Source organism: Pecten maximus, chromosome 7, assembly GCF_902652985.1.
Source record: "Pecten maximus chromosome 7, xPecMax1.1, whole genome shotgun sequence".
NCBI lineage: Eukaryota > Metazoa > Mollusca > Bivalvia > Pectinida > Pectinidae > Pecten > Pecten maximus.
The window spans coordinates 40829246-40901334 of NC_047021.1; the positions used below are offsets into that span (position 1 = coordinate 40829246).

Genomic DNA, 72089 nt, shown 5'->3' on the forward strand with positions numbered 1-72089 from the left:
GCAAAAAGTTTTCAGGAGAAAGAATTTGTGAGGATTTAAACTTATCATGGTCTACACAGAACTTTAAATTACTAGGAATCATCTTCTCTTTGAACTTGGAAGATATGGAAAGACTCAATTATAATAATAGATTAAAAGACACAGAACGAAAACTTAGATTTTGGGCTAAAAGAGATCTCTCATTAATTGGTAGAGTAACAGTGATTAAATCTATCATTATTCCTACATATATTCATTTATTCAGTTCTATTCCAAACCCTTCACCAAATATTATTAAAAAGCTCAACAGCATACTATATCAATTCATTTGGAATTACAAAGTTGAAAAAAGTAAAAGAGACACATTGATTGGTCTATTAGAGGATGGAGGGCTTAAAATGATTCATATAACTTCTTTTATCAAATATTTGAAATTAAAATGGTTGAAAAGACTACTTGACACTGGAGAGGCACCCTTGAAATCACTAGTATCTTACATTTTGCCTATAGATCCAAATATCACAGTTCAATTGAATTCAGATATACTAAAAAAAAGTAGGAAAACAGATAAAAAAACAAGTTTTGGAAAGAAGTTATTTTTGCACTAGTAGATGTTCAAAATAAACCACAAACCTTAGAGGAATATCTAAATGAAGATTTGATCAACTTTCGTCCTTTCAATGAAATTAATCAAGGTATTAGATGGAAACAATTTGGGCTTAATAAGGTTATAGATCTTTTTCAAAATGGGATAGTAAAAAAATGGCCAGAGGTACATCATATCCAGGGATTAGGATTTTTACAGTTTTATGCACTAGTTAATAAAATCAATGGAGAATGGAAAGCGGAATATAGAATAAGAATTGCACAGGGGGAAAATATAGAGGTTTGTGAAACTAATAGTATAATTCATCAAATAAAATTCACTGATAACTTGAAATTCCTATATGAAAAACTTGTGAAGTCAGTTTTTAAAAAACCTATTAAAAGTCAAGAAAAGTGGAAAATGAAATTAGATTTAAGTGATAATTTTGACTTTGACACATATTCATCTGTATTTAATTACACACGAGAAACTAAACTACAAGCTTTTCAATTTAAGATTCATCATAGAATGTTAGCAACAAAATCCTTTCTTTTTAAAATAAACATTGAAAATGATAATTTGTGCTATTTTTGTAGTAGAGAAGAAGAATCACTGGAACACATCCTATATAGCTGTTACTTCTCAAATGAATTATTGCAAGAATTTATTGTATGGTATTGTGAGAATGATGATGTTGAAAATAACTTAACCTTAAGTATAACTGATGTTATATTTGGAAATATAAGATTTAAGCAAAGGTTGAATCACTTTTTGTTATTACTAAGATACCATATTTATGCAAGTAAGTGGAAAAACACCCATCCATCATTTCAGATATGCAAATTTTATTTTATTCAAGTCATCAAATTAGAGAAATATATTGCAGCAAAACAAAACAGAAATCAGGCATTTCAGGAAAAGTGGGGATCATTTGTTGAAATATTAAATAATTAAATTGTAAATCATGTAAGAGTACTCTCCCTTTACGATTTTAAACACTTTGTACCTGTTTATTCTCAAATAAAAAAAATCATATTTGCCATTAGTTTAGTGGCATTAATACTTCTATGTGGGCATACTTTCAAGTAAATCATATTTTATACATATCCACTTAATGAATATACTAACAGGTTACAAACGTGACTTTTAAGTTTTAGCCTCATACTCAAGCGACTGAGGGCCGATGCCAGGGGGGAACCAATCCGAACCAGTTGTACTTTGCCACAGATTTTCATTTATTTATATTATATTTTTAATATGAAATTTGTTTATGTAATAGATATAACTGAGTGGATAAATGAAGGAGGTATAGAATGAATGAGTGATGAATGCAGTATAGGATGAGTATGATATATATAATGAATGAATGACTGAATGAATTACGTGAATTACAGAATGAATAAATAATTTCAAAATAAATGAATGAATGGATGAAAAATGAATGGATGAATAATGAATGAATGGATGAATGAATGATTGGTACAATGTACAATATTGTATGTTGAATGAGAGCCCTCTTCCATGAGGACCTATTTGTTCGGACACTGATCCCAGGGTCCCAACCTTGGCAGTGGTCTTCATGCATAAATGTCTGGGAAATAAAAGTATTTTGTACCCTAAAAAAAAAAAAAAAAAAAATATATGCATAACTAGGCACCAAGGGGAACCTACATATGAAATTTGAGAAAAGATCCCTTCAGTACTTCCTGAGTAATAGCGATAACAAACTTCAATTATCAAAATTCAAGATGGCTGCCTGTCGGCCATGTTGTTTTTGGATTGATCTCAAAAAGCACTGTGCATAAATAGGCACCAAGGGGAACCTACATATGAAATTTGAGAAAGATCCCTTCAGTACATTCTGAGAAATAGCGATAACAATCTTCAATTGTCAAAATCCAAGATGGCTGCCTGTCGGCCATGTTGTTTTCCAATTGGTCTCAAAGTGCAATATGCATAACTAGGCACCAAGGGGAACCTACATATGAAATTTGAGAAAGATCCCTTCAGTACTTTCTGAGAAATAGCGATAACAAACTTCAATTATCAAAATTCAAGATGGCTGCCTGTCGGCCATGTTGTTTTTGGATTGATCTCAAAAAGCACTGTGCATAACTAGGCACCAAGGGGAACCTACATATGAAATTTGAGAAAGATCCCTTCAGTACATTCTGAGAAATAGCGATAACAATCTTCAATTGTCAAAATCCAAGATGGCTGCCTGTCGGCCATGTTGTTTTCCAATTGGTCTCAAAGTGCAATATGCATAACTAGGCACCAAGGGGAACCTACATATGAAATTTGAGAAAGATCCCTTCAGTACTTTCTGAGAAATAGCGATAACAAACTTCAATTGTCAAAATCTAATATGGCTGCCTGTCGGCCATGTTGTTTTCCTATTGGTCTCAAAGTACAATATGCATGACTAGGCACCAAGGGGAACCTACATATGAAATTTGAGAAAGATCCCTTCAGTACTTTCTGAGAAATAGCGATAACAAACTTCAATTATCAAAATCCAAGATGGCTGCCTGTCGGCCATGTTGTTTTCGGATTGGTCTCAAAATGCAATATGCATAACTAGGCACCAAGAGAAACCTACATATGAGATTTGAGAAAGATCCCTTCAGTACTTTCTGAGAAATAGCGATAACAAACTTCAATTGTCAAAATCCAAGATGGCTGCCTATCGGCCATGTTGTTTTCCGATTGGTCCCAAAGTGCAATATGCATAACTAGGCACCATGGGGAACCTACATATGAAATTTGAGAAAGATCCCTTCAGTACTTTCTGTGAAATAGCGATAACAAACTTCAATTGTCAAAATCCAAGATGGCTGCCTGTCGGCCATGTTGTTTTCCGATTGGTCTCAAAATGCAATATGCATAACTAGGCACCAAGGGAAACTTACATATGAAATTTGAGAAAGATCCCTTCAGTACATTCTGAGGATTAGCGATAACAAGAATTGTTTACGGACGGACGGACGGACGGACCACGGACGCAGGGCGATTTGAATAGCCCACCATCTGATGATGGTGGGCTAAAAACTAAGAAAGACCTGCGGGCATATTTTCACCAAAGGATTTTTTGTTGTTGTTGTATATGGTCATGGGGAGGTTATATCAAGGGTTTCAATGATATAACTAACAAATTAAGTCCCTAAAGAATTTCATATGTTTCCCTTATCAGGCCCCGCCCCTCAGACGTTTGGGGACAGACTTGATATTCATACAAAATTTGAATTTCCTTCACCCAATGATGCTTCAGACTAAGGAACAAATTTCACAAAACAAAATGGACTTTTAAAGATGTGCTTGATTTCCCCCATTATGTCCTGCCCCTCCTGCCCCTTTTATTTGCCCACCACATCAGAATAATTCTTGTAAATATGGTTGATGTCTATCACTTGGTATCCTTTAAAGCGATGTGGCCAAATTGTCCCTTTTTGGTCCCTTCCTTTGGTAATCAGGGGTTACATATGAATATATTGGTATACTTTCATATTAAACACCAAAGGGCACTATTTTTATGAATCATTGTACTCTGTACATTTCAAAAGTGAACAGGTCTGACAAATGACCTTAACGTTCATTGATGGCCACGAAAGTGTAGTATCCCCCATAATCATCAAAAAGACATCTGCTCATACACTTGACTTGACTTGACACTTGAACTTAAATACAATTCCAAGGAGGCAAAAATACGTTTTATATTTACTATGATGTGATTCTCGTTTCCTTCTACCTCCATATTTGCTGGGCTAACAGAAATGTAAATACTGATGCAATCTTCATTTGATTTACTTCAAACCCTCCCCATCAAAAGCAAGGGTCATAGTTTGAGATGCACTTCGTATCTGACCTTTGCACTTAAATGACCTTGACCATTAACCAAGCGAGAGCATCAGGCACATAACCTCAGGTTGAAGATCCAAGGTGAGTGGTTCGACACTCCCTACATGTGGCGGTTTGTTTCTCGAGAAGCTGAGAAACCTGTGTTACCATCTATGTTGTTCAGTAAGGTAACCACTAGATATTACAAAGAGAACTTGACTTAAATGACCCTAGCTGTCCATGTGGCGATAAACCAAACAAACTATATTCATGTGAATTTGAAGTTTGGTCTGTTAACTTATTCTTTAATTCAGATCAATTTTACTTCATAATATCGTGACAAAATGTTAATCTGTGAAAAATACTTAACCTTGCCTTGACCTTGAACTTTTGGACCACATGTATTGGCATTTTTGTTAGTTGACTCCTTGTTTAATTCTGACCAACATTGCTTCACAATGCCATCACAAAATTTGACTTTGACCTTTGATCAGTTGAATCCATGGTTACTTCTGACCAGCATTGTTTCGAAGTGTCATTACGAAATGCTCATCAGTGAAGAGAAAAAATTTGACCTTGACCTTGTGACCTTGACCTGTGTTCAGTTGACTCTTTGTTAAAATCCAACCAACATTGAATTGTAGTGTCCTAAAATATGCTTCAGTAAAAAGCTACAAAATGTGACCATTACCTTTACCCCGGGCCCTTGAGTTATGGTAAGTAGGCTCCTTGTTATATTTTTTACCTTGACCTTTGATCAGTGACCTTGACCTTAAGTCAGTTGACTCCTTGTTTAAATCCAGCATTGCTTCTTAGTATCATAGCAAAATATTCATCAGTGAAAAGATACAAAATTTTATCTTGATCTTTGACCCAATGACTTTGTCCTTTGGTCATTAGCCTCCTTGTTAAAAATCAACCAACATTGATTTGTAGTGTCCTGAAATGTGCTTCAGTGAAAAGATACAAAATTTGACCTTTACCTTTGACCCAGTGGCCTTGAGCTTTGGTCATTTGACCCCTAGTTTAATTCTAACCAAGATTGCTCCAAAGTGTAATTATGAAATGTTCAATGGAAAGATACATATTTGACCTTGACCGACTGGCTTTGAACTTTGGTCAGTTGTCTCCTTGTTATAATTCAACCAACATTCATTCATAGTGTCATAAAATGTGCTTCAGTGAAAAGCTACAAACTTTGACCTTTGACATAGTGACCTTGACATCTGACCAAAGACGACCTTGATTTTTAGTCAGTAGGCTCCTTGTTTAATTCTGAACAAATTTGCTTCATCGTGTCAACAAAATGCTCATCAGTGAAGATTTATGTTTGACCTTGACCTTTGATCAGTGACTTTGACCTTTAGTCAGTTTACTCCTTGTTTAAATCCACCATTGCTTCATAGTATCATAAAAAATATTCATCAGTGAAAATATAGAAACTTTCACCTTAACCTATGACCCAAGGACATTGACCTTTAGTTAGATGACTCTTTGTTTAATTCTGACCAACATTGATTCATAGTGTCATAATAAAAAGCCCTTCAGTGAAAAGCTACAAAATTTGACCTTGACATCTGACCCGAGACGACCTTGACAAATGTTCATCATTGAAAAAAATTTGAAATTTTACATTGACCATTGAATCTGATGACCTTGACCCTTGACCTCAACTTTTTACTTTAATGCGTATTTTTGTAAACCGAACATCTTGACCAAGTTTCATGTGAATCAGTAAACACATACCAAAGTTATACGAGTAGTAAACTTTGTGGACGGACGGACGGACGAACTAACGGAGGGACGACGATACAAAATGATCATTATATACCCCTTTACTGGAGGAGGGGGGTATAACCAACAAGTATAACACCAAACACTTCATTGTTTTCTTTTAATATTTTTAATACTATTCATTCTGCAAAAGTGTAACATGATAAGAAGATACTGACTATTTACACTACTAATATACACAAATGTCAAATCTATCTGACACAGCGGGACCAACTTAACCAAAAATGTCTATATCAAACAATGAAAACAACTTAATAATGTATAAAATCAATCTTTAAAATAAAATGTCATCACTTTTATCAAAGTAGGTGGAAATCAACTTATTTTTCATAGCAATACTAGTTACCTGGACAGAGCCTAATCCCCATTCTGAGAATCTTTTAAAATTCAATACATACTTGCATCTAGCATCATGTAACTCTCACAGACGAAAAACATGCACAAACACCTATATCTTTATTCCTTTATGGATAAAAAGGCGCTCCAATATTTGGATACATTACTTCAAATTTTAACATTGACCTCAATCACTTTAAAACTCAACCTTTATAAAATTTGAATTTGACCAACTCAAAAGTCAAAGCAATTAAAACTAGACATATAAAAAAATCACCTGCTTAAATTGGTGGACATCTATGTAAAGGATAAGCATTTATCAAATAATATAAAATTTCTTACTTCTTTTTAAATACTCTATATGCCCAATAAATTATCAATACTAGCAGCCCACAGAAACAATATTTTAAATTTTGTATTCTTTTTAAGTAAGAATACATGCCCAATTATTCATTAAAATAAATAGAATTGCACATTTGAATTTTTCAAAAATCAATGTACAAATATACACTAAGCACTCTCACATTGCACTTTCCCTTCTTTTTCAAAGACTGAATTTTTTCATCATTTATTTTAATTCAAAATTAAACTGATCACTTCACGCAGTATTAAAATTTAATCAAGAAATATACAATGTTCACCACATGTTCACTTAAAACTATATAGGACCTACAGAAATGGCACACTAACGATCAAGTGATTACTAGCGAACCACAGAAATGGCACACTAACGATCAAGCGATTACTAGCGAACCACAGAAATGGCACACTAACGATCAAGCGATTACTAGCGAACCACAGAAATGGCACACTAACGATCAAGTGATTACTAGAGAACCACAGAAATGGCACACTAACGATCAAGCGATTACTAGCGAACCACAGAAATGGCACACTAACGATCAAGCGATTACTAGAGAACCACAGAAATGGCACACTAACGATCAAGCGATTACTAGAGAACCACAGAAATGGCACACTAACGATCAAGCGATTACTAGAGAACCACAGAAATGGCACACTAACGATCAAGCGATTACTAGTGGACCACAGAAATAGCACAATAACTGATTTGGAATGATATTTTTCTTTTAACACAAAAAACGATTGAAAACTGTGTTTGTGAGCTTTCAAAAATATCTTTCCACGTCAATCTAAGAGTGCAAATGGCCAAATGGCTTTTTATGAAATATAACTACAGGGAATTTGTATTTGTTTACACAGGTTTTTTGTTGTTTTTCTTGATTAAGTTGCGCAGGTGCACAAATACGAGGTAAATATCCCAGAAAGTATCTTCCGATCAAGAAGATGCTGTCGTCAATATCCCATGCAGGTGATAATTAAAAGCATAACTGTTAATTGAAGTATCATTTTTGCAAAGCTCACATATTTTATCAAATATTATTTACTGGAGAAATCATAATCAATAATTCCAGCATTTATGTACATAACATTTTTTATCAAACATCATTTACTGGAGAAATCATAATTAATAATTACAGCATTTATGTACATAACATTTTTTATCATCAAAGAGACAATATCATTTTCAATGTGTTTGGTGTGTAAGAATATAAAAATAGAAATTTGCGATGAATATATTACAACAACATGGTATATATACATACTATCTACAATACACATAAACATTTTCAGACTGTTCTGTGCCAAAAATCAATAATATCTGGTGTTCATTTCCAAGGGGACACAAGCACTACTATTTCAAATATCATGTAAATACTTAAAGATTTATTGCCGTCAAATTTACTTTAAAAATCCAAGGGCCAAAGGTCGTGACAAACTTAAGAGTTCATGATTGTTCATAAAAATCTACTGGCCAGACGACAGAATGTCAAATCCGGTCTTTGGCTCATAAAAAAATCCAATTCAGTTACACATATTTTTTTCTGTAAAAGAATCCAATTTTCACATTAATTATCAAAATACAGGCATTTTTTATAACTTTTTCTGATACGACTATCATTTCACTCTCAATGAAAAAATTAAATATTCAAGAGGAATAAGTTTATTTGAATTACAATTAAATCCATGGATAGTGTTCTTGTTGATTAAAGCATGTATACTTCGAAAATGAATGGTATGTCCAACTGTTGGATTTTTCATTGTATACTTGAAATGACTCTTGGTAATTTTGACATTTTCCACAGGATTCCATAATTTAATTTCTGTAACATCGGTGTCAGTTTGAAACTCTGTAGCACCTTCAGGTAAATGAAGACGAATTATACCTTGTATTTTATGCTTATAATCTGTATTATAAGAAGAAACCTAGATCATTACCATATGAAGGTAATCTGCAGGAATCTGCGACAGTTCAATATCAGCAAGCAGATCATGGATCGACAAGAAAATTCTTCGTTCTCTTAGGATTCAAAACCTCACACTTATAAAGTGTATATACCTAGAAACTATTTTCTATTCATTTCCTGCACGAGATATATTATAAACATAACTCACAAACCCCGGACAATCCTTAAAATTTTAAGCAGAACCAAGGGTTTTCTGATATCAATAAATTCACATAAATGTCACTCCAGGACTTAAAAATCATACATATATAAGCTGGTTTTATAATATTTAAATAATAAGACTTTCTGTTTGATGTTTATTTGGAAAGATGTTTATCTTTTAACACAAACAGCGATTATAATCTGTCTGCTAGCTTGTCTGTTTCTTCAAATGTAAGAGGACAAATGACTGAGCTGAGATAAGTCTTTATCTATATGCATGTACCATTATTGTTAACCTATACACACATGTCCCCAGTTTCCCAATATACATGCATTACTGCTGCGGAAGCATTTCAAATGCTATAAGTTTTTAACAGGACCGATATACTGTTTAATATAATCAATACATGTCCTTTATTTAATTCAATGACATGTACAGTTGACTTGTGGGGTTCATGTGACTATACCACAAATGGCCGCCTGTTAACATGTATCCATAATAGATAGCTATACAATTCTGGTACCATTTATTACAAGAAACACATAGATATGTTTTTTGTATCTTGCTCTCAACTCTCTCAGTGTCCATTCAATTCAAAAACTCTTTCCATCTGATAAAATATTCTTTGAATATTTCAATCTTACAAACTGTAACGCTATCAACTTTCACATTATAACATGAAATTCTCATTTCAATCAGCTATCCAAGCCAGAAAAATCAACCTCCGTCGGTGTGCCAGCACTGACATTTCCAATTCATTTTGATATACAATTGATATTTGCATTTCAGGGTACACCATAAACTAAAGGAATTCAATCATTTTTCTGGCTTGTATGTACAAATGGATCATAATTAACAAAACTTTATCACAGTTCTTCCGAATCGTCCATATCGTTAGGACTGACAGGCTCCGAAGACAACATCGGGTCGATACCCAATGGAGATGTGTCGTCCATTAAATCGTCCAATAAATGATGAGTGTGGCTAAGGGTTTCTATTGGAGTCACTGTAACCGCTGGCGACAGATTTTGTGTGTTTGTCAGAGTCATTGAAATGTTTTGCTGCTGTTGAATATGATTGGATGCATTGCTCTGCATGATGAAGTTTTCGATTTCGTCCTGCATGCCAGTGTTCATACCACTTGCTTGCATGAGTAGCTCCAATTGCTGTAAAATAACCAAGCCATAGCTTAGCACACCAAAGATAAAAAAAAACAGGCTTAATAGAGCTTGCATAGCTTACTTGTATATTTCAGCGCACTCTTATCTAAGTTAAATTACAAATGTGCTCTGGTTTTTCGGATCTTTCTCTCTATACCTTGCATGGAAATCAACACTTCAGTTTTAGTAGATATAGGGGGCTCTCCAGGTACATGTGTATGACATATATAGGGGGCTCTCCAGGTGCATGTGTATGACATATATAGGGAGCTCTCAAGGTACATTTGTATGACATAGGGGGCTCTCAAGGTACATGTGTATGACATATATAGGGAGCTCTCAAGGTACATTTGTATGACATAGGGGGCTCTCAATCAAGGTACATTTGTATGACATAGGGGGCTCTCAAGGTACATGTGTATGACATATATAGGGAGCTCTCCAGGTACATTTGTATGACATAGGGGGCTCTCAATCAAGGTACATTTGTATGATATAGGGGGCTCTCAAGGTACATCAGTATGACAAAGGGGGCTCTCAATTAAGGTACATTTGTATGACATTGAATCGGAATGAGACACAACACATTGTGGCACATCCAGAACAGATGACCTTTGACCCTTTAACCTTAACTCATGCCCACCAATATATCATGAGGATTCCTACTAAAAGGAAAAGATGTGTTATTTTCAAACTTGAAGCTATTTATAAGAAATTTTAGTAATAAACTGCTGGCAAATTGTTTTTAATTTTAGGAGTGTTATAGGCATCGCCTGCGAGAAAATGATGAATATGTACCTGGATACGGAGAAGCATTTTCCTATTGGTCTGCTCTAGTCCTCGCTGCCGTTCCTCCATTTGTCTGCTACGTTCCTGGTCTTTCTTCAGTCTCCTTATGTAATCCACCGAGGCCTTCAGAATGGTGCCTTTATTCTGTCGCAGGTCCCTGGATAAAGACCAAGCAAACTTTGTCACATAATGGCACTCACTGAACCTGCAGACAAGAGGCCCATGGGCCTTAACGGTCACCTGACTATAACAGACTCCAGTACCATTGTAGTATCCATAGTCATATACATAGTGGTACCGACAAAAATTGGGATTGTGCAATACTATATGTTGGTCATGGCGTCATCTTGGATTACTGAGCATCCCGAAAAATAATAACACTTGGTCAGGACCACCTGAGGATCATTTCAGGAAGGTTTAAGCTGAATCCCACTGGTGGAACGGACAGACAGACCTACGGACAAAAGACAATATGAATAGCCCAGAATAATCAGATGGTGGGCCTAACAAGATCCACCGAGGACCTGAATCACTCACATGGCCAGTTAGGAACTATCACATGGCCAGTTAGGAACTATGGCAAAATTATTTTTTCCAATTTTCATGTTGACTGTAATATGCTAGTGATGTTTTAGGCAATGGTATACAATATTTCTAACAAAGGTGAATTGATTCTCTGATGCATCATGATGTAAGGAAACAGAAATTACCCCTGTGACCTTGAAAATAAATCAAGGTTATTGGTATGCAGAAATTTCATAGTACTCCATAGCATGTACTTACTGGCCAAAGATGAGTACCCTGACTCTTTCACAACATGAGCAGAAGATTTGCAAAGGAACCATTAGGCCCACGTGACCTTGAAAATAGGTCAAGGTCATTTATATGAGGGACCTATTTGTTGTCTGGAATATATTTGACCCCTATGACCTTGAAAATATGTGAAGGTAATTAGAGTAAAAAACATTTAATAGAACTAAATAATATAAATGGCAGAAACCTATTGGCCAAACATGAATGCCCTGGTTCTTTTAGAACTTAAGAAGAAATATCATAGATGAATTTTCACTATTTCACCCCTGTGACCTTGAAAATGGGTCAAAGTCATTTATATGAAGAAAACTTAAGGTACTATTTCCCATGTACCCCCTGGCCAAATATCAGTTCTCAGTTGTTTGTAGTTTTCTAGAAGAAGTTAAAAGTTGACGGACGGACAGACAGACATTAGATGCCCACTCTTTCACCGTACCATATAAGCTCACTGGCACTTTGTGCCATGAGAGCTAAAAACTCATGCAGAGCTAGCGCTTGATGTTATAATATGTTAAGGTATGAATATGCACTAAATCTGTCCAAAATCTGGAGAAATTCTGCACACTGTAAGCTTTCAAGGATGAAAGAACACACATTGTCATCACACATGGGTGCACGATTCAAATGCACTAACAATGTGATTCTATTATGACCCAACCCCCACCGTCATTGTTTACTAAGTGGGTTACGTACATATAAACCTAACCCATGAAGCAATTGCGCCATACAGCCAATTAAGCCATAAATATTTTTGAGATTCATGTATAATACATAACACTATTGCCATGTCATCAATAAATACATTACAGGATTATATTTAGCCTCTGTACGGAAAAAACCGGTTAAAGTCAAGGCTCCTACTAATTCACTGTAACCAACTCGTTTTAATCCCATGTTCAGCTCACCGTGTAGCCTTTGACATTTTGAAGAATGAGAGTGATATTTATTTCAAGGCCTCATCCCCCCCCTGAGTGAAATTAATTCATATCAGTTCAACTATTTAATGTATTCTTCATCTTCCTTTTTTATCCAAAATTTATGAGATCGCAAATAGGCCACATATGTTTAAAATATAGGAAAAATAATCCAGCATCTTCGTTGACAAAAATGGATAATAGTGAAAAGTGAACATATTTTTTGGGTTATCTAGATTTGTACTACACATTATTGATTAACACCATCTGTTTCACAGCCCTAGATTAATCAGGTCAGCAACATCAGCAACAAGCAGATAGCCAAGGGCCAAGAGTGCAAAAATCACACAAATAAAGTATCTGAACTGTTATCACAGTAGAATGACCAGTCATTGACCAAAAGGTCTAAAGTTCAATTCTTACTTAAATGACATGTATATTTCATCTGTTCCTCTTTACCCAGCGGTACAAATGAGTTAATGCATGCCCTGAGAGATTAGCTAATATTTACACCTCGCTAAATAACCCGCTATGCTAAATGGTCATTTAAGGCTGGTGGTGTATGAGTGCAGGTGAACTAGTGTGTATTAAGAAATGCGGATGTTTTAATTCAACTTACGGATCTAATGTCTTGGGCAGCAGTGTTCCGAGTTCTTTGATTCTGTCATTAATGTTAAACCGTCTCCTTCTCTCAACTGCACACAAAAATATTTGACTTTAAGCTATATCTTAAACATTAATTTGTATCTGAAACCTTCTAAATAGTGAAGGTGCTAAACACAATATTATTGTTTGTTTAATGTCAAATTATGTAAGTCACAATTTATATTTATCATTTCTTTTTTAACAAGCAATCAATTTGTATTTGAAACCTCCTGAATAGTGAAAGAGCTAAAAACGATATTATTTTTTGTTTAATGTCAAGTTATGCATGTTACGATTTAAATTTATAATTTCTTTTTCAACAAGGAAAGTAATAAATATTGTGGATGACTTTTCAAGCCACTTTTGCCTTTTAACATTTATACCAATAAAACTTACTCATATTGTGGTTGTCCTTCTTCTGTCGATCTTTTTGCCATAAGCGGGATTCTTCCTCCGACATAAATGGCGGCGTTTCTGCCCTTCTAAATGCTGCAGGACAGGAAGTAGAGGATTCTGTCCCTGATGTAACGTCGTGTACTGTATTCACCAAATTCGACTGCGGTAGCTAAATATATCATGAAAATGCAAGTCAATTTAAAATTGAATACAACAAGGATGGATAGTATTGCAACAGCAATACAAAGTCCCCTGCCTGAGCTAGAAGTGCACCTATTTAGTTCCATGGCAGGGGACTAAACAAATTAGTCACAGAAATCAGTTTGAAGATGTAGCTTTAAACATTTATCAAACACATAAGAATCTTTAAGTATGGATAATTTGATTTTTCAAGAAAAAAAAAATTGAAATATTTTGTCCAGATCAAATGAAGAAAAATCGACATCTGTGTTACATTTTACATTATGATATCTGTACATTAGAGAAACAAACACCTTGGTGATTTTGATTTTAAAATCTTTATAAGCTAGATAGGCATAGGAAACGTGTGTAATTTACAGTGTAAAACATATACATGTAAGTATATGCATAAAAAGCCTTGATTACAAGAAACAACTAGAGATTGGTTTTAGTGAACAAAAACACATCGCCCCTTATTAGCTAATATGTATATTTGCTTTTTTTGATCTATGACCTTGAAGTCAAGGTCACAGTGAGCACACAGCAGTGCACAAAACTTTAAAGGATGCAACTATGCTACAAGTGTTTGAAAATTTGACCTCGACATGAAATTGCTGAAAATTGCACTTCCATGACCTTGAGGTCAAGGTCACAGTGACGTAACCCCAGTGCACTCTCATCAACTTAAGGTGAAACAATTATGCTTTAAGTTTCCTTCAAATATCTTCTATTTTTTTAGTAGAAATTATTGAAAAATATTCACTTATTTGGCTTTTGACCTTGAGGTCAAGGTCACAGTGACCTAGCTAAATGCAATGTACTGCACATCAGCTTTATGTGGTGCAAGCATCCTACAAGTTTCATCAAAATATCCTCCACAGTTCAGAAGTTATGACTCAGACAAGAAATTATTAGAAATTTAAGGTGGTGTAAGCATTCTGCAAGTTTCAACAACATATCTTCAACAGTTCAGAAGTTTTGACTCGGATAAGAAACTATTAGAAGAATTATCATGCAATCAAATGAATTTTATGTAGCGCATGTTTAATTGACCACATAAAGAAGATATTAAAGGCGTGTTCAAAAAAGTGATGTGTATATATTATGTATTCAAGCCAATTTTCGACCCATTTAACAAAGGCCCCATTAAAATTTGAGAATGGATTATGAGAGCAGGCTGAGGAAGACTTACTGTGGATGACATATGTGTGAGAGACGGTTCTATAAAGTTGAGATCGTGATCTACAGAAGCGTCCACAGATTCTAAGCTGATAATATCACTGAGGAGATTGTCCATCTACAAAAAAAACATTAACATTAAATTCAGCATTATATTTAAAGATGCTACTCAAGGACAGCAAATCATTCAGGAGCCGTCAAAGCTCTGTCAATTAGAGTGCCAGCCACTGTACATAACCTGGCGTGAAGGTCCGAGGCGTGTGGTTCGACACTCCTTACTGTGTCGTTTGCATTTCTCGGGAAGCTGAGACACGAGTTGGTGTGCTGTTGTGGTTGTGTCCTTGGGCTAGACACTCTACCTGAATTGCCCATGATGGCATGCGATCGCCGGGTCTTTCGTGTATTGTTTAGTGAGGTAGTCACCAGCTACTACAAAGAGGCCTCGTCTCAAAATGACCTTGGGTGTTCATGGGGCGATAAAACCCAGCATATAAACAAACTATACAGCATTCCACACTGCTTGTCACCAAAATACACCCAGGGTATAGAAAAATATCTTATATATAAATGCCAATAATATGAAAAAATAATAGTAGCGTCCTAAAGATAAATACTTATCACACCGAAAGCATCATAAATAAAGAGGCAAATACAATATTTCTTCAAGATGCTCATTAATTAGCTATTGACTTTAAACTCAAAAGATCTTAAAGTTATACATCTGAACTTTTCGAGGGTGATAATGGTGAAAAAAAAATGTAAACTTTGTTATTGTTTCAAAATGCTATATTTTTACGTTTTTTATTATGACAGTGACTTACATCAGAAACACTAGTTGCGGAGCTGCAAAGTCCCATGGACAAAGGACTGTCAGGGTCGACCGGTGCACTTCCACTCTGTCCGAGATCACTGGAGTTTATAGTCATTGTGGAGATGTTTGGGAGAGACTGCACTGCTGCCGAGCTGTCTAGTGACTTACTCAGGAAGGCCTGGATCTGTCGCTTTTTACTCTCCTGTACATGAAACTGTGTGGGATTCTTTAGTTTGGTTTGAACCTGTAAAAAAACAAAATTTTGTATTAATTCAAATGATTTCCAGTAGAGTAATTTAACTCAAACGTCAAAAAAAAAAAAAAAAAAAATTCATTGAATTTCAGTTTCCACTTAATGTAGGTAAAAGGTCAAAATGTGACCTACTTTTGATGCATGTCACACATGTGAACTCACACCCATAGTATTAAGTTCCAGTGAAAAGTAGTTTATGTGTATGAAAATTTTATCACATAATTGACTTATTGGCAATAAACATGAATATATATATATATGTGTGTGTGTGGGTTTTTTTTTTGCCAATCATCATCAGATAGATGATGAGCTATTCAAATTGCCCCTTGTTTGTGGTCTGTGCCCTGTCCCTCTGTAAACAATCCTAATAGTGCTACTTCTTTAGAAATCTTAGAAGGATATTTCTCAAGATGGACGCATTGTTTCCCCTTGGTTATAGTTGTGCAAGTCGAGGCCACATTGACCACCTACTTTTTCGATACTTTGTGACTTTTGTCTTTTGTCAAATTTGACCCCTGCTGCGACCTTGAATATGGGTAAAATCTGTTTCTTTTTGCAAACATTGCCAGCTAACATAGCCGATAGGGGGGAAAGAATGGGCTAGGCAAAAGTTTCTCCGCTAACATACATGTAGCTGATAGGGGGGAAAGAATGGGCTAGGCAAAAGTTTCCCCGCTAACATAGCTGATAGGGGGGAAAGAATGGGCTAGCTGATTCTTTCCCCGGGGGGAAAACTTTCAACTAGGGGGGGGGGGGAACAAATTGGCTAGCTGATTCTTTCCCCGGGGAAAGAATCAGCTAGTCAATTGTTTCCCCAGGGAAACTTTTAGCAGGGGGGAAAGAATAGGCTGCTACACCGGGTATCACAATGGGAACCTATCAGCCAATCATCTTGATTCTAGGCCTTTACGTTAATCAGAAGAAGTCTTTCAAATGTTTCTTTTTAAATTTGACCCAGCTGTGGCCTTCAGGTCAAGGGTTAAAGTTTTAGCAGTTTTAGGGGAATATGATGCCCTTGGATAATAAATTTCTCAATTTTACAAGATTGTTAGACCTTTCCATTTCTGAAGAATGCTGAGGTTCTGACATATCTGGATGTGTCAAGAAGCTTAAGAAGATCACTGAAATTTTAACCAATATGACCTCGTTTTGACATTGCCTCTTATATTTAGCCCCTGGGGTTGGGTCGGGGGTCAACAGAACCATATATCCTAGCTCAACTGGCATTCCATCCCAACAAGTTTGAATAATTTCCAGCTGATTATTGACAAAATACAGCCCAAAATATAATCTCCCTACAAAAACTATAGTAAACTTTCTTCAGCTAGGATGTGATGTCCCCGGGTAGTGAATTTCACAATTGTACAATTTTGAATTATAGCCACCAAAGGATGCTTCGACTTGTCAACTTAGGTTAATTTATATAGACGGTGGTTAAGAAGAAGTGGTTTGAAGAAATTGTTGTTGGACGGACAAACAACAGAGTCAATTAACAACTGATGATGGTGGACTAAAAATGTTATCTTGAAATGTACAAATATATAGATAGAAAACATTTTTTTTAATACACAAATCCTACATGACAGCAAAACTTGTTCGAAATCAGTTTTAAAAGGAAGATATTAGTAAATATTGTTACAGGAAATAATCGAAATTACGAATACCCAAGCTATGTTCCCTAGGGATTCCCGGTACACGTATAGACTGTATACCTATAACCTTTGTCCCTTGACTCAGCTATCTATCATCCCATTTCAGTTGTGTGACTAAACCATATGTTTTACACACTAAATACATCTTCAATTTCATGTCCAGGCTAGGCTGTCAACCCCCTGTCTCACAAAAGACTGGACAAAAACAATCACTCGGACCAATCCATTATGGTTTAATAGGGAGAGGAGGTGATAAATTTGATACTGCCTATCTGACTAAGAATGCAAGTGTGTATTTCCTTCATCAATTAGATGATGATAGTTTTCTCTGTCACCTCTCAACCTGAAGGAAATGTAGTCTGTGGCCATGGCCTGTTACATGCACAAACTCAATGATAAGTACGAGGAGGGAGTCAGATACAGTTACAATGAGAGTTGTTGCCTTGAACCTTTCCACTAAGTGTAACATAAGTTTTGTGCTTATATACATGTACTTTTTAACTGTCGATTTATCCATGAACTTGTTTTTTTTTTTTTTTGTAATCTTTTACAAAATAATCCTTTGTAGATAATTACAAAGTCATAATGTACATTTTTTTCAAAGTATCAGTCTTATTTTTGTCCTTGATAAAATTCTTTAAATGTTTCAACCATCTGAGACCTTTTTTTCTTTTGCATTGACTTAATAATTTCTTAAAGGTAATGTTACTACAAATATACAATAGCGCTAAGAGCCTATGTTTCAGATCTGATTGATTCAATATATATTATAGACAATAATTATCTGATACAGATTTGATGTACATCAACTGATTCTTAAATTAACCAGAGGAACATCAATTAGGCCCACTGTACATGTATAATATGTCCAAATTGTGAAAAATTCATATATTATCTGACCTTGAGGATCTGAACTGGAACTTCGCCGGAGTTGAGGGACTGAGACAGGGGCACCTGGATGACCTGAGGTTTGGTGGAGACAGGACGGTGAGACTGGGATAGAAGTGATGTGTCTTTTTCACGCTCAACTTCTTCTGCCAGTTGCGCACGCTGCAGCTGCAACCTCAGGTTGGCCCGTAGTGGCATGTTTACATGTTTCAGTTCCACCTTCGGACTGCAATGGAAAAAGTAATAAATCTTTAATGATCCACAACAAATTTTTGTCAAAGATGACAATACATGATTTACAATTAATGACATTGTTGGCCTCCAATATTATTCTTCTCAACTGCAATATCTCAATTTATGATGTAACTTTCTTAACATTTTCTTAAGTTTTCTTCATTTTTTTTTTTTTTTTTAATTTTTTAAGTGGAATTAAAAATCAGATCACTAATTTAATTATAGTACAGCTATGCCAAACCTTGAAGGTTTTGATTTGTTGAATCTGTCTTAGTTTGGTAACCGTCTGAATGAATTTAGGTCAACCTGTACGAAGTTTGGTTGGAACATGTATGAAGATAATTAGTGAACCTGTATGAATTATTTGAACCTGTGTGTCGTGTATGAATTAATTGTGGTGAACCTAGAGCTCATTAAGTTTGGTAAAACTGTATGAAGTTAAATGAACCTGTATGAAGTTTTATTGAATCTGTATGAATTTAAATAAACCCATTTAAAGTTTGTTGAACCTGTATAGATTTGAATGAACGAGTATGAACATTACTTAGTGAACCAATGTGAATCAAAAAGAAATCGTGCCATGTAAATTAATTTCCAATTATAAGCCTTATTAAATTGGAAGCATATACAGAATGTTTGGTGGACTTGTTTTTTAACCTGGAAACTATGGTGGCCATGAATATCTTGTACTCAGCGCAAGAAAAACCCAGGTCTGACACCATACTTTTAATATTAAGTCAGTAGATGAGGTGTCAGGACAAGTAAATGTTGATGGCTACTTGCTGATCGATGACGACACCAATTGTTAGACAATCCGTTATGAACTTGATAATTTGAAGACAATCAGTTCAAAGATAGTTTTAGACATACAACATGGCTTATTGTTGATTTAATCCAATACTTGTATACACCATAATCATACATGTTAACATTCTATCAAAAATCTTTTTCAATTAATTAATCAATTATTAATCGGATCAATTACAATAAGATCAAAGTTATATATATTCACCTCAATAGCGACATACGAAGACATTTCACACCGATTTCTGACATTGTGTATTTCTCAAATCCATTAAAAAAGTCACACACAAAGCACTGTCATTGATGAAATACAACAAATTACTCATGCCTTACTACACCAAGATAATGATGTCTCCCCTATCATGGGCAACTGAGATAATGACTGCTCCTCAGACTTGTATAGAAACGGGTTAAAGATCAGATTTTGACGGTAGGGTCAATAGAATTGCCCTATATATTTATACATATATCAGACAGAGATAAGTGTTTCAAAGCATGTCGACACTACAACAACAGGACACGTCTAATTTTCCACACAGTTGCACCCAGAAATTATTTCAACCGACATATCTTTTTGCAATGATAATTTTTTTAACTTTAACATAATAACAAAAAAAATTCATAGTTATGTTTGATAGATAGGTTTTCTAATCTAAATTTTATGATATGGATAAAATTTGACATAAATGAAAATAAATATTATCTAAAGCTTTCCTTACTTGACCCCCTATAAAAATTTATCAGAAATGTTGTATGTCAATAAGATTAAGATTTGATTACAGCAACAACATACTGGGCGACAACAATGATTACGCATTCCATATTTATACATAGAAGCCTGTCGAGACAAGATAAACAAAATGTGCCTGTCTGTATCACGTTACATCAGTTTATCAATATTTCAACCTACAACATGAAGAAACAGAAACGTTTTGTGTAATTTCCCTGAATAGGCTCTTCACATTCAGATAAGGTAGATGTTAACAGTGACATTTATATCACAGAGAATCAAATTACATAAACTGTATATATAAGTACAGTATAATCTAGCCACCTGATGATCTATTTCTATATCAGCATCTGTATTTTTCTCTCTAACAGGATGTAAATTTTTTGTCAAATATTTTTTAAGTAATGAAAATTTATTGATACTCAAGACTAGAATAGTAATGTCGATTTCACAGATAGACCTATATATAGTTTATCTGTTGACATCTTTTGGTATATATCTATATACATACTAAGTATATATTGTGTGACCTTGAAATTTTAAGGTACGTGGATACAAGAAAAGCTACAATGATATTGATTTCAATCAAGCTTTCAATATACACTGCAATGCTTATACGCTCTTCCTGGCTGTGAATTTAGGGGAATCTTTTCCAACTTAAATGCATTTCACATCATTCTCCCGTGACCATGACTCCTTATAAGGTTTTTTTTTGGTTTGTTTTTATTTAACGTCCTATTAACAGCCAGGGTCATTTAAGGACGTGCCAGGTTTTGGAGGTGGAGGAAAGCCGGAGTACCCGGAGAAAAACCACCGGCCTACAGTCAGTACCTGGCAACTGCCCCACGTAGGTTGTGAACTCGCAACCCAGAGGTGGAGGGCTAGTGTTAAAGTGTCGGGACACCTGAACCACTCGGCCACCGCGGCCCCTAAGGAAATGCATACAACATCGCAGTAATTAAAGGTAGCTACATATATTTAGCGTAAAGATGACCAGGCCAGAACAACGTCAGCTGTGTGGATCAACTTTAATCAAATAGAACAACCACGATCCACCCAGCACCACGTTGTTATGGTCATCTTTACCCTTTGACTACTAAACTTTACTGCCGGATTTTTGTATTCCTTGTGGGATTCGTTGGCTGGGTATACGTAACACATGCAGAACTACGCCAAAATTTTTACACAGACGTTTGGATCTCCAACCTCCCGTATAAAGGTAGCTATATATACATGTAGCTACATCCAAATTAATGGACAGAAAACCTGAATCCAATATATTTCTCATAATATTTTTTTGAGACATAATTCAATAATGCAAATATGTATTTAGAAACTCAAATTCACAAAATATCAAATTAAGTTTGTTTAGTATGCAACATCTTAAAGGGAATCTCAATATCATACACCCATTAACCATTTTATCTATGTGACATACATATCTAAATTCAGTAATTTTCTTAATTCAGCGTATTTTGCATTTCCACCGCAAAATGTGCTTATTTGTCAATACAATATTAACAAATTTAAAAAAGTGTTTATAAAATCAACAGAAAAATCCTTTGGTGCAAAAATCGAAAAAAGCCAATATATGTGTTGCATAAATCTTTAATGCCAAAACTAGCTAGTTTCATGTTTCAAATACATTGTACCTATAATGAACATATATATAGAAATGATTTATGAAAGCATATTTATGGTTAAAGGTCGACAACACAGATTTAATGCATAAAATCTACAAAGAATTTGTGTATGTCTATATCTTACAATATTACATGACAAAGATGATACACGATATCATTGACAACTTGAACACACACGAAGCTATAAATTATATTACTATATTTTTATATTTTATGAAAGGATTTTTGTTAAGCAACCACCAAGGATGTTCATTCTTGGCGTTTCCATGACTAGTACGGTATCCGTCACCTTCATAAGACGAAGACTAGGTCAGCACTTGTACCCAAAGGTGTAAAGCTCATATACCAGTTGTCTTCGAAATTCGAAGATCGATGTCAATTTCAGCTTTTTGCTGCAGTATACAATACTATACAACCATATGATGTAGTATTGTAATTGGACTAAAATGACTCGGTTCTGCAACTCTTTCTTTAATATCTGCAGGCTCTTGAATGTGGGGAAGACATTATTGAGAGGTTTTAGCACATTTGACCCCTGTGACCTTGAAAGTAGGTCAGGGTAATTCATTTGAACAATTATGTAGCAATTTACCACAGCATGCTATTGGCCCAATATCAGGTCCTAAGGCATCATGGTTATTAGGAAAGAGGTTGTTTACAAATTTAAACATATTTGACCTCTGTGACCTTAGATGTCATTCATTTGATTAAACTTCATAGTCCTTCACCGCAGCATGCTACAGGCATGATATCAGATATCAGGAAATCTTGGTTATTCAGAAGTTTTTAAAAAGATTTTAGCACATTTGACCATGCACAGTGACCTTGAAAACACTTGGTAGCCATTCACCATGCTACAAGTCAAATATCAGGTTACTGGGCCTCCTGGGTAATGAGAAAAAATCATTTTAAAAATGTTCCTCTATTTGACACAAAAGTGACCTAGAATGAAGACACCATGACCTTGACCTTTGGTCAGTTGTCTCATTGTTTAATTCTGACCAACTGTGCTTCATCAGATCAGAACAAAATATTCATCAGCAAAAGATAGAAAATGTGACCTTCACTCTTGTCCCAGTGACCTTGACTTCTAATCAGGTGACTCCTGATTTCATTATGACAGACTGCTTCAAAAAGTCATACCAAAATGTTTATCAGTGAAAAGATACAAAATTTGACACTGACCTATGACACAGTGACCTTGACCTAGTAACCTCAGTTTTTTTTAAATTCTGACCAAAATTGATTCATATCACAATAAAATATTCATTAGTGAAAAGATACTAAATTTGACATTAACCTTTGACCCAGGGACCTTGACCTTTGAACATGTGACTTCGACAATTGGTCAGTTGACTCCTTCTTTAATTCGCTACTTATACCTTTTCATTTTCCTCTTCCACTTAATCATTTGACAATCATTTGGCATCATGGGAACCTTAACATATATATGAAGTCTAAAAAAAGATCTAAGAACTTTTTGAGATATATTCATAACAAATATCAAATGTCAAAATTTTAGATGGTTGCCCGTCAGCATTTTCATTTCCTGACCAACACAAAGACAGAAAACTGTAGGAGTTGTCTGAACAAAATCCCTGACACTAACAGACTGGACAATATCCCTCACACTAATTACAGACTGGACAATATCCCTCACACTAATTACAGACTGGACAAAATCTCTCACATAGACAGACTGGACTAAAATGTATGACCTTTCATGAAAGACAGCCCAGCTGAAAATTCAACAACTGGAGAGTACATGTACCCTCCCCAAAATTTTAGCGCATTTGAGTAAACTTTATAGTAGAGAGTTGGCTAGTTTCAGAACAAAGAATATTCCTTAGCAATTTCATAGAATTAAAATAGATATAGATGACCTTGTTACCTTATAGCTACCAGGTAAGATACAACATGTACACCAAATAAAGAGATTATAACTTGAAAAGGGATTTAATTTAATGTCAATTTTCCCAGGTGATAACGCTATAACTACGATGATGGCATTAGGATACTGAGCTATGAAGTATACCTAAGTACAATTTTGATTTTGCCTCAACGTATTTACCATGTCCATTCAATCAAAACCAATCAAAAATCAACCAAGCAATATACAATGTTTATATATATATACTCTATATACTCTTCAACTTAAAGCCATTTAAAAAGTATCCATGAAGCTTTAAGTTAACAAGTCTTAAATTGTCAGCACTTAATGGGGCACTCCTTCATTCGGACATCAGAAACATATGTATGCACAATTTCTATTGATGAAATTAAGTACTTGGGCCTACAAGTAATGAAATAAACACCGAAATGTACAGGAAAAAGGCGTATGGTATACCGGTACAAATACTGTATGTATTTGGGGTAATTAGTGGTACTTCGGGTCAAATTAAGAGTTTTCAGGACTTAATACTCAAAGAACTTTGGTTTATCTTGAGAGTAAAACTGCTGTGTTAATGTAAAAATTATAACTTTTACTACTTGGAAAAAATAGATCTTTTCCAGTAAGTTTAATTTTGAAAACCTAAACTTTATACAAATGAAGGAATGTCCCCTTTAAGCAAGCCATTTAAAAAGTATCCATGAAGCCCAAGATTACAAGTTTGTTGTAAGGCACTTAATAATACACCGGATGGAAGTCACTATCTCAAATAGCCAAAAAGGGAACAATATCATTGCGATATTGAGATATATATTTAGACATAGGTTCAAATTTCTGTTGGTTTACCAAAAGCTAAAGCCAAGAGACTATATTTACCATAGATAATAAAACGACCATAATTGAGTGAAATTGAAAATTTCAAAATTGGTTAAGATTGACCTTTTGCCCTTTTATCAAGGATAATTAATTCAATGACCACCAATACTTTATCAGAGGGGACAAGATCGAGCAATCAATGATTGCAAAGCTCACCTGCAGCAGCAATCACAACATTAATATGCACTCAATTTTCATTTATATATAAGCATGCCATTTTGAAATTGTACATGTTATAATATCACTCCTAGATCTAGACTTCTAATGGATGTATAAACCAAATTAACAGGGTGTGAGGTGTAAAGTGGGTTTTGGTGTCAAAAAAGTTAAGTCCACAAAATGGTAAAATGCGAAAAAAAATCACATATTTTCTCTGCATGATTTTGCCATAACATCATTCCTAGACCTCTAATAAATGTATAAACCAAAGTAGAAGGGTGCGAGATGTGTAATCTTACCCCGAAAACTTTAAAGATTTCGGGTGGGACACCGACGCGGATGCAGGGAGTATATAGCATCAGCTCACCGTTACTCATAACCGCAGTGAGCTAAAAATGGAAAATCATCAAAAAGCCTGGAATTCGCTTTTTTTTTTTTAATGTAAACTATGTATGGAATAAACTTTATTTTGAGAGTGGAGAACGTTGAAATCACCCTATTCAGCAGAGACTTCCAACTCTGCATAATCAGTTTCAGAACATGACATTAAGAAAATGTTGTGCAAATATGAACAATTGATTCATATACATGCATGTATACCTCAAGTGCACCCAACTTATCGACCAGATGGACAGGCAGACGGCAATACATTAACTGCGGTGACCAATATAAGGTTAAGAATAGCCACATTATATCACAATAAGGGACCTTTATGAATCTTCTTACAAATGTTTTGACGACTGACTGAAGTTGTTGTATGCTTCTTGCTTTTTCAGAAAATTCAAATAAAAGTATAGAAAAGAGTTTTTTGAATCTTAAAATCATGAAATCTATAATTCATTTAGCTTTACAAATTTTTGATGCCAGTTATATCAAGATAACGATAAAAATGTACAAGAGAGAGTATTCCGCTTCGATAACCTACGTGGTCGAGCAGACGACACAATACCTTTTCACATCCAATCGGGGAATTGAACCCCTGCCGCCTAGGTGAAAGGCGAAACGATAACCACGGTGTCACCTGATCACTTTATGGCATTAATATCAACGGAAAAATCATTTTGAAGCAAGTTTGAAGAAATGCTGAGTACGTTACAACAAATTCAAAGACTAAGCTAGCAAACAAGACAGATCGTACGATATAGCATTTCAGTGGTAGACTCAAGAGACGTTCCATGGGTGGTTTAACTTAACTTGCTTTTGAACTCAGAACATAGCATCACATCAACAGTAAGTTAACATACAAAGCCAAGCTTTTAAGTACGTCTCAATTTGGAGATAATTAAGCCCCTTATTGGCAAAATACCAGATTCATGCTCAAGGTCAATGATTTCTTTTTAGCGATCAGGAAAACTATGAGATTATATCTTTATATATTGTATACTTACGGATAATTCATGAATTGACAATAGTCGTTCGTGAGCTCAGCCAAATATGCCAGATGGCGGAGCGGATTCTCCCACATCAGATCTTGGTACCAAAATCTATCCATCCCACCATTTGTATCACTCTCAAACATTTTTTTGATGTAGTAAGTTGATATTTAAAATATGTAATCTTTTTTTAAATTGCAGTCTATCGCAAAATCTACAAACCTCAATATGTGATCCTAAAAATTTCAATAAAAGTGAAAAATTTAACAAATAATATCAAAAAAGCTTAGTTACTATTGTTGCAATGTAATGGATACTTTATTCCTTTATTGATAGTTTATATACTGGTAAAAGAATAAAAAAGAAAAGCAATTAAAATATATACTTGAAAAATACAAAATAAAATTCATAAAATCAAAATTACAAAAGCAATTAGCAAACTTTACCAATAGGTTTTCAGATTTCAAATACTTTTTCCCAAAAGCAAAACCTAGCATTAACAAAAATAATAGGAATTTCAAGAAATAGTATTTTAAAATGCACTTAGTCAATTTTATATCCTTTATCCAAGCTTTAAAATTTCCAACAAGTCCAAATTATATGCCGCTCATAAGTCCAGCATGTGCACTTGGTGATAAAAGATGTCCGTGCAGGGAAATTATAACTCTGCATCAGCTGACAATGTTATTTTAAATCAGTAAATATCTGCAGTATTCGCATCTAGTATGGGTAAATATTGCTATATACACTTTCGAGAGATTTTAAAAACACATACAACCTACTTAGACCAAATGATGGCTGCACACAACAATGTAAAGCTATATATACATTATATATATATATATTACCGCCCCATCCCCCTTGCAGGGCCCCTTTGTCCCACATCCTTATAAGGAATTCCATTCAACACTCCATAGTTTAAGAAATGCTTCCTTTCACATTTTCAGCTTTTCCTGCCTATTGTCATTTAAATAACTTTTTTTATTTCCCCTAGCTAACAAATCAAATTTGTCATGCTTCTAAACCACCCCACTGCACAACAATCAGAGTTACAATGTATGCCGAAGAGTACTAACGGATAAACTGTAGAAAAATTAGTTCTCAAACTTACCTAAATATGTATGTCAGATATTTACATCAGGATAATATTTAAAACAAAGGAATAACAAAATCATTTGGACTGTCATTCACCAATCTTGGACAGGATTTCAGATATTTTTGGAGATGCCAAAATTTAATACTGTAAGTCTTTAAAAAATTTGTATAATACATTAAACTGCTGCAAAAGCTGTTTATCCTGTGAAATATGGTTCTTTCTTTTCACAAATAAATATTTCTTGAATAAATGTTCATGCATGTATTTATAACAGTGGATTGAAATAAAGTAAGGACTGACATTTAAATATAACCATCTGTTGTTCCTTCACTATACATGCTTGATATCATATTACCTCGCACAAGTGAATTTTAAAGATTAAAATCATTTTGTTACATTTCAAGATTTTTAATACATTTGGCCCAGGTGACTTTGAATGTAGGTCTTGATTGTAAATCAAGGTTTATTTGAATGTACATTAGACAAGTCACGTATCCTACACAAAAAGATACATATTTTTATTTTCAATCAAATATATGCTGTATATATTCTCAATCTTCTCAATTTTGCAGAATCATCCAATTTTAAAATAAGTATAAGCTTTAATATGACAAACGTCCTCCCCCAACTTAAAAACTTATCATTCATATAGGGAAGAATGCTTATTAAAGGATAAAAAGGCCAGGTAAGTCGATGTCTCTTGCATTAGCAGACTTGATTAAAATCAATTATAGAGGTTGAATGAATCACTTTCTTTTCTGGATCAAGAACTTATAATACAAAATTTTCATCAAATGTTGAATATCAATTAAAATCAGAGATCTCATATTCGTTAAGCATCTTTTAACACTACAAACCGTTACTAAATGGGAGCTACAAAAAACCGACTGCCTATATCCATACACAAAACCTTTTTACTTTTCCAATTTAAAAGTCTAGATATAGTTGTCATACCTGTAAATGGAATTAAAGTTCCATCAAGAAAGAAGAAAAACACTTGTCAGAACAATTATGCACTACCAAGCTTTGAAATGGGTCTTAAATGGATTTCCAATTTGTTAATAATTCACATGTTTGGGGTAGGTAGATCTAATTTCGAATTGCCGATGGTTTAGTGTTACCCTAGCGAGCATGTTAGGTGAGAATGCCAAGATATATAGCTAGGGGTTACTGAGAGTTACTAGGGGAAAGGTAATATAAGTAGCAGAAAAGGATTAAAAAAACAACATCCTGGTTTAATTAAGATACAAGGTAAGCTCTGTATAAAAGCTGTACCCGACATCAAAATTCTGGTCTTGACAAGAATTACACGTAACTATATATCTTTCCTGTCCTGTTTTGTCAGTATAGTAAATTTTAAGCCTGTGTTGTCAGTATACATGTAGCAAGTTTTAAGCAAACTCCAAAATTCACTAAAATTTCAAAAAACAACCAAAAAATCTCAATTTAATAGTATATATTATAGACATATGTGTAATTATCGATACATAGCAAAACAAATATCAAATATGTCACAAAATCCCTAATTGTCAAAAGTCACCTTGGAGAAATATGTCATTTTTACACGAAAAATCACTCTGAAATGTGAGAGGAACGTTCCAATTTAGCTATAAACTGATTTGGAGAAGCAAGAAAATTTTTACATCAATTTCTTACAACCTTAAGTTTTTAACCCAAAAATTCAGCAAAAAATTAAATTCATGTAATCAGTAAAGTATGTGTGTTGATCATAAGGTGTCCATACTACAAATGCAATGTAACTGTCTTCTCATGCCAGTTCGTTTGAAATAACATCCCAGCATCCCTTAAACTTCAAGAGTCCCTGGATCATACACTCTTGATGATATTCTGTAAATGAAGGCTATACATGTGTTGAAATGTCCACTGTGTGACCTAATTATATACCAATTACACAAGTTTGGTTAAAATTAAACTTATAATTTTCTAGCAAAGGATCTACAAACACAAAACTTTAAAGTGAAATGTTGACGCCGTCGTCGCCAGAACCATAAACATCATAGTTGCGTTCATGAAAAACGAATTTAACACCAGAACAGGTATTTATTTTATTGTATATGTATTAAATACTTAAGAATTAAAGCATTTAAATATTCAACTACTATCTTAAATATCTATATAATATAATATGATATCTACCTTATATCCTAATATCCTGTGGAAGGAAATATTGATAACCAATGAAAAACATATTTCATCCATCTATCCAGATTTATAATTAGATCAAACCAGATGCACAATGATCTGCCAATTACAACAGAGCTAAATAGTCATGACTGTAATTTGTAGATTTTTAATAACAGGTCACCAAATCCATTTAATTACAATTCAAACTTTCTACACAAACACAATTCTAAACAAGAGAGTTTAAAAAGAACCCTAATAAATGTTATTTTATCATTATTAGTCAATGATGAGGAAAGAGATTTAGCAAAGAAGATTATAATCTGGGACATACTAAACATACTAAACAAGATATTTGGCAATGCATGATAACCTTAATCTGTGAAACATCACAGAACAAGAAATTAAGCAATGATGACAATTTTGGGACACATGGAACAAAAAATTTAGCCATGATGACAAATCTGGGACAAATGGAACAAGAAATCTAGCAATGATGGCCACAACTTGATACATGTGGATCAAGAAATTTAGAAATGATGGCCACAATCTGAGATACTTTGAAAAAGAAATTTTAGCCATGATGACAAATCTGGGACATATATAAGGAACAGGAAATTTAGTGATGATGACCATAATCTGGGACACATGGATGAGAAATTAATTAGGATGAGTGATTAATCTCATTTGATCCATTACATCCAAACCTTCCAAAACTTGACCGTTTGTACTTCATGAAGTTAATTGTGTCTCAAAATGGGACTTCCATGATACAATCCGGTGGAAATTTGTTCAAGTAATAAGAACAGTTTTACAATTGTTCTAGACAATAAATAAATAAATCAGACAAATAAAATGAACGAACGAACAAACGAACGAACGAACGAATGAACGAACGAACGAACTAACGAACGAACAAACGAACGAACGAAAGAACGAACGAAAGATGAAATTCATTTAAGCCTCAACAAGTTTTGAAATTACTCAATGATTTCACCAAAGGATCGTAATGGAAACACAAGTTTTGGATATTCTCTGCTAATAAGCATGATCTTTGTAGTAAATAATAGTATAGTGCAACCTTATGAATTATACATCAAGTTACTTCCCCTACCATAGTGGGGCATTATGGGATCAAGCATTTTTGATGAGTCAAAGATTTAAACTGAATTGAAAGTGGTAGTACGTATTCAGCAAAGTATGCCGGTGTACCTCTTCTCAGATAGTTGACGTTATTGATCTGCTAAGAAATTCAACTATTATCATTTTTTCATTATCTTTTTTTAGGATATTTGTGATATATAGCTAAGTATGATCTCTTTTTGTAGTAGACAAGCAAGTTGTCATTAAGTTGTGTTGTTGATTTCAATTATTTAAAATGTGATTGCCGAGAATAGTGCAGTTTGGCCACTGCAGGTAAGTTAGAGTGGGGACTGATTAACACCTGTGCCAAAGCGACAGCCGCAATTTGTTTGTCACAGTTGAGTGGTTCTTTTAATTGACATGGGAGGGAGGGGTTCTATCAATTAGTGTCACCAGACTTTGTCAATCCATGTCTATATGTATCCCTTTTTTGAGCCCGGAAAAGGCTTACAAAGGCCTAATATGTATACACTGGGGGCCAAAATAGGATGCATCAGCTTGACGCACAGTATCAAATTAAATTTTGCTGCATAGTTGACCTGAGGTTTCCGGTTAATGGTATTCCCACCTTGTGAAAGGATTTCACAGTGAGAAACTTATGAGGATCACTTGTCTTGCAACCTCAAACTTGTCATGTCAGATTCACAGTACAGTAGTATAGTGCAGACTGTCAAATTTTCAAAGTTTGGAATTTTATAAAATTAAACATCAAAATTACAATTAAAGTGTCATGTGCAACACCTCTTTTTATGAATCCAGCATTAAATCCAAACAGAAGTAACTACATATTACATAAGTATCACTTCCAGGGAACTTCAACAGCATTACCAGGGGACTTCAATATCATTGCCAGGGGACTTCTATAGCATTACCAGGGGACTTCAATAGCATTGCCAGGGGACTTCAATAGCATTGCCAGGGGACTTCTATAGCACTTTCAGGGAACTTCAATAGCATTGCCAGGGGACTTCAATAGCATTGCCAGGGAACTTCTATAGCATTGCCAGGGGACTTCTATAGCATTGCCAGGGAACTTCAATAGCATTGCCAGGGAACTTCTATAGCATTGCCAGGGAACTTCAATAGCATTGCCAGGGAACTTCAATAGCATTGTCAGGGAACTTCAATAGCATTGCCAGGGAACTTCAATATAATTGCCAGGGGACATAAAATAGCATTGCCAGGGAACTTCAATAGCATTGCCAGGGGACTTCAATAGCATTGCAAGGGGACTTCAATAGCATTGCCAGGGGACTTCAATAGCATTGCCAGGGGACTTCAATAGCATTGCCAGGGGACTTCAATAGCATTGCCAGGGGACTTCAATAGCATTGCAAGGGGACTTCTATAGCACTTTCAGGGATTTCTAAAGCACTGCTACAAGATTTCTATAGTGCTACTAGAGGATTTCTATAGCATTTCCAGTAGGTTTCCAATTAACACTTCCAGGAGGCATCAATAGCACTGCTAAAGAACTTAATCGGTACTGCTTGTGGACTTTTGTAGTACTGCTATACTGAATTTCATTGGTACTTCACAGGCACCACAATTGTGATCAATATCAGGAACTTCTCTTGCACTCCCTGTTTACATTGTGGAAGTCCTATAATGGAGCATCATTAACATATACCGCAACTAGAATGGATTTCATTGGAAAACTTTTGTTTAATTCAAAATTGAGACCTACTTTGCGCTTCCGCTCTGAGGTATCATTAGCAGATGCTTCTAGCTAGTTGACTTGATACTACAGGGAAGGGACCTCAAAAATACTTCATTTATACTTATAATGTACTTCATTTGGTGCTGAGAAAAATCTGATTTTTTTTTTTTCAAATATGAATTACACACTATAATGTTCAGTAGCTATACATAGACATTTGTAATAAAGTGTCTATGTATTCATTTACAAACTTTTTTTTCATTTCATATGAGACTTTCTAATAAATTGTTTTTATCAAAACTAAATCTGGTTCATACAAATCAAATGGATAAGTACCTAAGTGTGCATGTAAAAATATATAATAAACATGATAAGCAACTTTGAGTCCGAAACTAAGAAACATTTAGCTACAAAAAAAAAGAATAAAGAAGCAAAAGCTTTAGAAGTGATACTTTCACTACCTTTTTCAGTAAAATTATCTCTTCTTGGAAAATTATTTTACACATTAAATTTCTCTATTAGGAAAGCGCATCAACGAAAGAAATAGTTGAAAGTGTCATTAGAGGCATCAAAACATTCTCAAGAGAAGTTTGTCAACTGTATCTCTAAAAAGGGGTGTTAACAAACGCCTTATTTTCAGAAAAACAACCGGAGAGGGATATGTCATCGTAGGCGGAACTGTCATTTAAGATACAGACAAACTAAGATGTACAGCAGGACGTCGGAGCATGTACAATGTAGGCGGGGCTGAAACTGCTTGACAAGTCTCCCACTTACTTTGTGAACCTTATCGAAGCTGTGAAATTTATCCTTGATAAATCCTTCCATGGTAATCATTTTGTTGGGTTTTTTTTACAATTGAAAATCTCACACTAATAAAGTGATGCCATAACTCTTCCTCACTAAAACATCAAACACTCCATCACGGACATGGACTATATAACCTATCATTTTTCTATGGTTCCAACTGTTTCCGCATGGTTGCACACTTATACTTAAAGTCCATCATAAAGATACCTATCAATGTACTTCGAGGACCCATGATAACCAATTTGTTTATCATGTAGTGGCCGCAACAATTTTTACTGTACTTGTGATAAAAACACTACTACTTGGGACATTAATTCCGGTTCAGTAGACTGTGAAAGCTGACATTATGCAACTGTTAAAAATAAGATGTCTTAAGGCTTGTTAGGTTTATTAAAAAGTATCATAATATTTTTACAGGATTTCTCAATGAGGTTTCGATGTCGTTCTCGATTACTAAAATTCAGCCAACGAACAATCAAGTATCTTAAGACATTATAATGGAATGCAAAATTACCATAAAAAATGTTGAAAAGTGATTCCTTGGAGGAAGTCAAGTAGAAGACCAGGTTTTGTAAGTTGTTAAAAGCTTGTCAACTCAGAGCTACATATATCACTTAATAGATCTGTTTAAATTAGGTACAGATGTCACTAGAAAATGGGGACCTGATCGGCCTTGAATTTTAATAATAGTACAATTGACTTAAGAGATGTATCTAGAGTCATCATCTGAACTGAACCATAAATTATATATAGCTAGAAAACTGACAGATCAGAAAGCCCAGCCCCATCATGTGCCAGTATTAGATAGTATCCTCCATATAAAAATCAGGAAGTCATCTGCCCTTATCACAATCTGCTAAAATACGGCTCATCAATGATCATTATAAAACACTTTTCCAAGAATCTTCATAACGTAGTGTGTATCATGAGGTTGACATTTGAACCTCAAAAAAGCAATATACAATGATGTGCAACTCTTGTATATGAGCAGTCAGCGTCAATGTCAGAGATCGGGTTTCAGAGATCGGGTTTTCAGAGATCGGGTTTTAGAGATCGGGTTTTCAGAGATCGGGTTTTAGAGATCGGGTGTTTTCGGAGATCGGGTTTTCAGAGATCGGGTTTTAGAGATCGGGTTTTCAGAGATCGGGTTTTCAGAGATCGGGTTTTAGAGATCGGGTTTTCAGAGATCGGGTTTTAGAGATCGGGTTTTCAGAGATCGGGTTTTCAGAGACCGAGTTTTCAGAGATCGGGTTTTCTTGTGAGATAACGTAGTGACATATCTATTAAGCACAGGACAGCATACAAGGGCATGCAGCATACAAGGGCATGCAGCATACAAGGGCAGCGTACAAGGACAGCATACAAGGACAGCGTACAAGGGCAGCATACAAGGGCAGTGTACAAGGGCAGTGTACAAGGGCAGCATACAAGGGCAGCATACAAGGGCAGCGTACAAGGGCAGCATACAAGGATAGCATACAATGATAGCGTACAAGAATAGCATACAAGGATAGCATACAAGAATAGCATACAAGAATAGCATACAAGGGCAGTGTACAAGGACAGCATACAAGGACACCATACAAGGACACTGACAGCATACAAGTATAGCATACAAGGACAGCATACAAGAATAGCATACACAGATATATCAATAGCATACAATAATACCATACAAGGACAGCAGACATTAGGATAGCATATACAAGGATAACATATACAAGGACACCATACAAGGATAACATACAAGGACACCATACAAGGATAATATACAAGGACACCATACAAGGATAACATACATGGACACCATACAAGGATAATATACAAGGACACCATACAAGGATAATATACAAGGACACCATACAAGGATAACATACAAGGACACCATACAAGGATAACATACATGGACACCATACAAGGATAACATACAAGGACACCATACAAGGATAACATACATGGACACCATACAAGGATAATATACAAGGACACCATACAAGGATAACATGCATGGACACCATACAAGGATAACATACAAGGACACCATACAAGGATAATATACAAGGACACCATACAAGGATAACATACATGGACACCATACAAGGACACCATACAAGGACACCATACAAGGACACCATACAAGGATAATATACAAGGACACCATACAAGGATAACATACATGGACACCATACAAGGACACCATACAAGGACACCATACAAGGATAACATACAAGGACACCATACAAGGATAATATACAAGGACACCATACAAGGATAATATACAAGGTACCACCATAACAAGGATAACATACAATGGGACCCACTACAAGGATAAACTATACAAGGCACACCATACAGGATAAACAATACAATGACAACATAACAAGGATAACTATACAAGGACACCATACAAGGGATAACATACAAGGACACCATACAAGGGAACATCAAGGACACCATACAAGAGAACATACAAGGACACCATACAGGATAATATACAAGGACACCATACAAGGATAACATACATGGACACCATACAAGGATAATATACAAGGACACCATACAAGGATAACATACATGGACACCATACAAGGATAACATACAAGGACACCATACAAGGATAACATACAAGGACACCATACAAGGATAATATACAAGGACACCATACAAGGATAACATACAAGGACACCATACAAGGATAACATACATGGACACCATACAAGGATAATATACAAGGACACCATACAAGGATAATATACAAGGACACCATACAAGGATAACATACATGGACACCATACAAGGACACCATACAAGGATACCATACAAGGATAACATACAAGGACACCATACAAGGATAACATACATGGACACCATACAAGGATAACATACAAGGACACCATACAAGGATAATATACAAGGACACCATACAAGGATAACATACAAGGACACCATACAAGGATAACATACATGGACACCATACAAGGATAATATACATGGACACCATACAAGGATAACATACAAGGACACCATACAAGGACACCATACAAGGATAACATGCATGGACACCATACAAGGATAACATGCATGGACACCATACAAGGACACCATACAAGGATAACATACAAGGACACCATACAAGGCTAATATACATGGACACCATACAAGGATAACATACAAGGACACCATACGAGGATAATATACATGGACACCATACAAGGATAACATACAAGGACACCATACAAGGATAACATGCATGGACACCATACAAGGATAGAATACAAGGACACCAAACAAGGATAACATACATGGACACCATATATATACAAGGATAGAATACAAGGACACCATACAAGGATAGAATACAAGGGCAGCATACAAGGATAACATACATGGACACCATAGGAGGATAGCATAAAACGTTACTATACAAGGACACCATACAAGGATAGCATACATGGACACCATACAAGGATAGCATACATGGACACCATAGGAGGATAGCGTAAAAGGATACTATACAAGGACACCATACAAAGCCAGTTTTAGAGTTAGAGATCTTTCAAGTCAGCGAAGTGATCCATTTTGAACAGTCAGGATCCAGGAATAATATTAATCTGATGACAATTATTATGGAAGTTAATGAATTCATCAAATGCAGAATCTGTAAAAATAAATCTAACTAAATTAGTTCCAATACTGATTGCAAATATATGCCATAAATCCCATAATTATATCATTTACTTATCATTTCACAATACTGTCATTCGGACACTGATCTGCATCAGACCTGTTGATACACATGTGCTTATGGGGCATAATAAGGGGTATTTATTTCATTGCAAACTAGAACAGTTTTACAAATAAAAAATAACAGCAATAATTTTAAACATTTTCCTGTTCATATTGCATTTTAAAATGAAGCTTGTTATTAGCTTCCTTTAATTATCATGTGCAAATTGTATGTTGCTGCAAAAGTAACCCGTTCAGAGCCTCATGCAAATTAGATGCGAAACTGCGGCTTTCTAGCTCTATTTGTTATCTTATGGTAAACAGACCATATCGCTTTCATGATGCATGGTGAATTGGCAATGGTTTCATCTTGACTATCATGATGAGTTCACAAATAAATTAAAATGCCTTTCTTGTTGTAAGTGTTATCAATTTATCTCCTACACTATATATATGCCTCAAGTCAAAGTTCATGTATGGCAACAATTGCCAAAGGTGTTGATTTCATGGTCAGCTTACCCGGCAACAGTCATGTTCGCGCAGGTAAGGCTGGTTTGCATAGGTACTTTTGGGTATATATTTCAACCATTATGGACACAAAATTGGATTGGTATTCAGAATTCAGAAGAATAAGTATTGGGAAGTTTTTTTATTACTATATGATAAAGAAGGATAGATTCTGCACATCATCGTTTCCATCAGTATCAAGAAGTAGGTATGGCAGAGGTGAAATTGTCACCATGTAATTGGGGCATAAAAAAAGCCATTCTACTCTGGATTCTAACAACGAACATTTGATGTTCGTTGAAGAAGAAGAAGAAGAAGAAGAAGAACAAGAACAAGAACAAGAACAAGAAGAACAAGAAGAACAAGAAGAAGAACAAGAAGTATGGGGGCAGAGATTAATCTAGACCAATCACTACCGATATTCAGTAATTTGATCCCCAATGACTGTCTTTTCATTTTAGAATAAAAACAAATTCCCATGAACAAAATATCCCAAAACAGGGGAAAGTCAATTATATATTCTACATTTATATATAAATAGATCTGCTTTCATTTTTAACCAACACTTCCAGTTATGATTACTTAAAATATTTTATGACAGTGACAAATGTTCAAGCGTATACACTTTAAGCTTCTGCACTGTTCTCCAATCTTTCTGAGGGAATATATATGCAAATGATGCCATTTTTTCCCTTCTGCAATCAGTGGCAATGTATTTGTGTAGTAGGAGTGGAAAAATGCATGGCCAGACCATGGTTCGAACCTGGGACCTCCGTACACTAGCCGGATGCTCTACAAACTGAATTACCTGGTCACTGATGAGCGAACCGGTCCAGTTCCGCTATATTTGTACACTAATATATGAAGTCTAGAAACACAAGCTTTCATTCACATGCAAGAAAGTGTGTTTACAAGGTTTTGATATTATTTTTGTTAGCTAATTAAGTATCCTATCAAATATCTTTCATCAATAAAATTGAGATACTGCATACTTGCCAACTTTTTAAAATTCTCATGGGGGAGAAAGTGCGTGAGCGACATTTTTGACCGGAAAACACATTTCACGCGCGACACAGATAGCAAACAAAAACTAAGGGGGAGATAATTTGCTATTGGAAAATAAATTCCTTGCATGATCATTAAGCTTCCTTCCCTCACTGAAAAAAAGGGTGAAAAAAAAAACTTATTTCAAACTTGGCCAATAATCTTTTTTATTTAAGTTTGGAAAGATAATTATATAAGCAACAAATTACAAAAAATAGCTGCAAAATTACATCATTTTTAATTATTTCTGGAAATTATTTAACTCACTGTTCACTCTAAATAAAAGTATTTACTTAGATATGTTATGAAAAGTATGTTGTAAGATAGATGTCAGTCAATTAAATGCAAATTATCACAATGATATCACTTTCTATCAAGCTTTCTCTCTGGCAGTAAACTTCAAAAGAAAATACCTAAAATGTCACGATAAATATCTAGAGTACAATATAATATCTGAATGAAATTTCAAATGTTTCTTTGGATTACAACAAAGACAATAATACAAAAAAAATAAAAAGGGCTGTACCAGCAGTATTACTGTAATGCTGGATAGATCAGAATACTCATAAGACCTAAATGTACAATCCATATACATGTTGTGCTTAGAAAACAAGATATCGTTTCCGAAGGACACAATTAATCATGTATATATACAAACTAACAAGTGTTCTATTGCTTTATACATGTAGCTATCGCCTATCTATAGTGTATTTTTTTATTTGATTTTACATTTATTATTTCAACAGTATAATGGCCCCATTCTCCTCCAAAAATTAGCTTAAATTCCCAATTTACTAGTGACAAATTCTCAATCAGATAATACATTGTATGTATATGTCATTGTTGATAAGACATAATTTGTTATATGTTTTCAAAGTAAATATAGAAGTCGACGTAACCCCCCCCCCCCCCCCCCCGACCCCGAGTCTATAGGGTCAGGGTCTGTAAGACCAGAGTTTGTTATTAAAGGAGTGGAACTTGGTAGTCATCCAACCAATATCGAACACGTTTCAGTATTGGGGTATATAGTAAACTATCACCTCCGCATGCATGTAATCATAATGCTACTTCAGTAAAAATAATTGGAGTGTTGATAAGGACATATTTACATATTTTATTTGAAGTAGCGAAATTATCTGTTGGAATTAACGCTGTTAAAAGGAATTTATTTATTAAGTTGTTGATAAATAGGTAAGCTGGAACCAGCATTCTCATGTACTTTTAAAACAGGGTTACCGGTTATATGGGACTAAATAGGTGTTTTGAGGTAACTAAATATCTCATTCATCCATATTTGTATGGTAGGTATTATGTCATGTCTGCATGATTCTATTTGCACCAAAATCTTAGCGACACCAAACAGTGTCGCAGAATTCCACGTTTCCATATAGTAAGTGCCCTCTAGATCTGGCTCTACACCAGACATGATCAGGGCCAGAGGAAACTTTGGCTAAGCAGAAATGTGCCTACATCGTGACAACAATGAGACACCAGTTGGCCTTACGATTCTTGCCCTTACGATTCTTGCCCTACCTCCCACAAAAAGGAGGGCTCAATTCCATGGGCGATAAAAAACTCCTACAGAAAGCACAAGTCAGAACTTGTATTGCTGCTTGAGATGCAAGTTCACCATAATAAACAATTAGATCTATATATGGTCAGTCTTATATTAAACATAAGTTACAATTTCTTTAATAAAATCATAATGTATCCTGTATCCATATAAAAATATCTTTCTTATTTTGGAAATGATTAGCACTACAGTATCATTACTTCGATTTGTATAATATAGACATGTACGACTTCGTACTGTCTGGGGTCAGAAACTAGTACGCGAACTTAAAGCTTGCAGTCAACAGCCATATTGCTAGTTTCTCTTGAAAAAAAAACTATTATCACAATTATCTTTTATAATTGTAAAATCGTAACATTTAAATTGAACATAACACGACTGTCACACTCAAACATCACAAGCCTTTGTTACCGATCGTGACATGGTGAGTACGTAAATAGGTCTAGTGACACAATGGATAGCCATATTTGATTATAAAACGCCCCCTATATATCTAGGTTGTATGGAATGATTCTGTATCTTATAGTCAGTTTGGTGTATATCAATTATTTAAACACATATGTGTTCCTTGGTCTAATATTTCAGACTCAAATATGTCTACTTTAAACTGTCGATATGGATTACACGATTACCAAAACGTGTGTGTGGATGAGAAGGGCAAAGAACAAGGAGGTTTGTTTACCTTCCGGCGATTACTTTGCTCTTCAATGCATAGAAATTGCCATCTTCGATAAGTGAGTCTGCTTCAAGTTGACTAGTAAGGTCGAATTCGATCCCCGAATCTTGCATTTCTTGTCGTTTTTTGATTGAATCTCTGTTTTTTTCTTACACACAACTTCGTCGATATTTTCTATTTCCTCCAAAATGGCTCCACGTCTATGTCAACCAATCAGAATCTAGCTTTCTGTGAGTGCATTTAAAAATAGAAATATCGTCACTATCTGGGGAATTCCCAATACGTCACATTTATCCCGATTTCCTTTCGTTTTGTACGTAGTCATGGCCCGAGTAGAATACAATTCTCGAAGTCGGTCATCCGGGTACTTGTCACGTGACTGAACCCGGAAACGAAACCGCCATATTTGTTTGGGGGTAAAGTGGGGTAACGCGGTTGAAGATGCCGAAAAGCTGTTGTGTGTCGGGATGCACTGCAAACAAGAAGAAGAACCCGAATTTCAAGTTCTTCATTATACCGTCCGATAAACTCCGACGATCTAGATGGTTGTCAGCCATCAACAGAGCGTTTTTAAACGCAGACGGAACGATAAATAATGGCAAAGTTTGGTCTCCACCATCAGCACATTGTTACGTATGCTCGGCACATTTCATTTCTGGTGAGTATATTTTTGAATTAATACTATCATCTCCTTTATACACACGTAATTATGCAACGGCGTACATTATATCGGCAATATCATATATTGATATATTTACGTATCTCTAAATGAAGTGATAAAACCTTAACTCAATGCCAGTCTACAGTAGACAGAATGTTTTCTGCACAGCATGTCTACTCGCGATCGTTTCCGGTACGGTGTTATTACAAGTAGTATTGCACAACTCGTCATTTAATAACAAAATTCAAAATAAATTATATAATTTTTAGCTGTACCACTGATGGTCAGGAGATAAATGGCTGAATCATTTAACTGTTTAATACAAGGTTGAATACCAACCTCGCTGTCACCGTTTTGGAAGACTTCTTTTAATTCTTGAAACTATACAGTAAGTTTACAAACTATTATAAGTGGCATCTGAAAATTAATCCCATTACAATCATGCAGGTCTATGCAGCATATTTTACTAGATATTCCCATAACACTGTCTATTTATTTAAGTAATTGACAGAGGAGGTTGAGTAGGTCTGCGGTCATAATTTTTTGATGACAAAATTTAACTTTGAATCATGTGACCGCAATATTTTCTCGATTGCTTATCAACATGAAGGCTAAATTTCAGGGGTGACAACTCGCGCGGAAAGCATAACTCAGAACTTAATAGCATTTAATAGTGATGGACGTAGGCTGACAGCCTATATATCCATATCATGTATAATATAAATAATACAAAACATAATCATAAATATAAATACTTCGGAGCAGTTGGCCTGATGTAAGAATTGGAATTCTTAATGCAATTAAATAAAACGCTTATTTTTCCAGTGTTCATCAAAAATGATTTCGAATTCAAATACAGAATCAGCATCAACGACACTGTCTGGTAAACTATTCCAGGAGTCTGCTATTCTTTGGCTGAAGAAAATGTTTACGAATGTCTAGCCGACACCGTGGTTTAATTTTTATAATTTTTTTTATATATTTTTTTTTATTTTTTAATGACCCCTGGTTCTCATGGAATCGTCAATCTGGAAAAAGTTCCGAGTTACTCTATAATCATATAAATTATTAACTATTTTGAATTCGCTTATCATATCTCCTCTATCCCTTCGATATCGAAGCGATGGGAGATTTCAACTCGGAATTCCTTTATACAAAAAAAAATGTCTTCTAACTGCGACGAGTTGTATTTTGTTGTGTATAAAAATATTACCTATATTATCTAATGCAAACAAAAAGAAAAAAATATGACATGTTTATTGTACTCATGGCACTATCTAAGAATACATTCTTCATTAAATGCAATATGTACTAAGAGGCAATAATGACAACAAAAATTTAAATCGCTTCAATATGACATTTTTATCCAACATCTGATAAATTTCTGTACTTATTTTCAATTTGACTTCTTTCTACAAAATACACTAAGTTTTAAGTCAATATGGAGCCGCAATAAGAATATTAAAACAGTTTCTCAAAAATATACGCACGCGAAATGACCGAGAAACAAAGATACAGATATGATAAGATCTGCAAAAAAACAAAAACAAAAAACAAAAACAAAACAACAAAAAAACAAATGTTGATCATTGTAAATCAAAATCCCAAAACTAAATTGATTCAATCAGAATTGCCAAATTTTCAAGCGTACCAATTTTTATTGAAAAAAAAATCAAATGGCAATGTTGTCACATGCAGACCTTGAAATAGGCATTTTCTTATTTAATTTTATTTATGTATTTATTTATAATCCTATGTTTTATATTTCAGCCACGTGCTTTCTGCTGGAGTTTTTCTTGTGACGCCAGTTACTTAAGTTATTTCCCGCTAAAAGAGTTGAGGAAAATAATTTGACGATTTTAAAATATTAACTGTATATATAATAATAAAGCTGACAAACTCCAGGTCGTCAGAGTGATTGAATTCAGACAGAAATTTAACGGGAGAAACATGTTCATGATTCAGACTTTTCAGACACGGCGGCCGCGAGTAATTCGATGTGAAGACACGATCACAAAATGTTGATTCTCCCAAAAGTAAGAATTCTATATAGGGCTCACAGGGACAAAATCAATATGAAAACGGTTCTGCATTCAATACAGTTGGAATTTTGCTGATATCGGGAGTATGTATATAGGTTTTTAAATGTTAGGCAAAATTTTAAATGCTGTCTATTTGGAAATCTAACTAAAAGACATAATTTACATAATTATTTGTATCTGGTAAAAATAAGCTCTTTGGAGTTCCCTGAATTTGTGTAATACATGTAGTAACGATTAACAATTAATGAACAGATCTGGACTCGGACTCGGAACTATAGATGGATACGCTTTACGATTTAAAGCTACCAAGCAAGCAGAATATTCCAGTTCCACTACTTGAAAACCACAGAAAACCACATAACAAGAGGCCGAATGGTCATGTACAATATATTCCTTATCTGCTACTAATGGAACTTTATACATGTAAATATATATGACCCGTTTCTCTCCACCTCCATATTTGCTTGGTTAACTTATACTTTAATTCTCCTTTGTTAGCTTCGAGTTGTTAAACCCTGCATATGTTCTTGTTTATAGATATAAAATGTTATCAAATTAAACTTTGGCTTCATCATCATTCAATATCTTCTCTATCTGCTCAGTTACCCCAACAATTGATAAGATTTTGGTTTGATTTTGTTTAACGTCCTATTTACAGCCAGGGTCATTTAAGAACGTGCCAGGTATTGAAGGTGGAGGAAAGCCGGAGTACCCGGAGAAAAACCACCGGCCTACGGTCAGTACCTGGCAACTGCCCCACGTAGGTTTCGAACTCGCAACCCAGAGGTGGAGGGCTAGTGATGAAGTGTCGGGACACCTTAACCACTCGGCCACCGCGGCCCCCAATTGATAAGAAAGGTATGCAATAAACATTTGAAAATGGGGCCTATTATAACGTTTACCAACCCTGCGCGCGCCGAGTTACATCCCTGGATGATAGATGATTTGTTTGCCAAATGCCGACAGGTTTCATATGGCAAAAGCATGATATTGATGGCTTTTAACGTTTAACTTTTCTTTTATTATTGCCTTACAGATTTTCACGTTGACTCTTTAAGTCGTGGAGGATCTTGTGATTTTTACCCAAACTTTTTCTTTGCCTTCGCGACAGCAACCAGGACGTCTGATCGACTTTGGGCAGTCCTTCATTCTTCAAAACAAACCAGTTTGCGCATGCGTGCACGACATATTTTGCCGCGGCTCATTAACATATAGAGTGGAGCACCGCATTAGAGATTCCCTGTAAGGACTCACACAAATAATAATTTACTATATGTTATTACTAGTGACCCCATCCCTTCATTCGTTCGTTTGAAGTTCAAATAATGTGACATTTATATCAAATTAAAGTTTGAAGTTTTTTTATCGGATAAATGCTGTTATTGTATAAGTTTCATGGCATATAAGAGCACACGGGTACTCGAAAGACAGTAACCTTGACAGCAGCTGATTGGCTGATTTAGTTGTGTGAGTCCTGTAAACAGTGATAGGTTCCGGAGTTTTAATTGCAATTATGAACTCGGATCTACGGTACTGATTCTTACAGTACATACATGTATATATATCATTCAACCTATTTTTGTAATTTTGTCGTAAATTTAAGACTGTTCGCTCTATTTTAAGGATCAGTTTTATACAGACTGAATGAAGTGTTAGATTATCATGTTTGATACTTGTAACTTCGCCTAGACGGATGTTGTCCTGACGTCCATGCGCTAAATTAGAAAAGAAAAAAATACTAACAAAACTGGTGGGTATGTATATGTATATATTGTTGATTATTTACGGTGAATATAGACTTTATTTCATGAACTCATAATCCAAAACGTAGGGATATGAAAATGTTAAATCCCAAACGTAAGGATATGAAAATGTTACATTCCAAACGTAAGGATATGAAAATGTTACATTCCAAACGTAAGGATATGAAAATGTTACATTCCAAACGTAAGGATATGAAAATGTTACATCCCAAACGTAAGGATATGAAAATGTTACATTCCAAACGTAAGGATATGAAAATGTTAAATCCCAAACGTAAGGATATGAAAATGTTACATTCCAAACGTAAGGATATGAAAATGTTACATTCCAAACGTAAGGATATGAAAATGTTAAATCTCAAACGTAAGGATATGAAAATGTTACATTCCAAACGTAAGGATATGAAAACGTTACATTCCAAACGTAAGGATATGGAAATGTTACATTCCAAACGTAAGGATATGAAAATGTTAAATCTCAAACGTAAGGATATGAAAATGTTACATTCCAAACGTAAGGATATGGAAATGTTAAATCTCAAACGTAAGGATATGAAAATGTTAAATCTCAAACGTAAGGATATGAAAATGTTACATTCCAAACGTAAGGATATGAAAATGTTAAATCTCAAACGTAAGGATATGAAAATGTTAAATCCCAAACGTAAGGATATGAAAATGTTACATTCCAAACGTAAGGATATGAAAATGTTACATTCCAAACGTAAGGATATGAAAATGTTAAATCCCAAACGTAAGGATATGAAAATGTTACATTCCAAACGTAAGGATATGAAAATGTTACATTCCAAACGTAAGGATATGAAAATGTTAAATCTCAAACGTAAGGATATGAAAATGTTACATTCCAAACGTAAGGATATGAAAATGTTAAATCTCAAACGTAAGGATATGAAAATGTTAAATCTCAAACGTAAGGATATGAAAATGTTACATTCCAAACGTAAGGATATGAAAATGTTAAATCCAAACGTAAGGATATGAAAATGTTAAATCTCAAACGTAAGGATATGAAAATGTTAAATCTCAAACGTAAGGATATGAAAATGTTAAATCTCAAACGTAAGGATATGAAAATGTTAAATCTCAAACGTAAGGATATGAAAATGTTACATTCCAAACGTAAGGATATGAAAATGTTAAATCTCAAACGTAAGGATATGAAAATGTTAAATCTCAAACGTAAGGATATGAAAATGTTACATCTCAAACGTAAGGATATGAAAATGTTACATTCCAAACGTAAGGATATGAAAATGTTAAATTCCAAACGTAAGGATATGAAAATGTTACATTCCAAACGTAAGGATATGAAAATGTTACATTCCAAACGTAAGGATATGAAAATGTTAAATCCCAAACGTAAGGATATGGAAATGTTACATCCCAAACGTAAGGATATGAAAATGTTACATTCCAAACGTAAGGATATGAAAATGTTACATTCCAAACGTAAGGATATGAAAATGTTAAATCTCAAACGTAAGGATATGAAAATGTTAAATCCCAAACGTAAGGATATGAAAATGTTAAATCCGAAAAACTTAAGGATATGAAAATGTTACATTCCAAACGTAAGGATATGAAAATGTTACATTCCAAACGTAAGGATATGAAAATGTTAAATCTCAAACGTAAGGATATGAAAATGTTAAATCCGAAAAACGTAAGGATATGGAAATGTTAAATCTCAAATGTAAGGATATGGAAATGTTAAATCTCAAACGTAAGGATATGAAAATGTTACATTCGAAAAACGTAAGGATATGGAAATGTTAAATCCCAAACGTAAGGATATGGAAATGTTACATCTCAAACGTAAGGATATGGAAATGTTAAATCTCAAACGTAAGGATATGGAAATGTTAAATCTCAAACGTAGGGATATGGAAATATTATTCTAAAATAAAGTATCGTGAGGCTCCACTTAAGTTTCGGCAGCTCAGATCATTAAGATTATAAAAAGTTCATTGTAGATAAAAATTGCTACATCCGTGTATGTATGAGAAGTCTGACGGAGCTCAAAACAACACGTTCACTTTTAAAGATCAAACTTGTATTTATACCTTTGAAATAATCATTTTCTCCTTTTTATTAATCTCAGAATTAGAATATTGATTGAAAATGAGGGATGTTTTATACTACTTTAAATGATCTGTGACAAGATCAGTCGGTGGTTGTCATCTGCCTTTCAACCTCAAAGTGCATATGTAACATTATAAAACATTTCCTTACAGGAATTGTATTTCTGTCGATTATTTTTTTCAGTCACTCCCTTAAGATCCTGTTTAAATTTGGAGATCAAGTTTGTGGATTTTATCAGTTCCAGGTAGCCGCCCACTCCGACACATCACTCAATCGGTTATTAGTGTCATTTAACTATCCTAGAAGGAGGATCTGTGATAATATAACATCGTGCCTCCTACGTAAATATTGATATGGTTCGCCCAATATTTCGTAATGGTTTCTCAATCCTCATGCATAAATAAATAAATATCTTATACAATTTCCAGTTCAATAATTTGTTTCACAAGTATGGCAAAGTACAAACTGGAATATTGATGTAAACTTTATTTCGTTTCTTTTGGTAGAGTATATGACAACATTTTTGTAACAACAACAAACAGAAACAGGATATGGAAACAAGCTTGAAAGCTTATACTAGTCCACTTCCTTCAATTGGAATTTACCTTATTGAGATGGACAGCAGTAAACGAAATCTGAGAAAGAGAGAGAGAGAAAAGAAAAAAAAAGATGTGATCATATATAAACCTTAATATTTTTAACTAGAAGGGGAGGGTGTGCAGGGTGGAGGGGATAGGTTAAAGTGCAGTGGGCTTGCCAGCTTAATTTAACTACATCAAATCTTTCATGATTATAATTTTCTCGGAGGTAGTAATTTCCAAAGTGATGAAAGTAACGAACATATTATGTAAGAAATCAAAAGCGTTTAGTATCAATTATAAACTTTTGGACACATGTAAACAATTCCTTATTTTCTACGAAAGAGAGGTTTTCATCTCCAAATAGTAACAACCTTTCAGTCAAATGATACTGATTGATCTGATTGAAGTATGGCGTGCGGAGATTTACGTATAGTGGGCATCGCAAAAGATAGTGGAAATTTGTTTCATTCGATAGTCCGCATGAACAGAGAGGATATATCGACTAAGCCTTTCGAGTAAAGGTGGCTATTTAGGGAGCTACATTCCATTCTTAGTCTCGCATGGAGGATCTGACCTTGTCTGCTTCCAGAGGAGAAATATATAGTACTTTGGTGGAAGGTCCATGCAAGTGTTTCTTAAGTTTTCGCAATGACGGATTCGTTTTTACATCAGACGGAAGAGAGTTCCAACATTTTAAGACAGAGGGAATGAAAGAATTCTGAAACAAAGAAGTATGACAAAGAAGAGGACGAAAATTTTCTTCGTTTTAGTAGCATGAGTATGCACATCGGAATTTCTATTTGTGAGGATGTCTTGTAAGAAAGGGGGAACCATTTTGTTTGTTTGTTGTTGTTTGCTTTGTTGTTGTTGTTTTTTTGCCTTTTTTTTTTTTTTTTTTTGCTTTTTTTTCTTTTTCTTTTTTTTTTTGTGTGTGTGTGTGTTGTTTTTTTTTGACTGAGGGAGCCTCGTTGAAGGAGACATACCAGATACAGCCCACTGTAGTCTGGCTAATATGTTTAGGATGTACTATCATAGAGATGCACATTATTCATTTGTTAGGAATGTGTCGACATCCTGAGGATTCCAATGACTTTATTTGTGAATTAGTAAAATATAACTATGACCAGTGTTCTGTATCTTATTGTGTTCTGTTAATTGTGTTGGCGTTATTTTTCAACCTTGAACTTCAGTGTGGCACACGCAGCAGGTTGACAAGTACGTACTTAACCTTTCAACCTCCGGGGTTCATTACAAAGAGCCCCTCTCATCCATCGTATGAGGTGCTTTGATGAGTGGGAGGGAGGGGGAGAGATTCTCCAAAACACAACGGCAACTAAAAGGTGAAAGATGTATAACAAAGCAAACCATATACAAATTAGGTCATTCACAGACGAGATCGAGGCTGTATGTCTATTGCCATTTATTATATTTCAATACTTGGTTAACTTTAAATGTTGATTAATTAATAATGAAACCAAACGTCCACATACCCCGGTAAGGCGATTAACTTAACGTCAGGAACTTGACATACTCCATTTACACTTAATGATTGGTCATCGTCCGTTCGTTTAATTGACAGCCCCGGGTCAACTTAAAGTTCACCTAATGGTCATTGATCTGTAAGTTTAGTATACACACACTGTGTTGGGTGACAACATACAATATCAGGTGACCACATACAATGTTAGGTGACCACATACAATATCAGATGATCACATACAATGTCCGATGACCACATACAACGTTAGGTGACCACATACAATGTTAGGTGACCACATGCAACGTCAGATGACCACATCAAATATCAATTGACCACATACAATATTAGATGACAGCATACAATGTCAGATGACAGCATACAATGCCGGGTGACCAAATACAACGTAAGCTGACCACATACAATGTTTGGTGACCACATACAATGTTTGGTGACCACATACAATATCAGATGACAGCATACAATGTCAGATGACCACATACAATGTTAGGTGACCACATACAATATCAGGTGACCACATACAACGTTAGGTGACCACATACAATGTAAGGTGACCACATACAATGTTAGGTGACCACATACAACGTTAGGTGACCACATACAATGTTAGGTGACCACATACAATATCAGATGACAGCATACAATGTCAGATGACCACATACCATGCCGGGCGACCAAATACAACGTAAGCTGACCACATACAATGTTTGGTGACCACATACAATGTTAGATGACCAAATACAATGTTAGATGACCACATACAATGTTAGCTGACCACATACAATGTTTGGTGACCACATACAACGTTAGGTGACCACATACAATATTAGATGACCACCTACAATGTTAGATGACCACATAAAATGCTGGGTGACCAACTGAATGTTTGATGACCACATACATTGCCGGGTGACCAAATGCAATGTTAGATGACCACATACAACGTTAGGTGACCACATAAATGTCAGATGACCAAATGCAATGTTAGATGACCACATACAACGTAAGCTGACCACATACAATGTTAGGTGACCACATGCAATGTTAGATGACCACATACAATGTCAGGTGACGACATACAATATCAGGTGACCACATACAATCTTTAGTGACGACATACAATGTCAGGTGACCACATACAATGTTAGATGACCACATACAACGTTAGATGACCTCATACAATGTCAGGTGACCACATACAATGTTAGATGACCACATACAACGTTAGATGACCTCATACAATGGTAGATGACCACATACAATGTTAGATGACCACATACAATGTCAGGTGACCACATACAATGTTAGATGACCACATACAACGTTAGATGACCTCATACAATGGTAGATGACCTCATACAATGGTAGATGACCACATACAATGTCAGGTGACCACATACAATGTTAGATAACCACATACAATGTTAGATGACCACATACAATGTTAGATGACCTCATACAATGGTAGATGACCAAATACAATGTTTGATGACCACATACAATGTTAGGTGACCACATACAATGTCAGGTGACCACATACAATGTTAGATGACCACATACAATGTTAGATGACCTCATACAATGGTAGGTGACCACATACAATGTTAGATGACCACATACAATATCAGCTGACCACATACAATGTTTGGTGACCACATACAACGTTAGGTGACCACATACAATATTAGATGACCACATGCAATGTTAGATGACCACATAAAATGCCGGATGACCAAATGAATGTTTGATGACCACATACAATGCCAGGTGACCAAATGCAATGTTAGATGACCACATACAACGTTAGGTGACCACATAAATGTCAGATGACCAAATGCAATGTTAGATAACCACATACAACGTAAGCTGACCACATACAATGTTAGATGACCACATACAATGTCAGATGACCACATACAATGTTAGATGACCACATACAATGTCAGATGACCACATACAACGTAAGCTGACCACATACAATGTTAGGTGACCACATGCAATGTTAGATGACCACATACAATGTCAGGTGACGACATACAATATCAGGTGACCACATACAATGTTAGATGACCACATACAACGTTAGATGACCTCATACAATGGTAGATGACCACATACAACGTTAGATGACCTCATACAATGTCAGGTGACCACATACAATGTTAGATGACCACATACAATGTCAGGTGACCACATACAATGTTAGATGACCACATACAACGTTAGATGACCTCATACAATGGTAGATGACCTCATACAATGGTAGATGACCACATACAATGTCAGGTGACCACATACAATGTTAGATAACCACATACAATGTTAGATGACCACATACAATGTTAGATGACCTCATACAATGGTAGATGACCACATACAATGTCAGGTGACCACATACAATGTTAGGTGACCACATACAATGTCAGGTGACCACATACAATGTTAGATGACCACATACAATGTTAGATGACCTCATACAATGGTAGGTGACCACATACAATGTTAGATGACCACATACAATATCAGCTGACCACATTCAATGTTTGGTGACCACATACAACGTTAGGTGACCACATACAATATTAGATGACCACATACAATGTTAGATGACCACATAAAATGCCGGATGACCAAATGAATGTTTGATGACCACATACAATGCCAGGTGACCAAATGCAATGTTAGATGACCACATACAACGTTAGGTGACCACATAAATGTCACATGACCAAATGCAATGTTAGATAACCACATACAACGTAAGCTGACCACATACAATGTTAGATGACCACATACAATGTCAGATGACCACATACAATGTTAGATGACCACATACAATGTCAGATGACCACATACAATGTCAGATGACCACATACAACGTAAGCTGACCACATACAATGTTAGGTGACCACATACAATGTTAGATGACCACATACAATGTCAGGTGACGACATACAATATCAGGTGACCACATACAATCTTTAGTGACGACATGCAATGTCAGGTGACCACATACAATGTTAGATGACCACATACAACGTTAGATGACCTCATACAATGGTAGATGACCACATACAACGTTAGATGACCACATACAATGTCAGGTGACCACATACAATGTTAGATGACCACATACAACGTTAGATGACCTCATACAATGGTAGATGACCTCATACAATGGTAGATGACCACATACAATGTCAGGTGACCACATACAATGTCAGATAACCACATACAATGTTAGATGACCACATACAATGTTAGATGACCTCATACAATGGTAGATGACCACATACAATGTTTGATGACCACATACAATGTTAGGTGACCACATACAATGTCAGGTGACCACATACAATGTTAGATGACCACATACAATGGTAGGTGACCACATACAATGTTAGATGACCACATACAATATCAGCTGACCACATACAATGTTTGGTGACCACATACAACGTTAGGTGACCACATGCAATATTAGATGACCACATACAATGTTAGATGACCACATAAAATGCCGGATGACCAAATGAATGTTTGATGACCACATACAATGCCAGGTGACCAAATGCAATGTTAGATGACCACATACAACGTTAGGTGACCACATAAATGTCAGATGACCAAATGCAATGTTAGATAACCACATACAACGTAAGCTGACCACATACAATGTTAGATGACCACATACAATGTCAGATGACCACATACAATGTTAGATGACCACATACAATGTTAGATGACCACATACAATGTCAGATGACCACATACAATGTTAGATGACCACATACAATGTTAGATGACCACATACAATGTCAGATGACCACATACAATGTCAGATGACCTCATACAATGATAAACTTGAAAAAATACTTTAAGCTGGTAATGCTTAACACATCTGGATTAAAGTATCTAGGATATAATTCTATATTTAAACGTTTCAGATGTCAGGTTTTGTAATCCAAATTCAAAAAACTGATATGGGCCGACTGCCCGTATCAAATTTTGAAAAAGCCGATTAAACAACAGAAACCGCCTGATAACTTGTTCGTATGTTTTACGTAATATTTTTTTTAAATGAACATGAATAATGTTGTTGTCTACTTTCACATGCCACGCATAAAAAGGAAGATTAACCGCTCACATTACATAGCGAGAAAATGGGTTACACAAATATAGGCCTCTTGGAAGTATAATCTATTTCTTTTATCATGACATGACAAAGTACACATGGGTATACTCTACATTATAAAATCCATGTGTTTTATATTTTTATATTGTTCACATGACATATCCAGGTTTTAAAATTATTTTATAGCAGGCGAATTTTTTTTCTATTTGGATAATGTCCGCAAAAACCATTTTTTTTTATTTCTATAAAGCTATACGTATCTTTTCTTTTAAATCATTGCCACCCTTAAAGCAAGTTAAATGGCCAAATTAATAATTCGTGACGCATATAAAAATAATCACTGGTTCACATTTCCGGTTTTGAATTGATTTGCATGAATGAAAAAACATTAACTTGAAACATTGAATGTGTACGATAATATACGTGCACGACCTTATAACCCAAAGGTAAAATATGTAAGGTGTAGCATCCTTAACTCTAACATACCTTACAGGTATAATGTGTAAGGTAGCATGCAACCTTAACTCTAACATATATTAAGATATAATGTGTAAGGTAGCATACGGCCTTAACTATAACATACATTACATGTATAATGTGTGAAGTAGCATGCAGTCTTACAACTAACATAAATTACAGGTAAAATGGGGAAGGTAGCATGCAACCTTAACTCTAACATAGATTAAGATATAATGTGTAAGGTAGCATGCAACCTTAACTCTAACATATATTACATGTATGGGAAAAAATGAAAGATACATGATGTGTAAGAACAAAAAGGATTCGAATATTGACATTTGGGCTAAATCGTAATTCTCACTCATATTAGATTAAACAATGGCCAACTAATATACTGGTATGGATACCCGATAAAAGATACATGGGTAATATGAATAGTATATGTTTCATTGACGACGACGACGACGACGACGACATCCACCATGTAAATCAAGGTAAAATCTCAAATAAGTTGGGGCCGCGATGACCGAGTGGTTAAGGTGTCCCAACACTTTATCACTAGCCTTCCACCTCTAGGTTTCGAGTCAGAAACCTACGTGGAGCAGTAGCCTGGTACTGACCGTAGGCCAGTGGTTTCTCCGGGTACTCCGGCTTTACTCAACCTCAAAAAACCTGGCACGTCTCAAAATGACCATGACTTTAAATAGAACGTTAAACAAACATAAACCCAACCGAATAAGTCATGTCCTCAAAGTGAGAACCAGGGTAGTGACAACAGATCCAACATGCAGATATACCAAAGAGAGCATGTTTGTTTGTTCATTTGCTGGGCTGATCGCCCCGGGAACAGCCAAGGGCTATTTTGAGGTAGGGTCTCCTTGTAGTAGTTGGTGACTACCTCATTGATCAACATACGGAAGGCCCGTCGCATGCCATCCATATTGATTAGGGTAAAGTGTCTCAACCCAAAGACACAACTACGATAACACAGACCAGCCAGCTTCTCGAGAAACACAACCCGAAACGAGAAGGGGGGCTTCGAACCCCGCACCTCGGATTTTCACCTGAGGTTACGTGGCCGGGGCGCCAACCGACTGAGCTATCGCATGATTTCATCCTACACAAGGAAAATATGTATTTCATGGGAATCGTGATTTCAACTACAGACTTTTCACGATCCTCATTAAATGACATCTGTCGAACCTATGTTTGTAAAGAATATTCCCGTGTGCTGACGACAATTTTCATGAGAATGCGAATAGATAGCATACAGCATTTAATCTTGTTTGATAAGGAAGCATGCATACAACCTAACCTCTTACCTAAACATCATTAATCCGGAATAAGTTAGGTAATTCTGATTAGTTAATCTAGATCTTGATACAATGATACTATCCCTAGTTCTCGGTGTTATTGCATGTTTAGTTGTACTTATGGCTGTCAATACATTTTAAGACGATATTGACGATATATTTTATTTTAAACAAATTGACTGATGGTGACAATAGCCGAACCACAAAACCACTATAACAATTTAAATAACAGCAGCCAGCTATTATTTTATCATTTCAATATCAATTGTTATCTTTACATGACACATAGAAAGTAATGAGTTTGAAAACCATCTATTCCACCAAATCGTTGATATGTATTGTAGTGAGTTAGTTTCTGGTTTACGCCTACACGACTCCGCCTTTTGCTTGGTTTCGTCTCACCGACCACCGCAAGTGTTTTGTGGCTTTAGTTAGTTACTGGTTTATCACCTACATGCCTTCTTACATTGCTAGGGTTTGTCTCAACAACTATAGTCAGTGTTTTGTTGGGCCATAGTTAGTTACTGGTTTTTACCGCCTACATGACTCCGCCTTTTGCTAGGTTTTGTCTCACCAACTAAACAAGTTGTCTGTCGGCCGTAATTAGAGAGTGGTTTTTACCGCCTACACGACTCCGCCTATTTCTAGGTTTCATGTCACTGACTATCACCAGTGTTCTGTCCGCTTTATTTGGTTACTGGATTACCGCCTACGTGACTCCGCCTACTGCTAGGTTTCGTCTCCTTATATATTGTAATCATCTATCAATGTATAAAAGTATGTGCACGCGACACATCACACCATAGCATAATTTCAACTAAAGCATAAAACTCGTTTAGAGTATTTATGGCGCTAGTTAGTGCAATTGTGATTCAAATTTAATTATTTGTTCAGATGTAGTGAAAAGGTCAAGAAACACTTTTAATTTAACCACCACGCTGAGCCCGCTACTGATTAAAACATATTAATGTTGATATGTTACATATGTACACACATGACGTACTAACGGTTCATCCTACCTTTTCACCTTTTCGACCTTTCCATGTCGAATTTTCCGGGTGACACAGTCATTTGCACTTCCTACTATACTCCTTAGTATAACGTTTTTGCTGCGTTCCTCACATTTGGTCATTAATATCACAGTTTTGTCGGTGTAACATCCATCTAATAATCCGCCATCTTCTTGTAACCTCTCATCGAAGTATTCATCGTTGTTTTCGTCATCGTCCGAAATCGATGAGGGCGATGTTATGCCTGTAGACTCAAAGGAAGACATCCGTACCACCATTTCTCTGCCCTTTGTAGTAAGGTCCAGTTTGAAGCCTGGTGGTCAGTCTGGAGCCCAAAGGTCTTTTTAATGCGTTAACCTTAGCTGGTAGATGTACTGACCACGTAATACTACGGCGAACGACACCGCCCCCTAATAATAAGTGTACATGTATACTGTACGCGAATGTAAACATCGATTGTAAAGATATCCGGTAATACTATCCTGTTAAATTTTGATTGATAATACACTGTTTCAATTGGAAAGTCTCAGTTAATTATAGTTGTTGTTGTTGTTGTTGTTTTTTTTTTTTTTTTTTTAATGTTTTTTTTTCTATTAGATCAAGTCAACACGAAGCACACTAAGCAATGTCAATCACAAATTTCTCAGGGTCGTTTTACAGATTGTGCAGTTTCTGATTTGTGAAAGCCTGCTATATATATTACCGTGATATCGGACATGATCTGTTTATTCCTATATTTACTTTACATATTGTAAAATTAGATATAAAGATATTATGATACACAGACATTTTTATAAACCCGAAGTCCACCAAGCCTGGATATGAATATTCAATAAACCCTAGGAGCAGAGATCAAATATCAAAATGATTAGGCTATCGTACGTATTACTATGCGATAACAGAACAGTATTTGTGTGAAGCATTGTCAACTTGACGTCAATTTTTTGAAATTTCAATATTGTGAAATTCTATAGTTTGAATAAATAAATAAATAAATAAATAAATAATCAAATAGTTGCGTTCGTTGAAATTCAAATAGATAATGTGGAAATATATACCATCGATATGTTTGTTTATTTGATAAGTAATTCCCATTTTAGGTTAATCTTATTCGTCACAAAGTATATTATTACACACACACACATATATATATATATACAGCAAAATACACATTTTGTGCTGAATATTGATATTCATGATAAACATATGTTATGTTTCATCGATGACTTTATTTCATAATGTGGGTCTTAATCAAATACTATCGTGCTGTACACGTGTGGAGCAGACACGTGAACAGGCCAACTGACACGTGTACACACAACTCCCTAACAGTACACTTGTGTGGGCGATTCGAAGAAAAGCTCGCTCCACTCTGTAAATAAATATTAGTTTACCTCTTTCAAGTCGCCATTCTTCATTTTTGTGAAATATATCCTGTTTCATTTACGTGTCCTTAAGTATTCGAGTTAAGGATTTTTTTTTTTTTTTTTTTGGTGCCCTGGCACGGAGCCAAACCTAACCGATCCTCGCACACACATATATATATACGTACACTTGCAAACAACACAAGATGGAACGATATGTCCCTTATCAATACACGTGAAGTCGGAGTGTTTATCGCTAGGCATAATTAGATCAACAAATGATACAAAGATAAATAAAGAAGATATGCTAATAAATATGTGATACATTAAAGCCGTATTCGCCACGACAAAGAAAGCGACAGTGATTCCAATGCGATAGCCGAGTTTGGCAGATCCCAAAATTGGAGAAAAAATATTTGCAATATAAAGATGCGAGATGACATATATATCTGCTATGGCTGCATATTTGACAATTAAACGCTTGTTAGATTGTATTTAATGTCAATATAAACTTAATGTGTGCAATTATATTTATCTGTTACCCAGACTGCATTTATAGTGACAATAAATGCAATTTAATAAGCGTTTAATTGATATATTTGCGTTTACTTATTTATATAATCTATCCTTCTGAACTTAATGCGTCCTTTATTTTCACCCATTTTCTTGTGTGTTCATCGATATAATAGCATCTTTAAATCAAATTCCTTTCTGTGATTGATTCAGAACCAAATTGACACACAGTACAAGTAAGCCTAATCAGCATAGCGTCAACGTGTCATAGTAACGGAATTGTTCTCAAGCATTATCCTCGCTGCGTTTGATTTATACGTAGCGCATAGCGAAACATTTCAATGACGTCGATCAAAATGACGCAAAAATCACGTTTTGACTCCATCAATGCGTTCATAGATTCATGCAGCCCAGATTAACATTGAGGCAATGGGAAGCTGCATTACCAAATGTAAATTTTAAGTGGTAAAAGTTGTTCATGTAAAATCTACATCAATTGATAACCAATTAAGTAAACAATCAAAATACTGAAAGTACTGCAATGCTGAAACCTTCCAAAGTTAATTAAAGATGCTACACCTTGACAGAGTGTAATAGATTGTTATCATTTTGACAATAAATGAAATTTAGTCCACATATATATGCCTATTTAAGACCTACAAACAAACAAAATAATTTTATAACGTCAAATATTGTAATGAAGCCAAGATATTACAAACTTTGGAATATCCCTGCCCATGTTGCATACACTTGACCTTGATCGCAGTGCATTCTGGGAAATATTTACATACAGAAGAAAACAAATATGATGGACTTATTTTTTTTTTAGATTGAACTGGGATAACCTTATATTGCATGTTACCTATCATAACTACAAATTTTAAATGCCGAGGTTTTAATGCAAACAGAAAATCAAAACTAAATTAACATTTCAATATTATCCGTTGCGAAAAATCACGATCCTCTGCATGTTGCCGCCCACGAACCGTATGTATTCCGATTCCATTGTCGTTTATAATTCCACCTGTCTGTGCAGTCTCCGATTGAAATCCCTCCCTTGCTTTAATTTATGTTTCCTTCTTTCTAAAGATGTTAGGCTAACACCTCGCTTCCTGGCTTCGCCGTTTGGTTCCTACTCGTTTGTGTTTCTGTTTTCTGTTGTGTTGTCTGTCCACAAATTAAGTTTCCGACTGGAAACTTTAATTTATAGACTGGTTGATATGGAATATGATAATTATGTTCACATCACAAAATTGCATATTGAGGTCAAAAGTCAATGTCAAATTTTTGCACTTTTTCACCGATGATTGTTTTCATTTCGAAGGAACAAAGTCCATGGGAGCTATTGCTATTCCCCGGCGTCGGCAGCGACATCGACATCAACGCTAGCGTCTGTCATAGCTATGTAAAAGTTTTTTTTTATATAAACCAGTGTTGAGTCCTTACTGGGACCGCTGTGGCCGAGTGGTTAAGGTGTCCCGACACTTTAACACTAGCCCTCCACCTCTGGGTTGCGAGTTCGAAACCTACGTGGGGCAGTTGCCAGGTACTGACTGTAGGCCGGTGGTTTTTTCCCCCGAGTACTCCGGCTTTCCTCCACCTCAAAAACATGACACGTCCTTAAATGACACTGGCTGTTAATAGGACGTTAAAGAGGCTTGCCCGCAGAGAGATCAGAAAAATTGGCTAATAGAAAAAGATTTTTTACACATGACAGATTGTTGGAATTGTTGAGTTTTTCATTTTATTTTCCTTATAAAACGCTGAAAAGTTATATTAAAACCTCATTTTTTAAATATTATTTATTTAATCGCAACCCGCAATAAGTCCCCGCTATAAAGTGGAGTCTAATTTTATTGACACATCAAAGAAACAAGCACGTGCACAGTGCGGCACAATGATAACTTCAAAGGCAGCGGCGATTTACAAAGAAGATTTGCCGTTATATTCCATACATTTCCCTCTCAGGTTGAGTTTTAAAATTTTGTCACATAGAAACGTGTACTGAAGTTTATTTAGTGATCGGAGATGTGCCGTTTACCGGTCCGTCTGCGGGTAAGCCTCTTTAAACAAAAACAAACCAAACAAACCAATGAGTCCTTACTAATGAAGATACAGCTTGGGTATTTGACATATGTGCTCCAAGTGACTAGATTTTTCCACTGGTACTGCATTTGTGAAATTGCTGTGCTGACTTAAACAATAGCTGTATGAGACAGGGCTTTCATATCCATTGACACATTTGCGGACCTGCTGATCTTTACCATGACATTTCATTTACTTATAATTAATTTTTCTTTGTTTTCATGGTAAATACTCAAATGTGATTGGTCGAAAAATTCTTTTCATTCTTCTATGAAAGAAATTCCGAGAATGGCGCGAAAAATCTGACGTCACAATACGACAATTGACGTTGCGTATTGATTTGAGAATCCCATATAAAACCAGTAAAATTGTACATAAAGATGTTTTAAATTAGAAAATAATTTTCAAAAATTAATTATAAGCGTTGATGTCAATTATTTTTTAGTTTCATAGGGGTATGAAACAAATTTTGTTTGCAAACTTTGCTCATACTCCTTAAACAGGTACATGTACTTGGCTCATATCTATAAATGTATGCGTTATTCAGTTTCTTGATTTCGTTGTTCACGTGACTGCTAAATATATCGAGATGACAACGAGATGCTGAGGTCGTGTTGCATTGCAGGCTATGTATTATTTCACTCGCCTATTCGTCAGTTAACCTGAAAAGAAAGGTACTCGGTCGACCTGTCATGCTTTATTAATTAGATTCGTGTCTACCTTAAGGTGTCCCAATTAATGATATGTAACTGCACAGGTGTCAAATTTGCCTATGTCGGATAGACCGTTCTGACCTACCAATATAACACTAGCGTTGCGTAAACCTAACAAATCATATTAACTCTCAAATTATTATATTTTATATAATTACTGTATTTTCTACATTGATAAAACGTGGATATTTATTACGTGAATATTTATAAATTACTACCTAATAATAAAAACGACAAAATTCACTTTTGCCAACATTCCCCATTACTTTATCCTCTAGTAAAGTAAGTGAATAAGTAATTTTGTGTGAAAACGTTTCCATGCATGTTTTCTTAATAACCTGTTTTCACCCGATGGTGGCAGCCATTGCACGCGGCAATACCCCTAACTGTGTCAAATGTATCATCGTCATTTTCGTTACCGTCGCCGGCTGGTACGGCGCAGCAATCGCTCATTATCTCTGATATAACTCTTGAAGTGAATGGTTGAACCGTCAAGACTCGAGTGTCAGTTTAACCCTTAAACTACTTTTATTACTTTATAGACACCTGTAACACGTGCGGTTATACGTAACCCATCCCGCCTCACGTGGCTACCTTTTTCACTTTGAACCTCATGTCTGGACAATAATATACCTATCTTACTTGTTCTAATTTCATTGGGAAAAAATGGAATAAATTTCAATGTATATCAATTTACGTTCCGGCTCCCACTTGAAGTCCAAGTATATTAAATTCACGATGAAAATTTCATTTTCAGGATTGTCCAGTTTTGTATTTGACCCAAAAACACCGAGATGTGTGATCAAAATAGTGGAAATTGACTGAAATTTCAGCAATAATCGTTCGTTTTCTCCCAACCCATGAAGGACAAAAAAAACCAATCACATGATGGAATAATCCTGGAGGATGAATGTCATTATCCTCCGGCTCCACATTCCACATTATCTTTTTTACATATAGGGGGGGGGGGGGGGGGGGGATTTCGGTAGAAAATAATTATAACCTTAAATGTGGCAGTTTGATAGTTTGGAAATGTCGAGCCTGTCCCACCCAAGAAGGTGACGTGTGGTCTTCTAAGATGTCAAACTGGCTTTAATGATTCAAATACTTATCTTCAGCTCCATCCAGTTATGCTAATCAAAGAACCAAATGACAAAAGGTCAAGGTCACAAGGTTAAATGTCAAGGTCACCTTTTGTATATCTTTATTTATGAAGATTTCGTTTTGGCATGATGAAGGAAAATTGATCTGAATACAACAAGGACTAAATTGATAACCGGTCATGGTCACCGGGGAAAATGATCTTGATTTTAAGGTTAAGATACAACAAATTGAAGCTTACAAAAGTGTATTATATTTGTACGTATTAACCTTTTGTTAGCTTAGTAAAAATGGAGGTGGAAAGAAATAAGAGAAGCCACATCACAGTACATGATTGTACAAAGTATACTTTTCTTGCACAGCGATATGGCATTGTGCAGATGGCTTTTTGATGGTTATGGGAGTTATATAGCCACGTGACGGGGCCCTTCCTGATATACCCTGGTCTACTGTTAAGGTCAAAGAGATGAGATACGTTAAATGTTATTGTTAGTTTATTAGCAAAATATAATTTATCAATATATACAGTACATATCAGAACCAAGGTGACTAATAAGGTCCACGGGCTTCATGCATTTTCAAGCTTTGATAGTCGAAATTCACCTTACTCTGTCAGCCAATGTAAACCAGACACATCGAAATACTGGTTATGCTGTATCTGGATGCCACCAGATGATCAGTTGCCATGGCGATAATGCGAAAAAAATCTTGATGCAACTAAAAAACTTTGAACAAGATCAATAATCTAGAGTTCTATAATAAACTAGATTTGATCAAGATCAAAACACGGGATTTCCATTCAAGAAATGATCTTAGTCATGCTATCTGACGGTCGCTTACGTCGCTTAATACGTTTTATCTACGTTTTCTCATTTGACTATCGTGACCTTGAATTTCGAAGGTCAAAGTAAGCGATTTGCTTACCTTTTGTAGCCAGCCATTCATTCTATAGATGTGCTAATTATCTGTATAGTGTAGTCTGTATGTGTCTGAGTATTGGAAAGAAAACTTGTAATAAAATTAGACACATCCTTTATTTCTTAATTTTAATGCACTTGTATGTAGGACCGTTTCAACTAGAGCGGTTTTGACAGTATGACCGTTTAAACTGTACTCCATATGCACCGATGCTCCAATTTATTGAACATTGAAGGGAAACACTAAAACTGCACATTTAGATTTTGTCCTGTTTTTTTTTTTACGTGCGTGCGTGCGTGTGTGTTTGTGTGTGTTCTTTCTGTATACTCACTTTTCCCCATTGATTTTTTTACCAGACAGACCGGGCGTACCAAATTTCATCGCCTGATGTTAATCACTGACCTGTCTAGTAAAAAGACCTTGGAAAGTGTTCTAGTTTAGAGGATTGTTAACAAAAATGTTTAGCATTTTTGCAATCCTTTATCTAAAAATATGCTGAGCTGATCATTTTTCACTTGAAATCTGTAATATAACTCTAACCAAACACGAAAACATATCGTTTGTTGACCCTTTAAAAGGAGTTTGTTGTTATTATGAAAACAATTTTTTTTCATTTCAACCAGGGACGTACATAGACACTTAATCACTAGTTATGTGTTCTGTGATTGTAATATCAAATCAAACATGTATATGTGAAGATAAAGAGAAGAAAACTAAGTGCATTTGATTTTGAATTTTGGCAGGAAAATGAATTTTTTTAAAGTACAATACCAGGTCTTGTTTTTTCCGTCTCGGTAAATCATGGTATTTGATATGGAATGAAATTATTCATTTTGAATTTTTCGTTCTTAAAATTTATTTAACTTCATACTAGAACATACATTTTCTGATAACATGTAACAATGAAAAGTTAGTCCGACCATGATCTTCACGACGCACAGAGCTCGCAGGGAATCGAACGAACGAACATACAAAAACCCCTTTCAAATTTTTTTTTATTTTTTCATTTTTTGATCATTTGACCTCTGTGACCTTGAATGAAGATCAAGGTCAATTAAAAGTGAAAACGTTTGTAGCCACTCTGACATGATTTTGATGTGCTTGAAAGGGCTGGAATATTTTTAAAACATTTTTTTCCTGATTTTGAGTTTTGGCGGAAAAAAAATCATTTTTTATTCAAAGTTCAATATATACGTAATTTTTCATTCGATGACCAAAAACTTTGCACATTCCGTCTCAGCTCAGAGGATCACGATCTTTCATATGCAATGCAAAAATAACTCTATTTGAGAGTTCCATTTTTGACCTGAATTTGACTTCAGCGAGTTTTTGACCTCAACACATTCTCTGATAACATGCTGCAGAGAAAAGTTAACCACGACTATGAACTAAATGACACAGAAAATTCTAATTCGAAAAAGTCTGACTGTTCAATTATTCACAAAAGAAGAGAAATTAAAACAAACACATCCTTTATTGCTTAGTTTCAATGCACTTGAACATTTAGTTAAGTATAGCTTTATATAGTATGCAATATTGGCGGCTACCATATGTGGGACAGTTTCAACTAGGGCGGTTTTGACAGTAGGACCGTATAAATTGTGCTCGATATACATTCAAGCTCCCATTTAAGGGACATTGGAGAGAAACATTAGAACGTTTAAACCCCTCACATTTCGATTTTAATCTGTTTTCTTTCTCTCTTTTTTTTGTACGTTCTTGCATACGCACTTTTCCAAGCTTTTTTACTAGACAGACCGGTCATCAAATTTCATCGCCTGATGTTAAATACTGACCTGTCTAGTGAAAAGACCTTGGGAAGTGTTCTACTTTACAGGATTGTTAACAAAAACTTTTTTTTCAATCTTTTATCTAAAAAATATACAGAGCGAATCATTTTGCACACGAAATCTGTAATATAACTCATAACCAACCAACCATATTGTTCGTTGACCCTTTTAATGGAGTTTGTTGCTGTTTGTTTGTTTCATTATGAAAACATTTTTCCCCAGTTCATCAAGGGACGTACATATATGTACTGTTAATGTAATATCAAATCAGAACCACATGAAAGGGAAATCGAACCGAGAATATCCATCATGTTTATGAATAAACAAAATCTAAAGAACCATGACAAAGATATTTTTCTCAATATTTAACTGGTAAATTTTTGACTATACTACTTCCACCACTGCCGAAGACATTCAGCAGGACACCTTGGTAGACAGCAGAAGAGGATGATCTAATAAATCGAGCTTTGTGAGCTGACACGTCTCTAGAACAGTCCATCTGAGCGAAGCCTCCTAGAATAGCCTGAACGCGTGAAGGTGGGAGTCTTCCGGACGAGAGCGCATTGTCCTCGATGGAGGCTGGCGATAGAAATTCGTTCAAAGGATATTCCACCAGAAACGACAACAGCTCCGGCTGCCTCGGCCATAGAATCCGGAAACTTCTTTTGAGCATATCTGACCCATGTGACCTTCAATGTAAGTTAAGGTAATTCCTTAGGGAAAAAAAACTTGGGTAACCATTCACCCAAGTATATTCTAGACTAATAACAACTTCATGTCCCCTTTAGTTAATGAAGAATCTGTTTAAAGGTTTTGGCCTATTGTTTCCCCTTTTGCTTTTAATGTGGGCCAAAGTTGTTTATTTGAACAGATTTGGTAGCTATTTTTCAGGCATGTTACAGTCTAATTGACTCCTGTGACCTTGAACGTAGGGCCAGGTAATTTATTTGAAGAAATTGGTAACCGTTCATCCCAACATGCCACAAGACCACTAACAAGTCCCTGGGCGTTTTGGATATTGAGAAGAAGTAGTTTAAAGATTTTGCCTATTTTCCATGTTTTCTTGAATGTAGCTATAGGTCAATGTCATCAATCTGAACACACTTGGTAGCCCTTTATACCAGCATACAAATAGCAACTCCCTGGACTTCTTGGTTATTAAGTTGTTCAAAGTAAAAATGTTCGAGCAAGTGAGCTTAAACAAATATGCTTGTAAAATCAAAAGTAATGCTAGAAAATGGGAAATAATTAAAAAAAAAACAAAAAAAATACATAGTCCATGTCGAATTAAAATTCAAAATCAACAATTTCGGGCACTAATAGACAACGGAGTGGAAGTTGAATTAAAAACCAGTAGTATTATCTGGCTTTAACAGAAACGTTATATAGGAAATGTTATATACTGGTTGGCGTAGGGGAGTATCAGACTGTTATTACAGGAGTAACAGGAACCTATGCCCTCTCAAAAGATGATAATGCATGTGGCCTCTCTGATAAGGCGTGCTTCCGAAACCATAATTAAGCCTCAAACAGCTCAAGGTTGCACTGATAAGTATAAACAAAGTGCAGGATTAGAAAATACTGGATTATGTGAAATGTATCCTATCAAGGTTGGTGAAATTGCTCAGGAATCTGGACTGGTGATATCAAATTCAATAGCTAAAGTAAGAGGTAATCATAGGGTATCCATTTTTGTTGTCAATAACACACACTGTTAATGCCAAGGTGAAGTCATAAGAGGGAAAGGGGGTCTAAGAAAAGGCTATTAATGCATGTCATTCTATTACGCCTCAGGTAACCGAACCTGTAAATATGGATATCATTAGCGTACCTAAAGGAAATTTTGGTGAAATTGAATATTAACACACGTGATAACAAACAGATCAGACAGAGACCTTACAGGACCCGACTTACCCAGAGGGGGTAATTGACTGTGGATGACTTGTTAGAAGCAGGAATAATTAGTAGATCTAAATCGCCTTGGACATTTCAGGTAGTGATAGTTAGTAGGAAAGATGGCTCCAAGAGATTTTGAGTTGAATTTAGAGCTTTGAACATGATAACAAAAAGAAATTCTTATCGTTTGTCTTTAATCGACGAAATAGTGGCCTGATTAGAAAAAGCAAATTATTTCACAAAACTCGACCTAAATCTAAGTAATGGCAAATTTTGATGGAAGATGAAGACAAGGAAAAGACATTTTTTGCACGTCATAAAGGCTTTTGTCAGTTTTGGGTTATCAAAAGCACCAACTGTAGATGAAGAAGTCTAAAAACTTGTCGAGCGTTTAATTACTCTGACAAAGAAATGTGTTAAATTCCAATGGACGCATAGCTGTCAATCAGTCTTTGATAAATTGGAGAAAAGACTTACTGTTGTACCCTTGTTAGCATACCCATACGTAAACAAACCATGTGTGCGGTATGTAGATGTTACTGATACTTGTATTGGGGCATGTTTAACCCAGCCTTGTGAAGGACAGAACGTATTACATAATGTAATGAACGAGAATGAAGTTTTTGCACATGAACAAAACCTAATGGGCTTGTATCGCTCACCTGATTCTACAAATTTGAAGTTGATCTAGGTCATTTCTACAGATACTAAGCTGTGTTCCTCTTTATTCAAATATCAGCATAGACTAGATTAATTCATGTCAATAAATCATTATGTATATATTTCAGTCTATTTGACCCCTGTGACCTTGAATGTAGGTCAAGGTCATTCATTTGGCCAAACGTGGTAGACCTTTCTCCAAGCATGCTACAGACTCAATATCAAGTACTTCTTGGATATTGACTAAGAAGTGGCTTAAAGTTTTTAGCCAGTTTGACCCATGCAATCTGGAATGTAGGTGTTTGTTATTAATTGGTAGCTCTTTACCCCAGCATGATAAAGACAAACTAACAAGTCTCTGGGCCTCACGGTTATTGAGTAGAAATCTTTTAAAGATTTATTCTATTTGTGACCTTTAATGTAGGTCAAGGTAATTCGTTTGACTAAACTTGGAAGCTCTCTATCCCAGCATGCTACAGACCAAATATAAACTCCCTAAGCCTCCCGGTTATTGTGATTAAGTATATTTATGTGACCTTGAATGTAGGTCAGAGTCATTCATTTAGTTTAAACTTTCTTTTATTTCATTTCAAGCATAATGATATATTGAACAAGATACACTGGGAAATAGGAACAAGTGTAACAGACGTGTCTACCAATGGTTAATTGCAACAACACTAGTTTAAACTTAAAGTAAAGTTTTTGGGTAAAATATAATCATATTATACTTGCTTCTATGTCATATTAATCTATTGAAGAAAACCTGCCAGTTTTAAGTTCAATGTATATAATTCTGTACAGCTAGAAATATTATTATATTATTAGATAAAGCAAAAGATTCGTCTCCAAAAAGTAGTCATTCTAGATTAATATCATATCGTAAACAATGTAGGTAGCGTCATCTTATTTGATCGTATCTTCTACAATCTAATAAAAAATGCTTGTTGTCTTCGACTTCATCGCATATATACAACGGAGATAGAGAAATATTTTTTTGCAAATAAATGGTCATTTAAAGAAGTACACTCCATTCGTAGTCGTGCATGATATATTTGTCTCTTACGGGTACCAAAACTATAATAAATGGGCATTTTCTGAGTGTATTGGTTATCAAGATAGATTTTGAAGCAGCAGTGGACGGATTTGAGCGAACTATTCCACTGATCTATAACAGAAGGTAGGAAAGACAGTTTATAAAAAGAGGTTTTGCACAATATTGGTGTAATAAAAGTCTGTGTAAGAGTTCCTCGTATTATACCGATGACCTTCAGATACAGTACTCGGGATAAGGCTATGTAAATACTCTGGTGTAAAACATTTCATGGAACTAAATAATTTTATGAATTTGCCTCCGGTCAAATAAATTCACCCAGCATGATTTTATAACAAGTTTTTCAATGCTTACTAATTTAGTTGCATCTGTTACAATTCGGGCGGCTTCAATATTGAGGTTTTCAAATGTTTTCCCTAGTTCATACGGTATATTTCCCCCACACAATATCACCATACTCAAATATAGGTCTTATAAATGAAAAATAGATTGTTTGTAAAGTGTTTCTATCAAGTTGGAATTTTAATGTTGGAAGAGAAAAAGACTCCGAGGTGCTGATGGAAAGATACATTATGTATAGGAACTTTGTTCAGATGAAGTATAGGGTAATTTGGAGGATATCTTTTCTTACTTATGGTGGTGGTTTCCGATTTATTAGGGTTATAAACTACAAGCCACTGACGTGACCATGCATAATTTTTTCTAAGTCCGATTCAAGTACTTCGTCTGTCGTTATAGGATTTTCTACAACCATATACAAAGACGTATCGTCGTAAGAGTTTTATTGTTGAATTTATATCAGAAACAATGTCATAAATGTACGCTAAGAATAGCAGAGGCCCAAGGATAGAGCCTTGGGGTACTCCGGCATTAACAGATACCCAATTAGAACTACAATTGTTTAAATTTACTCTCTGTTTTCTGTCAAGAAGATAATCTTTAAGGCAGGATAAAAACTATATATACTGAGTAATTGGTTTATAGTCACAAGGTGTGAACCCCGATTGACAGCTAGTAATAAGACTATTTTGACGAAGGAAATTGTACGAGTGTTTGAATATACAACGTTAAGGGTCATCTACTATATAGCAGAATAGTGTTGAATTTCAAACACGCATAAATACCTTAAGATTTGCACAAAAAAATGTCATGTAATATACCAAAATGTTTGTTTGGACATGTAGCTTCTTACAATCACCAATAATATGCTATAGATGCTACCAGTTTCTTCTGTAGAGTAACTTCGTGGTAAGATTTGGCATGGAATAATTCTAAGTCACGCAAATGATCAAACCTGAAAAATAGCCATGCTGTTATGTTCACAAGTGTCTATAGCACAGGGTAGGGGCATTTGTTTGACCGGATTTTACTGTATGTACGTATAAACACTTATTTTGTTTTGACCTTGAAATGCAAATGGCAGCTGAGAATAATATTACACAAATATGGCTTAAAGGAGGCATTTCAGTTAATAACAAAACTCCTATATCGTACTTTTAAGACATCTCATCATAGTAACATGAACATTTGAATGTCAATTTGTTAAAATGGTGAGTTTGCAGCCTTTTTCAGAAATAGGCATATTTTACCCCAAACTCAACGGTTGAACATTTTTCTTCAAGAATACTTTATATTGTCTAATAAGAGCATTTTTGATGTTTTAAATACCTCCTTATATGCCATATTTGTGTGATATCGTTCACGACCGCCATTTGCAATTCAAGGTCAAAATAAAAACAGCGTTTATACATATAATAACGTCAAAGCTGGTCAATCCAATGCTCCTATTTTGTGCTTTAGACACTTGTGAACAAAACGACATGGCAAGTTTGTGTAATATATGGGATACAAATGAGTTAATTATGTCCCCCTGAAACATGCATTTTTCTGACGTTTTGTTGAAATTTACAAACAGCTTAACAAATTACATGTCAACAGCAAGACCCAGGGTTTGTCATGATACATACTAAAAGTTCATCATGTTACTTCTGTGACATTGCACCATAATAGGGATTTATAGGCCTGTAAAATATCAATGTTTTTATGACTGGATTTGCTGTTTAGATGCCCCTTAAAACACTTTTCCTTAGACACTTAATAGAGATATCGGATGATAATTCTTGACGTCATCACGTTTTCCTTTTTTATATACAGGTATGACATTAGCTCTTTTCCATGACGACGGAAATTTTGGCATGGTAAGACATTTATTGAAGAAATAAGCTAGAGGGATTACAAAGAACATCAGCAGTCTCTTTTAGTACTCTGTGACTGACTAAATCGGGTTCAACTGCTTTAGACTGATCCAGATTAACCAATACATCCTTGACGTCATTAGGTGTTATCATAATATGACTAAGCTTGGTAGGAGAGATACACGAGTCATTTTCCGGAAGTACGGTAGCAGAGTCATCAACTCTAGATTGGCTAGAAAAATAAAAGTTTAAAATGTTGCCTTTATCATTATCTTCATCGTAATAAACACCGTCACTGCTTATAACTGGAATGTTAGTTTTGTCTGTATCTGCTTTGGTAAACTTTGAGAGGATTTTTCACCATGACTTGAACGATTTGGGACAGATAGTTCCTATGACAGTTTTTTTAAACAATTATCTTTGGACTGCCTAATTAGGTTGACGCACTTATTGCAAATATGTTTAAACTCTAACCCGTCACGTTTTATATTAGTTTGTTTTGCCTTTTTATGTATTTTTTTACGTTTTGTGATAAGTCTTTTAATGTCGTAGGACATCCAAGGCAGATCTCTATGTTTAACAGCAATCGTTTTATTCGGGATGCAAGCATGAGGAATATTATCTATTACGTCATTCATTTGAACAAAATTGTCAGCCCTTCGCTCATCAATGCCACATGAGCAATTCCGGGTCTATGCACCTCATGGTTATTGAGTTTAAAGGGAAAAGTCGATTGACGTCGAACGGCCTTTCTGGCAGGTGAGCTAAAAAATATATCACTTTTTTCACGACGTTGAATTTGTAATCAGGACCCCTGAAGTATTTGTTGGAGTCACCTATGCAAAATTCAACTTTGGGCTTTTGGAACAGCGGGATATAATTGCATAGCTAGTGTTGAGAATAGCTGCGCTGATTTGTTGTCAAGATCCCCTCTTAAGAAGATAGAGCTAATGAGGAGGTGACACCAGATCTCAGTGATAAGGCTTTTGAAATGTATACATTTATTTCAAATATATTCAAACCAAGACTTTGTCATATGTTATTGCGAAATGGATAAACCTGTTATGACAATGCCGGAGACAGATCTTGTGTTGCCAGAAGATTTAGACATGGTAGAAGAAAGGAAAAGATGCCGAACGTCGACAGTTGACTACTTAATCAAGAAGAAAAACAAGGAAACAAGTCAATAGAAAACATATACATGGTGATAGATTACATGGTATTATCTATCAAACCAGCCGTTGATCTAGTAGTAAGGCTGCGTGCGTCTCATTTCATAGTAGTGACGCAATACCATGGCGAGAATGGACCAAAGAATGGTATTGACAAGACATTAAATATTTATGGCGGGATAAGTACAAGCAATTGTAAAAGTACTTTATGTTTCGAGCTGTGTCTCTTGCCAGCGGCGTAGTTCGAGGAAACCCCCTTGCACCAAATGGACGTACTCACGTATCCTTTCGC

At 35.3% G+C, this 72089-nt stretch overlaps 1 protein-coding gene across 4 annotated transcripts; it reads right to left on the reverse strand.

Annotated features, from left to right (window-relative positions):
* Positions 1–6286: 6286 nt before the first annotated feature.
* Positions 6287–56650, reverse strand: LOC117330845 (microphthalmia-associated transcription factor-like). Of its 4 annotated transcripts, none has more exons than XM_033889370.1 (8): positions 56349–56650; positions 18697–18910; positions 15902–16135; positions 15094–15198; positions 13722–13890; positions 13300–13375; positions 10963–11110; positions 6287–10170 (listed from the first exon to the last, which is right to left on the reverse strand). In XM_033889370.1, exons 1-8 carry the CDS (start codon positions 56615–56617, stop codon positions 9871–9873), a joined length of 1515 nt encoding a protein of 504 aa, XP_033745261.1. In that variant the 5' UTR covers positions 56618–56650; the 3' UTR covers positions 6287–9870. The 4 variants fall into 4 exon arrangements, with proteins under 4 accessions (XP_033745261.1, XP_033745263.1, XP_033745262.1 ...); XM_033889372.1 differs by lacking the exon at positions 56349–56650 and adding an exon at positions 40778–40983; XM_033889371.1 differs by lacking the exon at positions 56349–56650 and adding an exon at positions 26410–26555.
* Positions 56651–72089: the final 15439 nt, after the last annotated feature.

Excerpts from the sequence above, each read along its gene's own strand:
- LOC117330845 (XM_033889370.1), bottom strand. The coding sequence starts at position 56,617 with ATGGTGGTACGGATGTCTTCCTTTGAGTCTACAGGCATAACATCGCCC. Across the intron at positions 13,891-15,093 it reads TCACACATATGTCATCCACA|CTACCGCAGTCGAATTTGGT; the intron begins GTAAGTCTTCCT and ends TGATATATTTAG. Across the intron at positions 10,171-10,962 it reads AAATGCTTCTCCGTATCCAG|CAATTGGAGCTACTCATGCA; the intron begins GTACATATTCAT and ends GTTATTTTACAG.